The sequence below is a fragment of the Meriones unguiculatus genome, chromosome 3 (genome assembly GCF_030254825.1).
Source record: "Meriones unguiculatus strain TT.TT164.6M chromosome 3, Bangor_MerUng_6.1, whole genome shotgun sequence".
NCBI classification, from domain to species: Eukaryota; Metazoa; Chordata; class Mammalia; order Rodentia; family Muridae; genus Meriones; species Meriones unguiculatus.
Genome location: NC_083351.1, coordinates 26490670 through 26560245, shown reverse-complemented (window position 1 = coordinate 26560245; position 69576 = coordinate 26490670). Strand labels below are relative to the sequence as shown.

The 69576-nt window shown below is 47.3% G+C and overlaps 3 protein-coding genes, 1 long non-coding RNA gene, 1 other non-coding gene and 1 pseudogene across 8 annotated transcripts; 2 read left to right on the top strand and 4 right to left on the bottom strand.

Annotated features, from left to right (window-relative positions):
- Positions 1-14907: 14907 nt before the first annotated feature.
- Utp11 (UTP11 small subunit processome component) lies at positions 14908-29532 on the bottom strand. Its single transcript, XM_021626779.2, has 8 exons — positions 29369-29532; positions 22438-22499; positions 19844-19946; positions 19232-19345; positions 18345-18438; positions 18116-18246; positions 15870-15980; positions 14908-15157 (listed from the first exon to the last, which is right to left on the bottom strand). Exons 1-8 carry the CDS (start codon positions 29429-29431, stop codon positions 15074-15076), a joined length of 762 nt encoding a protein of 253 aa, XP_021482454.1. The 5' UTR covers positions 29432-29532; the 3' UTR covers positions 14908-15073.
- A 2349-nt stretch (positions 29533-31881) lies between these two features.
- Fhl3 (four and a half LIM domains 3) lies at positions 31882-43994 on the top strand. 3 transcript variants are annotated; one of them, XM_021626797.2, is made up of 6 exons: positions 31882-32022; positions 41328-41504; positions 41607-41781; positions 42674-42843; positions 42929-43139; positions 43216-43994. In XM_021626797.2, the coding sequence occupies exons 2-6, from the start codon at positions 41349-41351 to the stop codon at positions 43368-43370; spliced, it is 867 nt and encodes a 288-aa protein (XP_021482472.1). In that variant the 5' UTR covers positions 31882-32022; positions 41328-41348; the 3' UTR covers positions 43371-43994. The 3 variants fall into 3 exon arrangements, with proteins under 3 accessions (XP_021482472.1, XP_021482486.1, XP_021482463.1); XM_021626811.2 differs by lacking the exon at positions 31882-32022 and adding an exon at positions 36836-37026 and having other exon boundaries at positions 42929-43115; XM_021626788.2 differs by lacking the exon at positions 31882-32022 and adding an exon at positions 36837-37026.
- On the bottom strand, positions 33285-33388 carry LOC132653262 (U6 spliceosomal RNA). The gene has a single exon (XR_009591043.1). It is a non-coding gene; the product is annotated as a U6 spliceosomal RNA (small nuclear RNA).
- A 648-nt stretch (positions 43995-44642) lies between the features above and the next one.
- On the bottom strand, positions 44643-49212 carry LOC132653007 (uncharacterized). 2 transcript variants are annotated; one of them, XR_009590628.1, is made up of 4 exons: positions 49092-49212; positions 48703-48831; positions 45239-45301; positions 44643-44965 (listed from the first exon to the last, which is right to left on the bottom strand). It is a non-coding gene; the product is annotated as an uncharacterized LOC132653007 (long non-coding RNA). The 2 variants fall into 2 exon arrangements; XR_009590627.1 differs by lacking the exon at positions 45239-45301.
- Positions 49213-49334: 122 nt separating this feature from the next.
- On the top strand, positions 49335-69163 carry Sf3a3 (splicing factor 3a subunit 3). Its single transcript, XM_021626926.2, has 17 exons — positions 49335-49593; positions 49861-49908; positions 50240-50292; positions 50398-50503; positions 51388-51460; positions 53018-53109; positions 55305-55387; positions 56450-56588; positions 58194-58262; positions 59043-59110; positions 59369-59476; positions 60598-60667; positions 62321-62485; positions 62574-62684; positions 63690-63780; positions 68101-68156; positions 68900-69163. Exons 1-17 carry the CDS (start codon positions 49498-49500, stop codon positions 68975-68977), a joined length of 1506 nt encoding a protein of 501 aa, XP_021482601.1. The 5' UTR covers positions 49335-49497; the 3' UTR covers positions 68978-69163.
- On the bottom strand, positions 57531-57875 carry LOC110540113 (small ribosomal subunit protein eS26-like; annotated as a pseudogene).
- Positions 69164-69576: the final 413 nt, after the last annotated feature.

Here is a 69576-nt window from a genome sequence, read left to right as displayed (position 1 = left end):
CCACCTCCCCTTCAGGGCATCTTAATGGACTCTCCTCACACGACCCAAGGACTAGGAGCACTGTGCGAGACCCCTTCCCCTGCCCACCTCATCTCCAGCCACACACGGCAGTGGACACATCTCCCTGCTGAGCCTGACCAGGGTGGGTCTGGGTTTTATTAGGCTGCAGAGACAGCACGGAGGCATATGGTCTCGTACACAAGAAATAATGTTCATGTTAAATCAGACCTCATGCATAATGCATGGTGCCTGATCTCACATTATTTTGGGTGTTCGTCAAAATCAGTGTTCTTTCTTGTGAGGGCTCCTGAAAAGAAGGGGAAAAGGCGTTTGCTAATTACACCCACAGCCTGGACCCAGGGATCCCAAATACCCTGGGAGCTTCCTTTGCTCTACTTCACCCACCAGTGGGCCCTGTCCCCCCTTTCACTCTGCCTCCCCACATAGAAAGAGGGCTTGCCTCCGGTTTGTAGCAGGCATAAGGCCCCGTGTTATTTTTATTTCTTTTCTCTCGGCTCTCTGTCCCTGGAGGGTTCTGGGGAATAGCAGTGGCTCCGTTGCTCTCACACCCGATTCATTTGCCGTTTTATGAACTCCCGGTTGATTCATCGCCTCCCTAAGTCAATGATTCACTCCTGATGGCTTTTCAGAAATCCTTCTTGAAGGGCTCCCGATTATTCAGCTTTGAATGGGAGCCTGAGCTGAAGTAGACCTGGACCCTGCAACTGTTCCCTTGACCTGGGCTCCTACTGAAGCTGAACTGGGGAGGAGGGGGTGCCCCCTCCATGCAGGAGCTGTGAGAATCTACCTAAGCAGCTCACAGCCACATCTAGACGGTGGCAAAGTCCCCCTTCTTCGTCTGTAGATCACCTGCCTTCTCCTATGTCATCAAAGTCCCCAGAAACTTGCTGTGACTCGGGAGGCAGAGCACTGAGTGTGAGCACAGGGAATGTGAGCCGAAACAGACCTGGGTGCCAGTCCTAGCTCCGTCTTTCATCAGTTGTGTGACCTTAAGCCAGCAATTCACATTTCCAAGCCTGTTTTTCCCAGTGTGATGACAATGGCCGTTCTGGATTATAGAGTTGCTTTGAGAATTAAGTGGGATCATACACACAGTATTTAGCATAAGTGATGAATAAATCAAAGTTGTTTTACCTGAGGCCTGGGCTCAGAAGTTAGTGTGCAGGGAAGAACACCATAAGATAATGACCTCTGACCAGGGACCCCATTTTTTTCCAAGGGCACTTTTCCATAATACATACCCATCACTCATCTTATGCTCCATGTTTACTGTCTCACACAATGTAGCCCCATTTTATAAAAGAGCAAACTGGAGCCTAGAGAGTATTTGCTTAGCCAAGGCAGCAAGATCAGTAAGTGCCAGCAATCAGGATAGAAGCCATTTTATCTGACTCCGGAGCCCCTGTTCTTTTTATACCAAGGCCAGTGGCAAAAAATAGTAGTCAGTGCTGAGAAGGAAAAGCTCCTGAACTTGGGCGTGGAAATTGGGAACGGAGGGTGTTAGAGGGTGTTAGGGTGTTAATCGATTAAATTCTACGGCCCCGTCTCTACCACCGAGAACCGAATAAAATCCCACGAGGCCAAAGAAAGTTGGATACCTTGCCTAAGTTGGTTCGGAAGATCAGGATTGGCCCTCTCCAAGCCTCCACATACCGAGCAACCACGTTGTCCTCAAGGATGGAGACCTAACGCCTGCCAGGCCCTCATCCTAGCACACCTACCCGCTAGCCGAGAGTCTTCTGGAAAGTTGCTTCAACTCTCCATCCGTCAGTTTCCTCTTCTGTAAATGAAGATAACAGCAGCACCTGCCCCACAGAGCCGCAGAGAGGACTCGATGATCGAGATGATATATAACAGAAACACTTAGAGCCTGGCATGTCATGAGTGCACATTAAACGTTAGCTGTAAAAAATAATTTTATATGTACAGTGTGTCTTGTTGCTGAGCTGTTGAAGAAGGAAAAAAAATAATAATAATGTCAAGTCCTTCCCCTACCACTACTGCCTTCCTAGAATGATTTCTCTTCATTCATAAAACCACTCTAGGAAAATTTAAGTCTAAAATTTCCATTCCCAGTCCATAGGTGAGGAGACTGAGGCCTGAGAATATTATCTTTCTCAGAGTGACCCAGAAAACCAATAATAGGTGCAGCTTTGTTTTGTTTTGTTTTTTTGAGGCAGGGTTTCTCTGTGTAGCCTTGGCTGTCCTAGACTTGCTTTGTAGACCAGGGTGGCCTCAAACTCAGAGATCCTGCCTGCCTCTGCCTCCCTGAGTGCTGGTAGGTGCAGCTTTTAAGCCTTTTGCCTACTTTCATTTTGTGGCAACCCTACTTCTCAAACTAGGACTCAGTTATAACACCAAATACTAGCACCACATAACAAGGCTTTGTCCCGGGCTCTGCAGAAACGGCACCCAGAGGCATTAAGCTGGGCCGTGAAGAATGGATAGAGATTTCCTCAGGAGTCCCTGGATCAGGACCTCATCCCAGAGACAGGCACTTGGCCCCTGACCCATCAGACCCCGAACCCTTCCTGGACCCGGAAGCTTTATGCTTTTCCCGCCATGTTCAGGACCCTCCTCTAGCAGACCCTAGCACATTTTTTACCCTATCACAAAAGATTCAGTGCAGGGTCAAGGCCTCTAAACCCGACGGGGTCACAAACCATGAGATTAAGTCTGACTGAGCTTCCTTCAGGTCTTCGTGACTGGTTTCACCGCAGCCCCTGGCCAGAGGTTAACCACTGACCTGTGTAGCTCAGCCTCAGATACTTGGGTCCCAGACCGGGTCATTTGTAACCATGGGCCTCAAAATAAGAAATCAGCATTCCCCATTCACTTCCCCATCAGTCCGTTCTCCTCCAGTCATATACTACTCCATTCATCAAGCCACCCACCTATGGGTGTACCCATTCATCCACCTACCCTTAAACTACCTAATTCAGCTACCCACCCTCCCATCTACCGTCCATTCATCCAAACACCCAGCTTAACAGATGCAGAGAAGAGCAATGCCTCTAACCGCCAGGCACTTCTAGCTAGGTCTCATTCCCTCCCTGCCCCTCAATCACGTAGGGTAGGTATATGAGAAAATGATGTGGAAGGAAACAATGAAATCTGTTGTTGCATCTATGAAATTGTGTGTGTCAAAGTGCTGGGACCCTCCACGCTCCACTAATTCCTCCAGGGCCCCAAAGAAGGCAGTGTCCATACAGCCTCTGGCACCACTCTAAATGGCTTTAGCTCTCATTTCTTACCCAGGAATGTCAAGTGCTGACCCAAATGTAAGGGGTTTGAAAGGGCGCCAGGGAGAAGGCGCTTGACAGCATAGCCTCTACCAAGGCCAGCCCTTTTTGCCTTTTCCTCTCAAAAATGGCAGCACATTTAAGCTCACTACCTGGATGCATAACGTGGAACAAACCCCTGCCCTACCCATCACCTCAACTTCCACCAGTGAAGTATGGGGTCTTCTCAGTTTTGAGGGTGCTGCCTGCCTTTTAGCCTGGGTGGGCCTGCTTCTTTGACAATGGGGCTTCTCTAACCAGCCCACACAAGAGGAAGGATAGGAGATGACGTGGTTGGTGTTCAGGGCCCTGAGGACTCAGCCCTAGCTATTCAGCACCCCTCCCCTGACACAAACAATCCTCAGTCACCTCCCCCTCTTGCTCCCCAGAATCTGGGCACAGCTGGGGCCTACTATGCCCTAGCCACCCCATGAATCACCCCTCTATGGTTCCCTGGGGGAGTGGTCCAGGGAGCATCCTACGCTCCACGAGGAGTGAGGGCCAGAACTGCAGCCCTCAAGCAGGCAGTGTCCACAGAAACAATGGGGGCCTGTGGCTAACAGCCGGAATGCAGCCATTGTCCTGCCCTGGCCCCCAACCCCAAGGCCTCAGGTCCTCAGGCCAGGCAGGCTGGTGTGGATCAGTGCGTCAGACTCTCGTGTCCGTGTCCCAGGGCTGGGCACACATGACCTGCAGCTTACCTTCTCTGGATAGGCAGGAGGGTAAGCTGATAGGCCAGACCCCACCTCCACAGCCAACCTCACAAAGGATCCTCCTGCACAGAATGAAATGGGACCCCCGGGAGCAAAGGCAACCTCCAACCTACTCATCCCCGGGATACTGGAGACCAGCAGCTCTGAGACCCAAGCTATACATCACAGTGGGGAGGGGACCACATTAGAATAATGCAGGATTAGAGTGGGGTTGCTATAGCGACGTATTAGGGCAATACATCTAGGGAGCCCCAGCCCTTTGGTGATGTATGGCTCTGCTCAGCTGTGGGGAGCAGGGGGAGGGGACCTGTCCCGCCCCTCCAAGGGAGAGCAGACACCAAGCACTCCTCACCGGAGGAGAACATCTGCGTTAGACACTAAAAATAGGCATCTCAGAACCCTGTCAAGATTGAAAGGTAGACCCCGACAGCCCCCACCGTACCGATGTCCTCCACATTCAACTTGGCGTCAACTTTAAATCTCAGCTCCAGCCTCAGCCTTGGCCTGTGTTCCAGCCCTAACCCCAGCCCAGGAACTTGAACTAAGCCTCCAGCACAGCCCCTCCAGGCTCTAACATTTGTTTCGTTGCTAAGGACTCGTCGTATACTGTCTCCCTGAATATCTGATGGGATTCATAGGACTATATGGGGGTCAAGGGGCAAAGAAGGGAACAGATCCAGGTCGTGGTGACTTGTGTCTTTAATCCCAGCACTTGGGAGGCAGAGGCAGACAGATCTCTGTGAGTTCGAGGTCAGCCTGATCTACAGAGCAAGTTCCAAGACAGCCAAGGCTACACAGAGAAACCCTGTCTAAAAAAATAAGGTAGGGGGGCCAGTACTGGAGAGATGACTTAGTGGTTAAAAGCACTGATTGCTCTTCCAGAGGATCTGGATTCAATTCCCAGCACCCACATGGCAGCTCCAAGATCTGACATCCTCACACACTCACACAGACATACAGGCATAATCACCAATGCACATAAAATAAAAATAAATAAATTATTGAAAGGAAGGGAGGAGGGAAGGAAGGAAGGAAGGAAGGAAGGAAGGAAGGAAGGAAGGAAGGAAGGAAGGAAGGGAGGAAGGAAGGAAGGAAGGTGGGCCGGGACAGAGGGGAAAGAGATAAGATAGTCCACAAGCTCCTCAGGCACTATCCCCCCTCACCCAGTGGCCTCCTTGTGCTGACACCTGTCATCCCAATCCATCTAATCTAATCTAAGTCTGTCTAGCTTCCCTGCATATCTCAGGGCCACAGAGAGGCTGTACAGGTGGTCCTATTGGGAAGAGAGAGAGAGAGAGAAAGAAAGAAAGAAAGAAAGAAAGAAAGAAAGAAAGAAAGAAAGAAAGAAAGAAAGAAAGAAAGAAAGAAAGAAAGAAAGGAGAAGAAAGAGAATGAAAAGAAAAAGATGAGGCTGCCAACAAAGAAATAATTTAAAAAAAAAGAAGAAAGAAAAAGAAAAGATGGCAGGCTGCCTTCCAAGCACACTATCAAGTCATTTGTGCTGGCTTGCTCACCTCAGACACCCTGGACCTCAACTCCTTAGGGACATCAGAGAAGAGTCTCTAGAGATACACCTACCTTAGATATACCTACTTCTCTATTGCTACACCTACCTTAGAACTGTGATGAGAGGAAGAAGAAAGGAAAAGCTGTTTCAGAACTAGACTTTTCTCTCTTGACCTTCCCGTGTACATTCCACCTGTGTATTGTGTATGTGCATGTGTGTTGAAGTGCGTGTGTGCAGGATGTATGTGTACATGTGTGTGCATGTGCATGCCCTGTTTCCTCATTAAATACCTTTTTAGTTTATTCATTGAGTACAATAATTATACAACCCCATTCTGTTCGGTTTTGGTTTTTTTGGTTTTGTTTTGTTTTGAGACAGGTTCTTGCTACACGGCCCAGACAGGCCTTAAATCCAAGCTTCTCCTGTGTCAGCCTCACAGGGCTGGGATAAAGGTATGAGCCTTTATCCACACTACTTTATCCTTTCTTACGTTTGAAAAATGACACTGAGTTTCTGTCATAGCCTGGACTCTGGGTGGAACAAGATGTGTCCACAAGAGTCAGTCTCCATCACTGCCATTTCCTGCAAAAATAAGGAAGACCCAGACCAAGGCACGAGGCAGAGTAGAAGGCCCTTTGCAGAGCCTCGTCCCTGATGCTAGCCCCCAAAGAAGCAAGAGCTTCACCCATGACTAAGAAGAACTCACACAGGATTTCTCTCTCTCCTTATTTTTCAGCCTGGGTGAGTCTCCCTTCTCACAGACAGCCAGACATACACAAATACATTCACAATGCACACACTCTCACACGTGGTAGAACAGAAGAAAGACCAAAAAGAGAAGGTAGGAGGAGGCCAGAGTGTGTGCCCAGAGGGCAGTTCCTGGGGTCGGGTGGCAGGGTGCCCGGGGTACTGAGTGGGCAGGAGACCTCATGGCTTCCTCTCTTCTCTAGCCAGCGACCAAAGGTCAGCTCAGGCGGCTCAGCCACGTGCAGTCCACCCACAGTCCTGGTCAGGTCATGTGAGACCAGGACTGAAGCTTTGTCAACACGCCATTGTCTCCCAGAGGCCGGCCTGAGTAGAAGGGGGAAAACCCTCTCCAGCCCAGGCTAGCTGGTGAGTCTCCAGAGCCTTGATCAGCTCCCAAAGGGATGCCTCTGCTCAGGGGTCCTTCAGCCTTCATCATAATGATGATGATAGCAATGCCCAGCAGGACCCCATCCCCCTTTGGGACTTCATACCATCCTCAAGAAGTGGGGAGGAGTAGCCTTCCTTGGTTGGCATTGAGAGAGGGAGCAAAGGGAGGAAAGGGCCCTCTTTGCCCTGTTCTCCTAGGGGCAGAATTGTCACCCTGTGACCCCACCCCCCACCCCACGACTCGCCCATTTTGCAGATGTTCTGGGGGGAAAGAGAGCACAGCAGAGAGGGCTAAAATATGGCCCTGAAGGTCATCTTGCACGTCAGCACTGAGAGGGACTCTGGAACCCCTTGTGTCCTGGCTCCCAGCCTGGACCACAACACAGGCTCCATTGACTCCTGTGTACCCTCTTTCCCAAGATACCCACAAAGCAATGGGCTCATGGTTCCTACCCACAGGCTCCTGAGCCACAGGACCCACCAAAGAAGAAGGCCAGGCTTGGCCAACACAGATACTGCACCTGCATGAGGATCCCCTGAGGATCCCCAGGTCAAGGCTGAAGGTCATGGCTCACCTCTAGGTCCTGTCCTGCCCAGTCTGGAATGCAGTCAAATGGAGAGCCAGCTAGGGCACGTTCTCTGCCAGTGCCATCTCTGCCTACCCATAGTCCTATGTATACTTAAAGATAGCCCCTGACTCAGCCCTTACCATTGAGATGTAAGGCAAGGCCACCCTGGTGGAATCTGTCTCTTACCAGGGGAGTCAGGCGGGGGATGAGGGTTGTGCCTGGGGAGGGGGGAGGAATGGAGGGAAGCTAGGGCTCAGGAGCTCCATCCAGTAAGGGGAGGGCTGGCCCCGCAGGATGACAGAGAGATGATTAAACCCACAGAGAAGATTGATAAGGGTGCTAACCAGCTGCAACTCTGCAAGGTGGGCTGGGGACAAATCTCATCTTGTCCTGGCGGTGCTCAAAGCACTGGGGGGGGGGGGGGGGGGGGGCTGGGCCGGCCTGGCTGAGCTCACGACCCGACCCGGAGAAGCTCCAGAACAGGGGTGAGGAGGCTCGAAGACCTCTCCCTGCTTCTCCCTCCTGGCCGCCGATGATGGCTTCCAGCGCTCACCCCGGAGACCCCCGCCCCCTTAACACCTGGGCAGTGCATCCCGTCACCCAGCAGTGGTCCCCTCACCCGCAGCATCTCCGCCTAAGCTCTCACTCTCGTTATTATTAGATGTGATTTACAGCGGAAGCGCTGAGTCAGACAAACTGAGATTTCCCCTAGACAGAGGCAGTGGTAGCGAAGAGTCCAGGGGAGGTGGGCAGGGTCCTCAGGAGGGAGCCGGGAGCCAGGTCTGAAGGACTGCAACTTCTAGAATGAGCAGGGAGTTATTGCTGCTGCTTCTCCTGTCTGCTCTGGCACCAGGATCCCACTTGGGACTCTTGGACACTCGGAGCCCTTTTCTGACTCCTCACGTGACTTTGGAGCCTGTGTTGGTTAGCTTCAGATTCCCCTTTACAAGTTTAAGAGGAGAGCCCCGAAGTCCTGAAGTCTGGAAATGAAGTGATTCTCCTGGGCCTTGTGTCCTCGGACCGGCTCTGAAGGTGGTCCCTGGCTCCCAGAGATGGAGAGAGGCAGTCGAAGGGCCCCTGACACCCCACCCCCCAACTCTGCAAACAGAGACACTAGCACTGAGTTCCGGGGCTCGCCCGAGTATCCAGAGGACCAAGACTGCCAGCAGGGCGAGCACACATTTCTGCTTCCACCTTGTGCTGAAGAGAGTGGTGGGCAGGTCGCTCTCTGCTCCCTGGGTCTCTGACTCCCTGGCAGGGAGGAACTGGGCATTGTTGCCAAAAATAAACGTTCCTTCTCCCGCTCCCTGGCTCCCGGCTCCCGCTCATTAGGATGCGTGGCGTTTGGCTGCGGTCCCACACCTTGCAGCTCATTATAAATATGCAGTCGCTGCTGGCGCTACCCCAATCATCTCTGCAATCAGAGCTTTTAATTAGGTTAATTAAATTGTATCAAATCTCGCAGGGACGCAGTTCACTGATGCTGATGAGGCAGCCAAAACAGACCCCAGCTCCTTGGCTAATGAAGGCCGCTGCCTGCCTGAGCAGTGAGGGGGCAGGAACGCAGAATAAAGGGGTGCCATCCTCTGGGAGGAGCCCGCTGCCCAGGCCCTGCTCGGGGGACCTGGGAGAGGGTCTTCATCTAGCAGGTTGAGCTCCAGCTGCTGCAGTCTCTCAACCCCAGGGACAGTCAGCTTCGCCGGAGAACCAAGCAGGGTAGGGTAGCATCAGGAGCCGGGACAGGTGGGCAGTGTTAGGCCTGAGCACGTGCAACCCCCTCCTACACAGTAAACAGTGTGCCTTGAGATCCACTGGCTCTATTTGGGAGCTCCTTTTCTTCTTCCACGGACCATTTTAACAAGGCGGGCATCCTGCTTGTGCGCACAAGCACGGGTGCGCAGGCACGTGCACGCATACACACGCACACAGAGAGAAGAGAGGGAGAGCTGTCACTGCCTCCTTGGTTGTCTTATTAGCCTGAGAGGGGGCCAGGCTGAGGCTAGGAAGCCCATCCCACTGCTGGCCCAGTCTCCATCTGCCATGGGGGCCATCTGCCCCTGGCAGGGGGTAGTTTATAATGCTACCAGCCAGAGACAGGAGGGGGTGGCACTCCCCCCCAACCAAGTCTCTATGTGCCAGATGGACCCTGTATTTTCCCACCTACCACTCTACCTAAAGAGCCCTCTCTCAGGGAGAGACACTAGTCCAGACCTTCAAAAAAAAAATCAGCTGAGGAAGGAAGAGGGACGATTCCCTCCTACTCTGGACCCTCCTTACCCTGAGCTGATTGACCTGTAATCTAGCACTGGCTGCTGGAAGGGATACACCGGGAGCTGGAGGAGCCTGGGAAGGTCTTCCCCTAACTTGTAGCAGAATGGCAGGTGCTACCGCCTCCTGAGGGGCTGTCCCTGACACTGTTCAGCCAGGCTCCAGCCCTTTCTTCTTAACCCTTCAGTCTCTGGTTGTGTCCCTGAGCAAAGGAGGACTTCCGAAGAGGAGTTGTCTGTTCTATAGGAGCTGCTTTTTTTGGTATACAAAAGTTTTTTTTTTCCCCTTTTCCACCCAGTAATGTGAAAACATGAAACTGAAAACCAACCCCCCACATTTGTCACCTCAGAGAGAAGCCTTTGGGGTAACAAAAAAAAAAGAAAAAAAAGAAAGAAGAAAAAAAGCTGTAAATTAGTCAGACTGGCTCAGGGAAAGGGAGGGGAGTGCCCACCTGCCTCTGGGCACCAGGGTTTCATTAACACTGATGATCTGAGCTGGCCATCAGGTGACAATGGAAACAGGAAAAGGCTTCCTTCCCACCTTCCTTAAACCCCCAAACTCAGCAGGCCCCTGCTTCAATCCTTGGCTCTATTCTAGAGCTGCCTCTACTACCGCCTGGCAGGGACCGACAGACGCCACAACCTCCCTGCCCCAGCGTGTTCCTTCACATGACAGGATACAGCCAGCACCTTTCCTAGGACCATCGACTTAGGCAGAGCAGATGAACAAGGAAAGGCATATAACTGAGACAGGACCTCCCAAAATGCCATGTCACTGAGCCCAGGAAAAGGAGACAAGGAGATTCCTTACTTGGAGTCGGAAGCAGCCAGAGAGCTGTTTCCTCTGGCCAGACCATCTAGGGGAGGCAAGCAGAAGCATGACCAGAACAGCCTCTTCTGCTCTCCTGAGTCTCAGCAGTCTCAGCAGCGGGCCTGGGCTTGGGAAGGCAACGCTAAGGATCAGGCTTTGCATGTTCTAGGCCAAAGTTTTACCATTTAGTGACACCCTGGGCCTTGGAACTAGGAAGAGCAGCTTTGTCTTTCCTGGTTGCACTGGTGCTCTGGTATCTGTTCTGCTACAGACCCAGAAGCCAGTGGGAGCCCTTCCAGCAAGGAGGCCCCATGACCTGGCTGGCTAGAGAGTGCACCCTCTGACCCCACAAGGCAGCTGCAAAGCCCAAGAAACCTGCCAGCTCAGCCTCAGACAGCCTACCTCCATTCCTCCATTCCTCTGCGGCTTTGGGCCAGGACTCCCACCCAAGGCTCAGTGTGCCCTTCCCAGTGCCCTGCACATGAGGCTTTGGGAACTGGCAAGCTAAGATGACTTTGGGAGTAAGAGAGCCCAGAACCACACACCTTCCTGCCTCATGATTTCAAGTCCCAACAGGCCCTGGCCTCACCGGCCTCCACAGGCAGGCAGAACAAGCAGTCTGCATGTTGGCTGCTTTCCCCTCCTGAAGGACGTGCAGCTTTGATTGTTCAGTGACCTGCAGCCAGCAGCACGGGGCGATAGCAAGCCACAAGTCAACCCTCAGAACTTCACAAAAACACAAAAAGACACAACTCCTATGACATCCAGATGGACAGACCTCTGGGAAACCTGAGGCTTTGGGAAAAAGACCCTAATAGTCCCTACTGGAGCCTCATTAAAAGTGAGAAAGCCACAATACATTCAGACTAAAAGGAAAGATTGTTTTTTTTTTTTTTTTTGTTTTTCCCACGGAGCTCTCCTCCATGGCATTAAGTTCAATAAACAAATCCATACTCAGCATCTCTGGGGGTCAAGGAGGTTCTGGCAGAAGCTACTGCAATCTACACAGGCTTGCTGATAACCAGCCCAGCAGAGAGGCAGCAGCCCCACCTGCTGGGCCCTTTCCCAGCCAGCATTAGAGTCATACATTGAAAACTAAAACAAGGCCTTGACACACTCCTGTTTTAGTTGAAAGGGCTCTAAGATGTGGCTACAAGATGACTGGGCTGGCCTCAGGGACTCTCCTGTGGACAGAACCACAGGTTCTGCAGAATTCCGGCGGCTGCTGTTTGAAGATGTGGCTTATGCAAGACATGAACCAAACAAGAATACTGAGTCACAGGAAAGTTCTCCACTTCCACGGGCTGCCGACAGCCCTGTGGCACACAACAGGCCAAACCATCCCTGGCCTGAGAAGGAAGGTGGAGAGAACACAAACCCCTCCCTGTTCTGAGTCCTGTCATTCCAGTGAGTGTCCTGCCTTTAAGCTACAGCCTAGTCTCAGAATGCATAAGACTGGAGCCTGTGATGGGTTACGACAAGGAACCACCAATCTCTCCCCTTAGGAATTCTTGAGCCCAGGGCTGGGGATTTAGCTCAGTGGTAGAGTGCCTGCTTAGCAAAAGCAAGGTCCTGGGTTTGGTCCTCAGCTCTAGAAAAAAAAAAAAAAAAAAAAAAAGACAAAGAATTCTTGAGCCCTCACAGTGGCTTATAACTCCAACACTTGTGATGAGGCAGAAGAAAGAAGAGTAAGTTTGAGAGCAGCCCAGGCTAACATGAGACCATGCCAAACAAGAAAAACAGGAGACTGGAGAGGTGGCCCAACAACTAAGAGCACTTGCTGCTCTTGCAGAGAATCTTTGGGTCCTAGAGACAGGCAACAATGGCTCAGCAACAAGGATACCTCATCTGATTACCTCCAGCCTGGAAGCGAGGGTACCCCAAACACAGTGGACTTTGTGGCCCCTTTGGACTGAGCCCAAGCCCCTTCAAGCATTTCCATCCGTATGTCTGTGCCCAGAGGGTGGGTGCACGGATATGTCCATACCTGTTTATGAGGCCTGAGTTCTTCCTACCTCATGCATTTGTTAACCTGAGAGCCCATGCTGCGTTGTATACTTTTGTGTGGGTGTACACTTTATGAGATGGTGGCTGGGGGACTAGAGAGACGGCTCAGCCGTTAAAGGCTATGCTCACAATTGTAAATACAAGAGATGGGTGGCCGGGTATAATCCCAATTCCCCCCTACATTCCTATCCAGGAATGCTAAGAATCAGAGCAGCAGTGGCTGCTGACCCCTGCTCAGCCTGTTAACTCCTTAGCATGCCAGATTCTTTTCAGGTACCATCTGAAAACCCTGCCTCACCTTGCTCCAGTCAGTGTTTCCCAACAGTGTTACCTACATCTCTGTTGATGGAACTCATGGTCTGAGACTCAGACCACTGACATTAACTGAGCCTAGCACCTCTTCACAAATTGAGTTCTACCTGGGAAGGCTTCCTTCTTAAAGGCAGAAGTTAGCTTCTGGACCCTTGTTTTCAGGGTCCCCAGATCTGATTCCCACAGTATGCATTCTGAGAAAACAGGCTTTCAGTGTAGGCTTTATGCAAGAACCAAGGAGCCATGTCACTTAATACTTAAAATAATAATAACAACAACAATAATAATCAGGGTCTGGAGAGAGGCTCAGAGGTTAACAGCTCTATCTACTCTTCCAGAGGACCTAGATTCAATTCCCAGAACCCACACGGTGTTCACAATCAGCTATGTTTCAGGGGATCCTATACCTTCTTCTGGCCTCTGAGGGCACCAGGCATGTGTGCAGCGTAAACATTAAGGCAAAGCACTCATACACACAATGCAAAAAGAAAATCTATCAGACCAAGGTGGCTATTCCCCTCCAGAAAGTAGGGTGTGAACAAGACTCCCAGAACCCTGTTCTCAGTTCTCCCACATTTTCTGTAAGCGTGCTCAGTCCTGTTCTGACTGGCCACGGCCTACCATCCCTATATATGGGCAGGGAAGGGAAGGGTAGGACCTAGGGAAGAGAAGAAAACAGCTCCATATAGCCTGGGGTCTGTATTCTCGGTGAAGTCATTTACAGCCTTGGAGTCAGCAATTGGCCAGGAGCAGAGGGCAGGAACAGAGCCAGGCCTAGTGTTCTGATGTGAGCTTCCTCAACAAATAGGAACCCTTCCAAGGGTGTCTATCTTCACATGTAAGGAGAAAGAAATGGACTCTCAGACAACTTTTAAAGCAACCCAAATAAATAATGAAGATGATGAAGATCCCTCTCCCCACTGTACAAAACATCTAATCCTTAAAACAGATTCTTTAGCCAGGTGTTTTGGTATGTCTGTAATCCCAGCCCTTGGGATAAAGAGACAGGAAGGTCCAGTTCAAGGTCACCCTTGGCTACAGCTAATTTTAGATCAGCCTGGGCTCCATGAGATCCCATCTCAAAAAACAAAACAAACAAAAAACTCCAGTTCAGTTGCTATGTAAACAAGAGAATTTAAGTTGGATTCCCAGAAGCCAGTTCTGCTGCTTTTGGAGACAGCCTTTCTCTGTATAACCCTGGCTGTCTATAGCTATATAGATCAGGCTGGCCTTGAACTCAGAGATCTGCTTGCCTTTGCCTCCCAAGTGCTCAGATTAAAGGTGTACACCACCTCCACCTAACTCCAGAACCCACATTTTAAAAGCCAAGTGTGAGAGCTGATAAGATGGCTCATCACGGGGCTGGAGAGATGGCTCAGAGGTTAAGAGGACTGACTGCTCTTCCAAAGGTCCTGAGTTCAACTCCCAACAACCACATGGTGGCTCACAACCACCTGCAATGAGATCTGGTGTCCTCTTGTGTCATGCAGGTATACATGTAAGCAGAACTCAGTATAAATAATTAATAAATAAATTTAAAGAATATTTAAAAAAAAAAAAAAAAAGATGGCTCATCAGGTAAAGACGACTGGCCACCAAGCCTGATAACCAGAGTTTGATTTCTAGAACCACGTAGTGGAAGGAGAGCACCAAATCCAGCAAGTTGTCACCTGACTTACCATCCCCAACAGGTGTGGCATTCCACACTTGCAATCCCAACAAAGGGGAGGCAAGGAGAGGTGGATGCCTAGGGCTCACTGGCCAGTTAGCCTAGTCGAATCAGTGAGCTCCAGGCCAATGAGACAGTGTCTCAAAACAAGGACTGATGCTAAGGGATGACCCGCAGTCTTTGGACAAGGACCTCCACATGCACCACCATGTGTGTGTACCCATACAAACACAAACACACACAAAAAAAAGATTTTACTATTTACTATAGTTTTATATTACTTTTAAAAAATTCAGTAATGTAACAAAAATGGCATATAGCTAATGGTTTATTTAAAAATTGGAACATAAATTTTTACTATAAGGAGAATGAGAAAACAAGACTATAAACAAAAGCTGATATATAGCTCTCCCATATGGGGGCAAAAACCAGAATGCCCACAGTAACTGCTCTGTAGCCCAAGCTCCTACTATATAGAAAAATATCTTGTTTTTAAATACTGAGAATGGAAATGGATTCATCTACTTTCTCCTTTGCTCTGTAAGATTATATAACTTTTATAGGAAAAAATAAGTACTATATGTAAGAGACTGAATTCATAATACAGAAACAATGATACTGGGAAAGGTGCTTTACTATTCTCATAGAAAGATATCAAGTATCAGGTTGACAAGAAGTCATGATTAAAAACCAAACCATTTGAACTAATAAAGTCTAAGGTCATTACAAAAAAAAAAAAAAGTTCTTTTCAATGCAGAATGATGAGGCTTATTTTTAACATGTCAACGTTTTCGGCGAGTCTGGAATCTGTAAATAGCTGGGGAGTTCACTGTTTCTTTCTTCACCTTCACCTTCTTAGTTTTATCCTGTAAGAGTGAACAAGTCCAGTAAACACACACAGCGTTCATGACACAAAGTCAGTGAGCCAGCTAAGGGAAGCCCCAATACAGTTCTTCTCCAAGTTCAAAGGAGCCTTGGGAGCCCACTGCACGAAGCCACCTAATCTCCCCAGGAGCACACAGAATGCTACCAGCTGTGGGCAGTCTTTGGGAAAACTGAGGAGAGGCCAGCTCAAGTAATTATTTTGTTTAAATTATAAATTTAATTCTCTTGCGGAACCCAAGTTGAGAAAGGGCAACCTAAATGATCTGCAAGGCTGAAGAATTTGACATTTAGAGGAATGATAATGCGAAAGAGCTTCTTAAATTCCTTAGCTCTGCTATTTAACTGCACAATGTTGTCTATTTTTAAACACCAGTGAGTGGCATGCACTGTTTTGTTAACCTGTTTAAATGTTACGGGAGCTGCTCATAAGCTATAAAGTCCATATGCTACCTGATCCTACCCTTTGCTGCTCCAAGGTACTGACTAATAACCCCTTATTACCTTCTTAATCAAGGAACATTTCAACAGTGGCAGAGCAGTAGACACCGGCTCAAACCACTGCCCCCAAGGAACAGACATTTTCACTGGTGTTGATTTACACACAGCCAAGAGCCAGTCTCAGTTAAGACCTTTATAAGGGGGAAAAAAAAAGAAAGAAAGAAAAAGAGAAGGCTCAAGGCCCCCTCTCCTTACCATAAGATCTTTGCGTGTTTGAATTTTCTGTGCAACAACGAACAGCTTCTTCTCCCGTTCAATCCGCTGTGTCAAGCAATCATACTGCTTTTGTCTTTCTTTAGCTATCCCCTACAGAAGAAACATTCATTTTCAATAAAGCAATTACCAAGGCAAAAATGAATAAGAACCTGGTTCTTTAGTCCAACTACATCATGGTGTCATCAGTCCCTCCTTATTCCAGAATCAAGTCAACATGATGACAATAAAGATACCCACTTTAAAAATAGCGCATCTTATAAGTGAAGCAACCAAGTACCCTATCAGTATCGTTTTACAAATGCAGAAATCCAGAGAGAAAACCAACTGGCCCAAGGGTAGACGGTTTGGCTAAATCATAGTCAGGACTGCCCTGAGCCCTGATTTCCAAGAGTGTTCCCGGAGGTACACCAAGTGGACTCAACCTCTGAGTGCCTTAGTTATTGGGGCTGAGGGCAGCACCCGCCCAAAGGACCACTGATGAGCAGTGTGCTGGGCCTCAGAGTCTAAATCTAAATCTCACAGAGCACAGGAGGATTTTCAGCACGGGTGACCTGAGAAGACTCAACTACTAAGGACCCCTCAGAAACTATGGGAGCCCTTACATTTTGGAGACTTGTAAGTATCTGAGAAACTAATAGAAACCTTGGCTTCTTCTTTGAGACAGCATACAGATTATCACTCATCCGTACTACTTGGAACCAGTGTTTGGATTTTCAGTTTGGGGGTGCTCGGAATATCTGCATGTACATGAAATAATTTAGGGATAAAACCCAAGTCTAAATAAGAGATTCATTATTTTTCATGTATTCCTTATATATACAGCCTGAAGATAATTTTACACTGTATTTTTAGCATGCCCGCATTTTAACTGTGGCCCATCACATGAAATCAGGTATGCAATTTCCCATTTGTAATATCCTATCAGCACTTAAAACATTACACATTTTGAAGGATTTCAGATTTTGCTGTTTTGGACTAAGAATGTTCAACCTCTATGTACACACATGCAGAAACCTGCACATACATACATGCACAATATTTCAGTGTTGGGGGTGGATATTCACAGACCTTCTCAAGCCAGAGACAGATTTATTTACTTGCTTACTTATTTTTTTTTATCACTTCCATGTTGCAGACTGACAATCTACTCACCAGCCACACAGTCCCTTGATAAAATTAATTATGCTTTAAACAAAGCGATGGCATAAAATGGCACTGGGTAAGCATAGCAGGTCCAAATCCTCTTTCCTTTGTGACCACTCTGATGGCAGACCACCCTGTATTGTCTGTGAGGACCACTATACAACCTGACGAGCATCAGTGACTCCGCTAACTGAAAATACAACTAACTGACAAACACGGTTATAACTAGACCCCCCGGGCAGCTCCTCAGCTGAAGTGCTACGAACGGAGAGGGCACTAGCACTGGGCCTCAGACTTCGACAACTCACCAGCTCTACTACAGTCTCACAGCAGTGGTTGCAGACAGCTTTTGTTTTCACTTTATTGCACAGACTGTCAAATTTATGGGATTACCCAATATAGTCAAACTAATTAGGGGTATTTATATTACTAAAGCAAGTTTAGCTGCCTCTGAGCTAGAGGAAACTGCTGTGAAATTAAACATTGGAAGCAAAACTGATGCGGTGTAAATGATTCAAATCAAAACAGAACAGCTGTCTGCTTGAAACACATTGACAGCATTTTTTTTAAATGAATCAGTCAGAAGTGAGAGTTCAACTCCAGAAGGTTTTGAGAAAAAGCCTGTCATCTCAATCCAGTGATAGAAAGCACCATAAGGAAAAGTCAATACAAAATATTGGGTATAACCTAGTAATACGAAAACATTTTAATACGTGTATTCACTGCTAAAGGTTCTAGATCAAAGTACTACACACATATCCCTAAACTTTAATGTCCCTTCCCTGCTCTACATTTTCTAAATGTTGGCAAAGGATACACCCATTAAAAGTACAAAGGACCAGATCAGAGCTGGGATTCAAACCTAAAACCTAAGCTCCTCACCACTATGGCACATGTCCTCCAAAACAAACAAACAGACTCTACTTCCATCTCCATCATCAAATCCTCTTTTTCACTTCGTCAGGGGAATTGTAAAAGTTTTCTACAAATAATATATGAAATGTAGTGGCCAAAGAGAACCACAGACAAAGAAAAACTGAGACTCCCCCAAGTACCCTTCTGAGTGCAAACAGGGTGCATACCTTGAGTCGAGTCTCGGGTGTAATTCCTTTCACCTTCTCCTTCTGCAAGGTCTCGATCCTGGGTCTATTAAAGACCCTGTCAACTAGCTCTGGGGCCGTTTGCAAGTGGGTCGCAATATCAAACCGTTCAACTGAAATCAAGACAATCTTTAAGGCACAGGTTGTCCCTAACACCACACAACACACAGTGACATGGCAGACCATCCCAGACACCGTCACCATTTCATACCTTCCTTTTTGGTGTCAAAAAAGAACACATGCTTATTCTGTTGCTTCCCCTGGAAATCCAGCAGATGGAGCTCTGATTTCAGTCTTTCAATTTTCTACAACAAGAATATGGTCTCTTTACAGTGGGTTCTTCCAGAGTCTCAGAAATAAACTTGCTAGGACTTAAGACACTTCACAGCTTCACTGTCAGCCAACAAAGAAATCATTTCATTCTTTTTTCCTTTTTGGTATTTTTAGGTACTGATTCTCATTGTGGCATCATCATATATGTCTGTCATAATACTTTGTTCTCAATAGTTTAGATTCTTTTAAATGAAAGCCCTTAAACTTACTAAGCACCAACCATTTATCAAGAACTAGACTAGGCATTCTACAAGACTCAATATTTAAAATAGATGACAGAAATAAGCATTCTCAAAGAAGTTAACTGGTCCAGAACCATGGGGCTAGAAACTGACAGAAGCAAAATTTAACCTACTTTGTCTCATTCTCACTCTCTCTCTTTTTTTTTTTTTTGTTTTGTTTTGTTTTGTTTTCAAGACAGGCCTTCTCTGAGCAACCTTGGCTTCCCTGGACTTGCTTTGTAGTCCAGCGTGGCCTTGAACTCACAGAGATCCGCTTGACTCTGCCTCCCAGAGTAGTCTCATTCTCAAACCTGAACTCCTTGCTGATAATACTTCTAAGACATCATCATACCCAGAGATAATGTAGACTGTGGAATATGCTAATAACTTGCAATTACAGCATTGGTTCCTTTACTGTTGTTGTTTAAACCAGGGCCTTGATACTTATTGCCTCCACCTCCTGTGATTAGAGTTATATACAACCACAATCTGCTATATCCTTCTTTAACCAACAAAGACATCAGAACATAGAGTTAACTGTTACCTTTGCTTCCGCAACCCTTTTCATCTCTATGTATTTGATATCCTGAGTTCTCATCAGCTTTAGCTGCTCTGGTGTTACTTCTTCCTTGGTCTCTTTGATAATATGAACTCCATCCTAAAGTCAAGGTTTAACAGATACAGCCCTTAGTGGAATACTACCATCAGTAACTAACTGTTAACACAATCCATACTTAAAACAAAGACAAACAAGTGCTACGTGCACACTGAGAGGAACCCAAGGCCTCAGGCCACTGGCTTCCACCTTGAACAGAGCACACTTCCAGTCACTCTTTGAACTAGAGGCTGGAATGTGAGCAGGCTAGGGTGGACCTAAGGGGTCCAGCACTTTGTCTGGCATGCAGAGGTACGGGGCTCCATTTGCAATATCACAACAAAGACAAATGGAAAAACAAAAACAAACAGAAGATGGTGCAAAGGTGGGAGCATGCTGACCAGGAAAAGGACAGTCTGCCTTGGACCTCTCACTAGGAGCACCTGGTCCAACTGGAGAAGGGTCAAGTTAAACCAAGGATGCTTCCTCACTCTGACTCATTCCCCATCCTTGTTTCCCAACACTTAGAACTCCAAAAACTATTATCTGTTTCACACATACCTGAAGCTTAACACGAGTCATTTTATAGTAGAATTCATCTGGATTTTTTTCAAGAGCCTTCTTCCGGAGAGCTCTGAGGAAATCTTGCTTTTTATGATAGTCACTAAAAAAGCAAGTCAGAAGAAATGTGTTGCAAAAGAAGAAAAAGAGAAAAACTACCCATACAAATGAACTAATTACATGCATTTAGAAGCTCATAATAGGGGGTTGGAGAGATGGCTCAGAGGTTAAGAGCATTGGCTGTTCTTCTAGAGGTCCTGAGTTAATTCCCAGCAACCACATGGTGGCTCACAACCATTTATAATGGGATCTGGTGCCCTCTTCTGGCCTGCAGGTGTACATGCAGGCAGAACACTGTATACCTAATAAATACATAAATTTGTTTTGTTTTGTTTTGCACATGCCTTTAATCCTGGTGCTCAGGAGGTAGAGAAGCAGATTTCTGTGAGTTCAAGGCCAATTTGGTCTACAGCGTAAGTTCCAAGACAGCCAGGGCTGGGCTGTGTCTTAAAAAAAAAAAACTAATCAGTCAATAAATTTTGTTTTATGTTCTCAAGTTATAGACGGTTGTGACCCACCATGTGGTTGGCAGGAATTGAACTCAGAACCTTTGGGAGGGTAGCCAGTGCTCTTAACCCCTGAGCCATCTCTCCAGGCCCAAAACAAAATATTTTGAACAACCAAAGCAGTGACCAGATCTGCTCCATGATCCACTGTGACTGAGTCAGGCTCTCCATGAGACCCACAATCTTAGGAGCCCTCTGTCCCAATTGGACCTAAAATTAACTATCTTCATTCCATGTTAGTGTCACTTAAACCATTACAAAAGGACACCAAGTAAAGCACAACTTTAAAACTTCTTATGGGGCTGGGAGAGATAGCTTAGAGGTTAAGAGCACTGGCTACTCTTCCAGAGGTCCTGAGTTCAATTGCCAGCAACCATATGGTGGCTCACAACCATCTATAATGAGATCTGGTGCCTTCTTCTGGCATGAAGGTATACATGTAGGCAGAACACTGTATACATAACAAATAAATCTTTTAAAAAACATTTAAAAAATAATAAAAAAATAAATAAACTCCTTATAAAGGGCTGTAGTACAAGCTGCAGCACTCAGCTACTGCCATGATTCAGATACCATTCAGTGCAGCAGAACAAGCAGAGTGGTGACCTCCATAGCCAGGCTCTACTACTTCTGGCTAAGTAAGCCTGGATAAGCTGAATAACCATTCTAATCCTAATTTCATACATGAAATGAGTATAATAGTACCCTACCCCAGAAGGTTGTTGGAAAGAATAAACAAACATAAGAACTGTACCTCCGAGGACCCAACCATAGCCCTTGGGTCTGGGCTATAGCTCACTGGTGGAGAGCGTCTCTCGAATGCTAAGGCCCTACAATCAAGTCTCATTTCCCACCCACCACAAAAAGGACAACAATCACAGTACTCAGGTCTTACAATTTGCTTCAAAAGCTCTGGTATGACAGCCAGGATGTACATCCCTTTAATCCCAGCACTCGGGGGACAGAGGCACACGGATTTCTGAATTCGAGCCCTGTCTGATCTACAGAGTGAGTTCCAGGGTAGTCAAAGCTACATAGAAAGACCTGACTCAAAACAACAACAACAAAAAGCTCTGCTACCAGCCAGGCATGACATGTAAAACTGTAATCCCAGGACTAGCGAGGCCGAGATAGGAGATCTTGACTAGACTACACAAAAAGACTGTCTTAAAAAAAAAAAAAAAAATCAAATTACATTAAAAGAAAAATGCTGTGGGGCTGGAGAGATAGGTCAGTGGTTATGAACACTGACTGTCCTTTCAGAGGTCCCAGGTTCAATTCCCAGAACAGACATGGCAACTAAGAACTAACTCTTCCGGCCTCCACAGGTATACACCAGGGGAGGCAGAGAGAGTTGAATCACTGTAAATTTGAGGTCACACTGATCCACACGGTGAGTGTCAGGCCAGCTGGGGCTATATAAATTTTTAAAAAATGAAAATCTGGAACCTAGAGAAATCCATTTAATCATTGCCACCCACCACATCAGGAGCAAAAGAACGTCAGCTGACTTGTACACTAATAAGCAATTACAAGCACTTTGCAAATGAAGTGCTAAAGAAAAGAATGGACATGATTGTTTTATGAAATGTTTTCAGAGTTCATCATCACCCACTCTCAGACTCATGAATCCATCTTTCATATCTCTTCATTCCACACCACATATAATGATGTAAGAGACTCAACAATCAGAATTTTAGATTATATATTTCACTTCCAGAAAAGGGAGCAAAAAGATTCAGCATTTGGTTCAAACACCAAAGTGGAAGCAAATCAATGCCACTGAGAAAACCATCTGGAAGGGCATAATAAAAACAATTACAGTGCAAGTACCTAAATAAGTAATGTTCTGTCCAAACAAAGGGAAGCTTGGGGTCACAGGAAAATACCTAACAGGCTGCCAGAGCTTTGGGCATTTTATCAATGGCAGGAAATCATTCCCCGGTTAGACACTTGGGCACTTTAGCTGTAGTACGAGGACGTTGTAAGCTTTCTTGGCAGAACCTATACGAGAAATACCAGACTCACTTCGCACGAAGTTTGTAATCTTTCTTTTTCTCCAGCAAACCCAGACGTTTTCGAAAGCCAGGCTGGAAGACAAAAGGAAAAAGAAGCACTTAGTTCTCTTAGCAAACACATGCTCAAAGCAACATGACACCTGACAGGAACCAGACTGTAGTGTTCAGTAAATCTGTGTCCTTGGAGCCAACCCACTACCCTGTTCCTCCCTCCTCCTATTTATGGGCCCTGCCCAAGGATGAGAGGGCACATCCTAGAGCCAGACAGGTCACAAACAAGCACCACCTTAGTAGGTTTCTTGGCCTATTAAGGACAGAGAGAGGCAACAATGACTCGGCACTAAGCAAGCAGTTGCCAGCTGTACTAAAATTACTACCAACTTAATCCAAGGGCTTACAAAATACTACGATGGGAAAACATAATAACAGGAGGCAACTGTGGTAAGGGAGCTAAATTTAGTTTCCAGACCTGGGTTCAATCCATGTTTCACCTCGTAACAACCTATGACCTTGGGCAAATAAATCATTTAATGCCTCTGGGCTGTCATTTCCTAACTATAAAATAAGGACAGTGCAGCTGAGTAAATTGGGCTTGCCTACAATCCTGACACTTGGGAGCTAAGGCAGGAGGATTGCAAGCTCAAGGCTATATACTAAGACCAGAAACAATTTTAAAGAAATACAGACAAAACCAAGTACCGCGGAAAAGTATTATTTCTGACCTAGTCCTCTATAGCATGCAGGGTTCAATGACTATATCCTGATATATCCTTGTATAAGCTACCATTACTTTGAGTGCTTCATAATCAGGTTAAATTGGTACATGCCTATAATCCCAGAATTTGAGAAATGGAAGAGGAAGGTCAGGAGTCCAAGGCCAGCCTAAGCCAAATGAGACTTAAGTGTAAAATATGTGTGTCTATATAAAACGCTTTTCCAACTTTTTGCTATGGCAGAGGCTTTTGAGACAGAGTCAATTCATAATCCTTCTGCCTTCCTGAATTCCTGATCCTCCTGCCTCCACCTGCAGAGTGTATGCCACCATACCTGGCTTTTACTCGATGCTGAAGATCAACGTGGAACCTCTAGCATGCTAGGCAAGTACTCTACCAACTGAGCTACATGCCAGCTCTACCTGTATCATAACAGCTCACGATTACATACCTACTCAGTTCCAAAGCAATGTGCTATGCTTGTTGCATATTCCTATTTCATCTTTATGACATTACGAAAAAGTAAAACATATTCTCCCGAAGGGGGGTGACATTTAGAGAATATATTCAAGAATGCAGAACCAAGGCTGGGGATGTATCTCAGCTGCTAGGGCACTTGCCTAGCATGCAAAAGTCCCCAGGTTCAATCCACAGCACCACATAAACCAGGCATGGTAAAAATAAAAATAAAAATAATAAAAAGATAAAAAAAAAAAAAAAAAACAGGCATGGTGGCATATACCTGTAATCCTTACAGGAAGAAAGGAAGCAGGCTGATCAGAAGTTCAAGGATGCCTGGCGGTGGTCATAGACCCTTTGATCCCAGCACTCTGGAGGCAGAGGCAAGCAGATCTCTGTGAGTTGGAGGCCACTCTGGTCTATATAGTGAATTCCAGGACAGCCAGGGCTACACAGAGAATCCCTGCCTCAAACAAAACAAAAGGTTCAAGGTCTTCCTTAGCTGCATGTACCAGTAAGCCCCAAAGCTAAAACTAGAGCCCTTCTGTCTGCAGCTAGGCTATTTCAAAGCCCACCATACTTTATCTTTCTGCTCTGTGCAATGTTTCTTTGGCTTTGGTTTTGGAAACAAGTTTTCATACAGCCCTCCTTCAAACTCAGGACCTCCTGTCTCAGCCTCCCACAAGCTATGATGATGGATGGCCTTTTTTCTTTTTCTTTGGAGACAGGGTCTCATTCTAGAGCCCAGGCTGGCCTGGAACTCACCGTTACTCAAGGTAGGGCTTGTAATCCTCCTCCTGCCAAGTGCCAGGATAATAGATTTGTATGACTGCACCCACTCCTCTGAACAACCTTGATTCCTGAGGCTGCACATTTATTCTCTACTGAGCTTGGGATAATAACTTGAATGGGATTCTTACAGTCACCTTCGTCATCTCTTCATCTTTCAAGGGATAACATAACCAAGGTGTAAAATGACAACTTAGGGATGGCAAGATGCTTCAGAAAGGAAATGCCTGCCATCATGCCTAAGTCTGATCCCCTGGAACCTACATGATGGAAGAACTGACCCCCCACAAGTTGTCCCCTGACCTCTATAACCACTCCCTGGCATGGTTGCCCAACACACACATACACACACATACACACACACAAAGGCACAACACGCCAATAAGTAAATGTAATTAAAAAAAATTTTTTTTTCAACTGTGTGGTGGCCCAAGAACTCAGAGTACTCCGGAGATAAGAGGCCGGGGGATTTCTCTGAGTTCGAGGCCAGTCTGGTCTACACAGAGTGCTAGGCCAACCAGGGTTACCTAGTGAAATACTGTCTCAAAAAAGACTTCTCTGATTTTTTTCAAAATTATTTGTATGGGCAGTGGTGGCACATGCCCTTAATTCTAGCACTCAGGAGGCAAAGGCAGGTGGATCTCTGAGTTCCAGGCCATCCTTGTCTACATAGCAAGTTCTAGAATAGCCAGGGCTACAGGAAAAAGGGAGGGGGACAGAGAGGATGAACATTTTGCCTGCACATACATGTATCTAACTCATGCGTGCCTGGAGCCCTCAATAGACAAAAGTATCAAATCCCCTGAAACTAAAGTTGTGGGTGGTGGTGAGCTACCATGTGGGTGCTGGGAACCAAACCTGGGTCCTCTGCAAGAGCAGTAAGTGCTCAGCCATCTCTCTAGCGCCCATGATAGCTTTTTTATTCCCAAAACTTTTTTAATGATTTATTTTTATTTTATGTGCCTTGGTGTTCTACCTGCATGTGTCTGAGTAAGGGTGTCGGATCTTCTGGTACTGGAGCTACAGGCAGGTGTGAGCTACCATGTGGTGCCAGGAACTGAACCTGGGTCTTCTGGAAGAGCAGCTAGTGCTCCCAACTGTTAAGCTATCTCTCCAGACCACTAGCTTCTGTTTTTAATACAGCAAAGGGAGACCAACAGAGAAAAAAATTTCAAAGGTCAGGGAACAACACTGAGGTAGAAGTCCTAAAATCATTTATGTGTGAATGAATGTCCATGTGCATTACAGAGAACCAGACACTACATGTGAATCGGTTTACACATTCACCCTCCTCTACACAAAGCATCAAGTGTGGCCACTGCCTCACAAGGACACAGAAAAACACTGGGAACTCAAATTCAGAAGCAACTCAGGCATTGTCTTAAAATCCCTTTCTTCTATATTAACCTAAGTCAACTATCTCTAACAGTGACTTTAGATGTGAAATTTAATCTCTTTAGCCAGGTGTGGTGGTACATGCCTGTAATCCCAGTACTTGCGGAGGCAGAGGCAGGCAGATCAATGTGAGTTCAAGCCCAGCCTAGTCTACAAAGTGAGTCCAGGACAGCCAAGGCTACACCGGAAAAACCCTGTCTCAAGAAAAAAAACAAGGGGGCTGGAGAGATGGCTCAGTGGTTAAGAGCACTGTCTACTCTTCCAAAGGACCCGGGTTCAATTCTCAGCACCCATATGGCAGCTCAAAACTGTCTATACCACCAATTCCAAGGGCTCTGACACCTTTACACTAATGCACACAAAATAAATTAAAAAAGAAAAACAAAACACAACATAACAACAACAACAAACTCTTCAAGCACCAGGTTTTTAATTTTTTAATTTGTAAAATGTAATAATTCTACCTCCTAAGGACACTGTGGAATTAGTAGACAATCTTTGTTCAGCATGCAAGGCTATTCCTAGGATGCTCAAAAGGTGACCATTTCAAGCAGAATGTACTGTAATACCAGCATCCACAAGGCTGAGGCAGAAGGATCACAAATGGAATCTGAGGTAAGTCTAGGCAAATAGGGAGATCTTGTCTCAGGAAAAAAAAAAAAAAAAAACACCTTTGTCTTCAAGAGGAAACTGATTCACCAGTCCAACTGTTTCACCACAAAGATCATTATTCTACCCTTTCCACATGTTCCACATCTAGTACCTTAATTTTTTTTATTTTATTTTATTTTTTTTATGTGTATGACTGTTTTGCTTTTATGCCTGTGTATATAAAATGTGTCTGGTGCCCAAGGAGGCCGGAAGAGAACCTCAGACACCCTAGACCTGGAGTTACAGACAGTTGTGAGCTGCCATATGGGTGCGAGGAACTAAATCTGGGTGCTCTGGAAGGGAAAGTGCTCTTAGCCACTGAGCCATCGCTCCAGCCCTCACGTCTGGCATTTTCAATGCGTCACCTCTTATAAAATTGCCTCTATATTCTTGAAACACCTGATGTGATTTCCAGTTTTGCAGTATGTCAGCTCTAGCTGGACCCCTTTGGGCAAAGTACTCGACCCATCTTTCATTTCCTCAAGGAAATAATAACCGGCTTCTATACAGCTGCTCTGAGTTAAATAGCAGTGAGAGTCAGGCATTTACACTTCAAGGTCTGGTTACTACTGGTTTTAGATAGGTCCACATACAGTCTCACAAACAAGATGCTAAAAAATGCTGCTGTGAGGTTGCTGAGGTGACTCAGAGTGAAGACACTTGCCACCAAGGCTAACGACTTGAGTGTCAACCTGGAGAATGACTCCTGCAAGGTGTCCTCTGACCTCCACAAAGCTATGGCACCAATACACACATGATTAAGTAAAATACATGTAAAATAAAAAAATCTTACTGCATGTATAATATTGCTTCCACTAAGCATACATTCTAATAAATGCTATTAAACAGGAAGAGTGAACTGTGATAAAGACCGTGCTATCACTTATCAGCCTTCTGACTAAGATCAACGATAAAATAATAATTTTTTTCTTTCTTTCTTTCTTTTTTTTTTTTTTTTTTTTTTTTTGGTTTTTCAAGACAGGGTTTCTCTGTGTAGCTTTGGCTGTCCTGGATTCCTTCTGCAGACCAGGCTGGCCTTGAACTCACAACTACCTGTCTGCCTCTGTCTCCCTGAGTGCTGGGATTAAAGGCATGTGCTTAAAAAAGGATTTTTAAAAGAGACAGACAGATAGATAGATAGATAGATAGATAGATAGATAGATAGATGTAGATATATCTATATATATGTCTCAATTCTACAACATCAGCCAATTGCACGGTTTCGGAGGCCATGTCCTTCCTTTTCTTCAGCATCTGTAAAGCAGGGATCTCTAAAGGCCTCTTTGGTTGCTGATGTGGGGGTTCTGTTTGTTGGTGCTGTGGTTTAATTTTGTGTATATACATATGTGGATACACAAGCCACAGCATATATGGGGGACAGAGGACAATTTCTCAGGAGTCCATTCTCAGGAAAGAAGCCATGAAATTGAAAGACCAAGCAGAGGGGATATGGGACTGTTTGGAAGTGAGGAAGGGAAGGGAGAAATGTTGTAATTAAGTTACAACCTCAAAAATTAAAAAAAAAAAAAAAAAAAAAAGAGTCCATTCTTTCCTTCCACTTTTCTATGAGTTCTGAGGATCTAACTAAGGTCGCCAGGCTGAGGCAGCAAGCACACTTACTTGCTGGCTGAGCCATCTCACCAACCCATTTTGTTTTGCTGAGATAGTATCTCATGTAGCCCAGAACGTCCAAAAACCTGATGGATCACCCTAAACTCTTGAGGGGTTAAACAGATGGCTTAATGGCTTAACTGTTCGTTACAAGCATTCTTCTCTTCCAGAAAATCCAAGTTCATTTCCCAGCACCCACTCAGGATACATCACATATCAGGCCAGGCACAAGTTCCTGAAACCCTAGCTCCAGGATGAGCTCCCACAGACATACGCACTCGGATGCACTAATTTTTTAATTAAAAGATTTAGTGTGTGTGTGTGTGTGTGTGTGTGTGTGTGTGTGTGCGCGCGCGTGTGTGTGTGAGTACAGAGCCCATGAGGCCAGAAAGGATGGACTTCCTAAAGTTGGAGTTACAGATATTAGTGAGCTCACGATGTGGGTGCTGGAATTTGAACTCTCATAGGGCAACCAAGTACTCTCAATGGCTAAGCCATCCCTCCAGCCATTAAAGCCCTGTTTGAACCAGTTTCGTGGTTTCTGAGAATAGTAAAGTGGAAAATGGTTCTGCACATCTTTCTTTCGTTCACATACCCCACACTGACACATTCTCCTCAGAAATCCCACAATTATTTATTCTAACTCTATTCAATGGGAGACGGCCTTCCTCCTTTCTCTCTTCCTACCGGGGATTAAATCTACTGCCTGGCACTTGCTAAGCAAAAAGTTCACCACTGAGCTGTATGTCTAGAATTTTTGAGACAGGTCTAAGTTGCCCGGGGAGGCCTTGAATTTGTGATCCTTCTGCCTTGGCCTCTTGAGTAGCTGTCAATACAGACCTGGGCTCTCAGGTGCCACCGGGTTTGTAAACGGTCAAGTCACTCTCCAGAAGAGAGAAAGCACCACGATTTCAGGGTGAGGCATGGGACGGATCTACACGAACCACAAATCTCACGCCAGGAGTCGGGCCCACTTTAGGAACCTATCTTCGGTCACGACTCCTGCACGAGTCGGATGCGGGGCGCCTACCACCGCTGGTCACCCGGTTACATTCCTTTAACTTTTGGCCTCAGTTTTCCAGAAGATGGCCTCTGGCACACCTCGCCTCACTCCGTTAACCACTGAGCCTCTTACCGTAGAGAATGACAATCTCCCTAACCCAATGACAGTCCCCTCCCGGGTCTCCCCACCAAGGGACGCCGGGTCGGGCCCCACGTGTCGGGTATTTACATAAGGCAGATGCGCTAGCCGGCATCCGGACGCTGGGAAAGGGAGGGGGCGGAGGCCACCGGTCGGCGCCCGTGGGGACTGCGAGGACCTACCTGGCTTCGTTCTCGGTGTTCCCGCTGCCGGGACTTGGCTGCCTTGCGAAAAGCCGCCGACATGCCTCCTGAAGTCCAGAAAACGCTCAGCAAACTCCACCGCCGAAGCAACACTACCTGAGGCGCCGGTTCTGCCTACCGGAAACAGGCCCAGCCGCAAGCTATGCAGCCTATCAGAAGCCTGCCTTACCAGAAATACATCCCCGCTCAAGCGGCCCGAACAGGAGACTTCTGGGAAATGTAGTTTTCAAGTCTCGTGATTCCTTCCGCGCTCCCTCCTTGGAGAGCATCCGCTGGTTTCAAGTCCTAGCCTTGACTCTGCCGCACATTGGCATCTGGGAACACGTGGCTGGCACTGCCCTCTGGCTGAGCTCGGCTTCCGTGTGCGCATGTGCTATCACCTGCGACTTGGTCTGGGTTAAAATTCTAAGTAGAGCGTAGACTAGTGGCTCACACCTTTAATCCCAGTACTCTGAAGGCTAGAAGCTTACTAGTTAATGTGAGTTCAAGGCTAGCCTAGTCTTACGTAGTGATTGCCAGGCCAGCCAGAGCTATATAGTGAAATCCCGCCAGAGGGAAAAAAAAAAAAAAAAAAGAAAGAAAAAAAGAAAGATGCTAGAAATACCGGCTGCTTTACAGTGTACTAGAAAGAGTGCTTTAAAAACCACATTTGGCTTTGGCTCTGCTGCTGACTGCTGGCTGTGTGACTTTGAGCAGATTTCTTGACTTTAACGAGCATCCTTTTTTTCTAACCCATAAAACGAAGATAATAATAGACACTGGTCTTGCTCATCGGAGTGTCAAAGGCATTGGGTTGCAGAATTGTACCTATAACCAACGCAGAAGAGAATCATCTAATAGCAGGAAAGTTCTCAGTCCCTCACAACCACTGAAGAAACGGCTGGCTGGCAGGCTTAGTGCAAGGTAGTATGCAATGTGACAGATAGAGCCGTGGGCTGTGGAGAGGGACTGTTCTGATCCCAGCTCTGCTCCTAAGCAAGGAAAGTTAATTTTGCTGACTTTTGGTATCCTCATCTAGTTGTATAATAATAAAACAATACTATACCCACAAGATTGTGAGGCTTCAGTGACATGTTTAAAGTGCTTAGTTCTGTATTTATTTGTTAGCTGGTTTACAATAAATTGTTTAGTTCCTATTTTTAGAGTTGGTTGGGTTTGGCCTAGTCTGATTTGGTTTGGTGTTTTGAGGTAGGATCTAACTACCTGTGCAGGTCTGGCTGCACTGAAACTCACTAGACCAAGCTGGCCTGAGCCTCGCAGTGATCTCTTGAGTCTGCACAGTACTGGGGTTACAAGTGAGCACCAGCATACCCAGCGATCCGTGTTATTTTTATCATCACTAAAGCTGCCCCTGAGTAGCACAAGAGAGACTTGGGCCCAGCAAAGCATCACAGCAGCATTTGGGGCTGTTTGCTCTGTCTCTCTCCTTCTCTCCTCCCCTCTCTCTCACTCTTATTTTATCTGTTGGCATTTGGATTCGTTTCCACTACATGAGGCTAATATTCTGAGGGTTCTTTTTTCTTTTTGTTTTGTTGTGTTTGGGACAGGATCTCTCTGTGTAGCTCTGGCTGACCTAGAACTCACTATGTAGACCAGGCTGTGTCCTCCAGCTCACAGAGACCAACCTACCAAGTGCTGGGGTTAAAGGTGTGCACCACTACAAAGGCTTCAACAGACTCTGTACTTAACATCCATTTTACATGACACTGATCATCTCTCCAGCTGAAAAATGCCATGGAAACCCTCTTCAGAGAGTCCAGGGGACAAGTGGGTATGAAAAAGGTCACAGTATGAAAAGGCTTTTTTTTTATTTTTTTCCTGCCTCTAACCCATTTAATCTTTGCCCAGTTAGGTCCACATGCATTAGGAAAATTCCATTTTGTTTGTCATCCTTGGAAAGAAAGTTACTTAATGATCTAGTCTGGGACCACCTTTTCAGCCTCATCTTAAAAAGTTTAGCTCTCTGATAGAAGGACCAGATGGCGGCTGTATCCACTCCTGCCTTGAAGAAGTATTAGTGACCAGCAGCATCTGGGGAAGCCATCAGAGTCTCCCTGAAGGTGGGAGACTCTAGAGGTAGCCCTAGATTGTCACTGTACAACTACCATCCATTAGCTTGGCATTTAGAGCCATATCATCAAATCTTTGAAAAGTGATAGCAGGTAACCAGTTCACATGGGTGTGTGTGTGTGTGTGTGTGTGTGTGTGTGTGTGTGCGCGCGCGCGCGCGCGCGCGCATGCGTGTGCGTGTGCGCATGCGTGTGCGTGTGTTTTAGACCAAAAGAGGTGATAACTACCATACACATGGGACCTACACTCAGCTCTCTCTGCTTCCTTCCCGTCACTCTGCCAGTCATTCATTTCACCCTCTGTTACACCCTTTTGGGCTTGAGAGCACCAAGAAAGTTTCTAAGGAAGTTGAAAGAGGGTGTTTACTAAGCTTGAGGTCTGCAAGGGCTCTAGGAATTGAAGAGTTAAGAGTGAGCAATATACCCAGGGAAGGAAGGGTATTTTCTCCCTAGGAGGAAGGAGGGCTTGTGGTTGCAGGCACTGGAGAGTGATTCAGCACCCAGGGAAGCCATGAGCAGCTTGGTGGAAGAGACCCGGAACATTCTTTTGAAAACTCTTGCAAGGTAAGAAGACAAGATGGGGCTCCCTGAGTTTGAAGCAAGGAAGCATGTGTACGGATCTCTCAGAGGGGAAGGAACAAACATCTCATTTAACCAAAGCCTGTCGTCAAGCACTCGGCTCTGGCTCAGACACACCTGTTTCTCAAGAAGGGGGAGAAGACAGATGGGGAACAGGAACAGAGAGTCCACGAGGGAGGCTGATCCCTGAACTCCCTGGGGCACGTCTTTCTGGGCCAATGGAAAAAAAAGTGAGCAGGGAAATGTGAGCCCACTGGAAATAGAGAGGAGAAAGGGCACAGCCCCCTTGTCCCCCCTTCCCCAAGGCTGGACAGAGCCAAAGATTTCTTAACTTCCTCTGACCTTTAGACTCTAAGCCCTAACAGCATAATCTTTTTGGTTTTGTTTTTTGTTTGTTTGTTTGTCTTTGTTTTTTGAGACAGGTTTTCTCTATGTAGCTTTGGCTCTCCTGTACTCACTTTGTAGGCCAAGCTGGCCTCGAACTCACATAGATCTATCTGACTCTGCCTCCCAGAGTGCTGAGTTAGTGCTGCCAGGCTCTAACAGCAGAATTTTAACTCTTGACCATGAAAAGGAAGGAGGGGAGGGCTTCCCACCTACGGAGACTTATTGCGTGGTCTTAACCAGTCCTCCACAATGGTATCCTTGAGGAAGAGACTGCCTTACCTTGAGGTTCACTGACTGCCCAGGTAATGGTTAGGATCACTTTTACCATGACAAGTTTTGACATTTGACAGTTTGGGTTTCAACCCTGACTTTGCCATTCTTGGCAGTTAATGTATTTGTGCTCCCTTTCTCTATCCCTCTCCTAACTCCTCTTTCTGTACAAGGTCTCACTATGCAGTCCTGGCTGGCTAAGTAGAGCAGACTGGCCTTGATCCCATGGAGATCTGCCTGCCTATGCTTCTTAAATGCTAAGATTAAAGGTGTACACCACCACAGGCCCAGCCTTGATTTTCCCATCTTTGTTTTATTTTGTTGTTGTCATTGTGGCAGGTTAACTGATTTTTAACAGGACAAATAGTTATACAATAAAATTTTATTTAAAGGGTCTGGAGAGATGGCTCAGCAGTTAAGAGCACTGGTTGTTCTTCCAAAGAATCGGGGTTCAATTCCCAGAACCCACTTGGCAGCTCATAACTGTCTGTAATTCCAGTTCCAGGGGCTCTGGCACAACCATTCAGACATCCATGCATGTAGAGCACCAATGTGCATAAAATAAAATAAATAAATCATAAAAAAAATTTTAAAATATGGAATATTTTATGGGTTTGCATGTCATCACTGCACAGGGGACATGCTAATCTCTGTATCATTCCAATTTTAGTATCTGTGCTGCTGAAGCAAGTACTATTTTCTCACCTTTGAGAAGAGGATTAAAAATGTATATTTAGGGCTGGTGAGACAGCTCAGTGGGGGTAAAAACACTGGCTGGGAGAGCCTGGTGACCTTAGTCATGACCTAAACCCATGCTGGCAGACTCTAACTCCAGGGCCAGCAAGATGGCTCACTGGGTAAGAGCACTCGCCGCCCCCACCCCAAGCCTTTCTATCCCCAGGAAGCCACATGGTAAGAAGAAGAACTCATTCCCATAAGTAGTCCCTGACTTCCTCCGTGTATGTATACACATGCATTTGTGCGTGCTCGTGTGCACAAATTTTAAAACTTATTATTTATTTATGTGTTTGTGTTTGTGTAAGTGAATGTCCTGTGTGCTGGTAACTGAGGAAGCCAGAAGAGGGCATCAGCCTCTTTGAAGCTGGAGTTACAGGCTGCCCTGAGGTGCCAGACCTAGATCCTGGTCCTCTGGAGCAGGATACTGGCTAGTTTTTATGTCATTCTGACACAAACTAGAGTAATTGTGGAAAAGGGAACCTCAACTTATTTTTATTTATTTGTTTGTTTATTTATTTTGGTTTTTCGAGACAGGGTTTCTCTGTATGGCCCTGGCTGTCCTGGACTTGCTTTGCAGACCAGGCTGGCCTCGAACTCACAGAGATCCACCTCCCTCTGCCTCCCAGAGTGCTGGGATTACAGGTGTGTACCAACACACCCGCCAGGAACCTCATTTTTTAAAATGTGCCCAGTAGCCTGGCCCGCGGTGCCCTTCTTAACCGATGATTGATGTAGTAGAAGGGCCCTGCTCACTGTGCATGGTGGCATCCCTGAGCTGGTGGTCTTGGGTGGTATAAAAAAACAAAAAACAAAAACCAGACCAAAACACAGGCTGAGAAAGTTGTGATGAAGAAAACAGTAAGAACCAAGTTCCTCTATGGTTTCTGCTTCAGGTCCTCCCTCGAGGTAACTGCCCTGGCTGAGTTCCTGAACTGTAATATGGATTTGTAAGCTAACAGCAAGCAGTCTTACCCACTAAGACATTTCTCTAGCCCCACTAAGACATTTTTAAAAGAGAACTGACTCCACCCGAACATACAGGTACACTAGCACTGGCACATAGATGTGAGCCCCACAGGTGAACAGGTACACACACCACACACATGTACACACTATATATATATATATATATATATATATATATATATATATGTTTATTGGATAATTACATGAATTCATATATGTAAAGTATTTAGGGAATGGTGCAAAGTCCGGGCTCACAGAGTCCTGACTCGTGGTAAAGACCTTCAGTAGCACTTCAAGCCATAAGGAAAGAACAACGATCCCCAAATGAAGCACCTTTACTCCTCACTTAGCTCATGACTCTTCCTTTTCTGAAGGCTCCTGTTTGGCTCCTTATGGTTTCTATTGCTGTGAGGAAACACCATACCCAAAAGTAAGTTGGGAAGGAAACAGTTTATTTGACTTACACTTCCCCATCATGATCCATCATTGAAGGAAACCAGGACAGGAACTCAGGCAGGGCAGGAACCTGGAGGCAGTGGCTGAGGCAGAGGCCATGGAGGGGTGCTGCTTACTGGCTTGCTCATCATGGCTTGCTCAGCCTGCTTTCTTATGGAATCCAGGACCACCAGCCCAGGGATGGCTCCACTGGCAATGGGCTGAGTCCTCCCCCATCAATCACTAATTAAGAAAATGTCCTACAGGCTTTCTTTTTCTTCTTTTTCTTCTTTTTTTTTAAAGATTTATTTATTTACTATGTATACAGTGTTCTGCCTGCATGTACACCTGCACACCAGAACTCATTATAGATGGTTGTGAGTCACCATATGGTTGCTGGGAATTGAACTCGGGACCGCTGGAAGAACAGCCAGTGCTCTTAACCGCTGAGCCATCTCTCCAGCCCCCTATACCCTGGTCTTATGAATTCATTTTCTCACTTGAGATTCCCCCTGTCAAATAACTCTAGCTTGTATCAAGTTGACATAAAACCGACCCACTCCCAATCATAGTCTTCACCTTATCCCAGAACTGACCAACCCCTCTTGCTGTCCACTCCAACCAGGAAGAGTTGTGCCCTGCATCCTTCAAGATAAGAGAATTCCCTAGACCTGGGCGACAAGTCCCAGAGGAAGGACCCACCGTCAAACTGTCTTTTTTCACCCACTGGACTCCGGATAGGAGCATGGCAGGGAGTGGTAGGGGGCTCCAGATTAAAGCAGCACGCGTCATTCATTCGTCACGTATTGCATGCCAAACACTGTATGTAGCAGATACCAGGAATGCAGTAGTGAACAAAAATGACCCAACTTTTGCCCTCACGGCACTTGCAATTTAAGAATCAACAACGTTTAAGCAATCGTTTAATTGTGGAAGAAACCCTGGCCTGGAGACTGTCTTAGAACCTTCGAACCAGACCCATCCTACAGAAGGGAAGGGTCCTCACCAGCCTTGGAGGGTCTTAATCCCTGCAGCGCAGGCTCGGCTGGATGCAGACATGGATCAGGGGAGCCTCTCTGGCCATGTGAATCACCGCAGAGATGCAAAGGTTATTTCCAGGGTTAGTTTGTTGTCTCTTGTTTTGCAAACAGCACAACAGAGCCTTCCCCCCCCTTCAACCCCCCCTCCGGCATGCCCTCCAGATCGAGGCGAGGCTATTTATTCCTAGTGACAAGCCTGAGGATCCCAGGGGGGGTGGCCTCAAGGGCCTGGATGGGCCTCCTGTCCCTGGCAGGCGCCAGTCCTCACTTCCCGGCATAGGGTAGAAGCTGAAGGGTCAGAAACGGCAGAGGTCCCCTCCCGTCTTCACATCTCCTGCCTGCAGCAACCCAACCACACCCCTCCCGCCCGAGAAACCAAAGCTCACGGGGCTGAGGATTAGGGTCTCCCTGAGCCTCAAAGGTCAAAACTATTCCTGGGCACTTTAGAAGCCTCAGTGCCAGGTCACAGCTGAGGATGGGAAGGTTGTTGCCTGGGCTTTCGCCACTCACTTATAGAATAAAAGTCCTTTGAAACTGAGGAGGATAAAGGCTCTCTCGCTCGTTTGAGCCCCAGTTTCTAGAAAATACCTTGATCTCCAGCGGTAAAGCAGAATCAAACCACCCCCGCCCACAGGCTGGATTGAGGCCTCCTTCACAAGCTTAAGGTTTAGTGTAAGGTCTGGGGATGAGGTGGGGGAGAAGAGGAAGGGGTCTGGTCCCCCGATGGACCCCGGTCCTAGATGTCCGACACCCATGGCCTGGGAGCTCTTCCAGCAGTCCTCACGGGTCCGAGGGGCCCGGGGGGAGGGGGGAGGGACGGACGGGTCAGGCTGCAGGGGGCGGGCAAGGCGGGGCCGAGAAGGTCCGAGCGCCAGGTTCGGCTGCCTCGGGCTCGCGGCAGGCAGGAGGGGGGCGGGGTCTGGCCCCCGCGGGCGGGTTGGGGGCCCGGGGGCGGGGTCCGGGCGGGGCGGGCCCTCGCACTTCCTCGGAGGCTTAGGGCCGCGCGCCCACTCGCCCACACAGTCCGTCGCGGCTGGCTACTTCGCCGTGGCTCTCTCGGCCCCTCCGCCCGGCCCGCAGGTAGGAGCCGCCGGGCGATCGGCTCCCGGCCCCACCCACGCCGCGCGCGCCGAGCTCCCGCGCCCGATTTGAGGTGAGCGTCCCCCTCCCAGCTTCCAGCCCCCCGTTCCCGCGCTGCGCTCGGGCCAGGGTCGCTGCCCGGGACCCCGCCCCTGTCCCCTGCTGGGGCACCCCGAACTCGGAACCACGCGTGCCAGCACGGAACCTCACCGCTCCGCGCCTCCGGGCCAGGAGGGGGTCCCGCCAGAGTTACAGGGGGTGGGGATCAAGTTTTAACTAGAAAAGCTATAGGGATCAGCAGGGTTGGAGAAACTGAGGCTGTTAGGGAACCGGGTAGAACCGGCAAGGACGCGCGCCCCAGGAGGCTCCAGGGACCATTCAAACGAGGGCAGAGAATGGCCCTACAAAGTTCTCGGGGCGCGGCGGGGACCCGGATTCTGTGGAGCATTTTAAGACGCAAATGGTTGACCCTAGGGAACTCATTGCTAGCGCCCTTCCCAGGGCCTTGGAGGGCCCTAAGGCAGAAGCTTGTTAGACTACTGCAAAATCTGCCTCTCTGAGGCCTGAAGAGATTTTCAGAGTCAGAGACGCTTGAGACGCTGAGAGACCAAGACTTGGGTGCACAGGGATAAAGATCCCCAGAGTGGAGGCCCCATTGGGACACCCCCACCCAAACACAAAGACAGCAGCCTAAGGGAGGTGAGAGATGCAGAGGGGAGGCCAGAGTTCACGGAGGAGAGACACCTGTGTGCGCTCACTGACAGCTGCCCCAGGCCTGAAAGGGTGGAGGCAAAGCTAGGGGGAAATTGACTCTCAGCCAACCCATCCCCCAGGAGGGAGAGGACCTGAGGCTGTAAAGCTGAGCTCAAGAAAGAGCCCCGTGTACACACAACCACTAAGACAGCGCCAACTTATTTTTAAACTCAAATCTTGGACGCTGTGCTTCAGCCCTAGGGGACTCGGGGGGTGAATGAAATGTTCCTCTCCTGTCCTCAGAGCAGCTGCTGGATCTGCTCCCTACCCCCTTTTCCCTAGACTGCTTTGACTTCCAGGCGCTGTGAGGAAGAGGGGTGGGAGAGAGTTTGGGGTGGGGGGACCTCTAATTTCTCCCCTTATGTCTCCTGTCGAGGGGGAGGGGTCTGCTCTGATTCTGACTCACAGCTGTGGGGCCTGGCCAGGGTCCTCATGGACTTGGGGTGGGGGGTGGGGGCGTACAAAAGGGTTGAGCAGTTGGCATGGGTGATTGGAAAGACTTCTGGGTGTCTTCCAATGGCAGGCTGGCAGCTGGGGAGGAGAGCCAGCTCTAGTGTATCTCCTGTCCCGCCGTCCCACTCCCCCCCCACTACAGACACCAACACCACCCCTAAAGGCTGACTGCCCCTTCCACCACCATCAAAGCACTTCTAGGCAAAGTTCCCCACTGAGGGATAGGAAACTTCTGCTCCAGTTCCCCAGCAGCCTTGGTCATGCCCTTAGCCTGTTGGTGTCCTGGATGAACTCTAAAAGAGGAGTGTGAGATGGGATGTGGTGGCGGTGGGATACGCATTTTGTAGACACAAGGCTTCTTCGTACAAGTGTGTACACCTGTGAACACACATCTGCACGCTCTTTACCGTTTCTCTCCCTGGTGCCCAGCTTCTGTGGGCCCCCGTGGTTCCCTCAGCTCCACCTTAGACTTGATTGAGACAACTCAGGTCTGCCTGAGGCCCCCTGGCTCCAGCAGGGGTAAGGGCCTTGTAGTAAACTTCACAAGTGGCTACCATTTCTTTGGGCCTCTTCCCCGCCAGATGCCCTCTGGGGATTATCACATTCAAGCCTGACAAAAGGCCTAGGAGAGGGAGGTAATATTATCTCATTGAACTAGATGGACTAACAGTCCCAGGTCGTGAAAACTGCGTACCCAAGGTCACAGGATTCCAAGTCAGGCTTATATCTTATGACTCAAGCAAGCTGCTATACAGGGAACACCATACAGAAAGGTATCCTGCCACTCAGCTCTAGTTCATTGTGTGTGTATGTGTGTGAGTGTGTGTGTGTGTGTGTGTGTGTGTGTTGTATAAGCCAAGTATGGAGATATGTGTGTTAGGAAGGATAGCAGATGAGGGTCATCTGGAAATCTGGAAGATCCACTGTCTCCTCTAAACCCCACCTGCTACCAGCCAGGAAGAAATACAAAACTGACTCCCTGCTCACCCCTTTAGTCCTTCAGCCTTGCCAGAGAATGGGGAGGGATTGGGGAGGAAGGAGAGACCAAGATGGGGAGAGGCAGGTGGGCCTTGGTGGTGCTCTTCACTCTCTCCTTAAGTAGGGACATAGACTAAAGGATTGGGGCATTCTGGGAAGGAAATAGAAGGCACGCCCATACCCTATTTGGGGTGCCTCATCTCAGTGTGGTGACTAGCTCTGAGGGGGTGGATCCAGGGCTAGCCTGGGCCTGGGAAGGTAGCTGTTGCTGCTGCTGCTGCTGCTGGCCAAGCCCGGAAGAAAAGACTCACAAATGGCCACATGGCCACAGGCTGTCTGTCTGTTGTCTAGTGGCTAGCAGCCCAGGCAAGCCTCAGATGCTGGGCCAGGGGAAACCAGGACCTGAATGACAGGGAGGGGCTGAGTAAGAGGGGCTCTCTCCATCCTTCAGTCCTCCCTTAGGACTCGGCACTCTGAAGACTCCAGCTTTGGTGACCTTGTGTCCTGCTGCTTTGGGTGTGAACCAGGTGTTCTCCCACTTTGAGGAAGGGAGAGTTCAAACTCAAAAGCTCCAAAGAGGTGGGCTCTTCAGGTTTGGGATTTCTTTTGCTGCCTGAAGTCTGAATTCTAAGGCAACCCAAGGTTTGGTGAATTTCGGAGAATTTCCTGCTGTCCTGCCTGAGAAGGGGGCAGGGAAGAGTATACTTTTCCTTCATCTTAGGTCTGAGAGGCTATGGAGAAGGGGGTTGGTAGGTTCCTTTGTGCCCCCTTAACTTCCTCCTTTCTCCTATGCAACAATGACCCGGTCCCCTTCCTGTGGGTCCTGGGGGCTCTTCTTCACTACCCAGCCCTAGGAGAGCTTGCTTCATAGTAGAGGAGGGTGGAGCCTGGGTACTCTGACTTTGCTGGAATTGGCCTGCAGAAGAGACCGGGAACCCCATTTCCCTGCCCCCCCCACTCTTCATGCTCCTGTTCCAGAGGCAGCTGTGTGGGTGACCTCATCCCACAAACATGCTTTGTTCCTGAGAAAATGGAAAGTGTCTGGGGTTTGGTGGGGGGCTGGGTGTCTGCAACAACAGCTCTCGGGGCTCCCCTTGTCTTACTCCCCATCAAGAAGGGACCCCACTGGGGCTCCAGGGGCTCTTGCTTTCTCACCTTTCACTTCTCCGACCTTAACCCCTGGGAAATCAGGGAAGGTAAGGCGAAGGCTGCCTATCCAGATGCAGGGGGGTGACATATGACCCTGGGGCTTTGCAGAGCTATCAGCAGAGGCACCTGGCAGGAGGTAGCAGGGGGCACACTGCCCTCTCTCTGTGCCTCCATTTCCCCTCTGCCTCCCGGACATCTTGGGTTTTTCCCTTTTATCTCCCTCTGGTTGGCAAAAAGCTGACATCTGGCCCTCTGTGCTTCCACAGCTGTAACAGATGTGGTAGCCAAGACTGCCCAGACTGGTGTGACCAGAGACACAGCAGAGGTGGGAAGGATGAGGCCGAGGGTCTAGCTGGGCAGGGTTTCCTTCCTGCCTGAACCTAGGCTGAGCCCGTCAGGCTCTTGTTGCCTGGCTGATTCTCCTGGAAGGGGAGGCCCAACTTCTCACCCCACGCTCCACCATTCATCAGTCAAGCATCTCTGTAGCATTTTACTATTTCCTGTGTCCTCAGTAGGGAGTTGGGGGTGGGGGTAGCACAAAGAACAGCCCATTCCACCTGAAACTTTCCAGATCAGAGGTAAACGGCCCCTTATCTAAAGTCCTGTGTTTACTATTCTGGGAGTCGGGAGGTGAGGACGCTGTATGCAGTAGGATTGGTGGTCCCCCCGACCTGGCCTTCGGCACCCTAGGGACAGTACAGGGAGTGGAAGCAAACCTCAGGCCAGGCAGGAAATGAGTCACTGACCCAGGAAAAGCCCCCTCCCCCCAGATCAGCCAGGACCTAGATAAGAAAACAACTCTGCTTCCTGATTTTTTTTCCTGACCCCTTCCTATCCTCACAGTCAAATATAGAAACAAACATGGAAGATTCCAGCGTGCGCTGAGCCGAGACCCTGGGGTTTCCCGGAGCAGACCTCCTCCATCCCCACCTGTTCTGATCTGGCATCTTCTGTGCCTCCTTTCTTTTTTGAATGCAAAGAGCTCTGTGTAGGCCTATGCTAGAGCCTATCTGGGTGAACTCTGTCCCATCTTCTTAACAGAGCTTACTCATCATCACCACCATGAGCGAGGCATTTGACTGTGCAAAGTGCAACGAGTCCCTGTATGGCCGCAAATACATCCAGACAGACAGTGGCCCCTACTGCGTTCCCTGCTACGACAACACCTTCGCCAACACCTGCGCCGAGTGCCAGCAGCTCATCGGGCATGATTCAAGGGTAAGGACCAAACGGGGGAGAGTAAGTGCAGATTGGTGGGAAAGGGCCACGGATAACGCCACCAAGCCCAGATGCTAGCAACCCTGCTCTGTCTCCTGGAAGGAGCTCTTCTATGAGGATCGTCATTTCCATGAAGGCTGCTTCCGCTGCTGCCGCTGCCAGCGCTCCCTCGCTGACGAGCCCTTCACCTGCCAGGACAGCGAGCTCCTCTGTAACGACTGCTACTGCACAGCCTTCTCCTCACAGTGTTCCGCCTGTGGGGAGACTGTCATGCCCGGTACGTCCGAGGGCCTCTTCCTGGGTTTGGGAACTGCCATCTGAGTAGGGTCTTTGCATCTACCTGACTTATGCATGCACGGGGCTTGGCATGGATAGAGATCTACACACACTGCATGTTCCTGGAACACACGTGGATCTGTTGTGCACGTATGCTCTTAGGAGCTTAATGCACATGGGGATTGGCACACCCGGCCCTACACCTGAAAACTTGGCAGGTACCGAGAAAGACGAGCTGGAGGCTTGGTGTGTATTGGATGAGTAGGCCTGGCGAACCCCTAAACACTCACCGTGTGCATAGCAGATAAAACATACTTGATACACACAGGCCTTAGCACCTCTGAAGACCTGCATGTTTGGTGCATGTGGGAGCTAGGGGGCTACTGAGATTCTCAGTCTTGCCACATTGAAGTTTTGTGTGCAGTGATAAAGTCGTAGGCTTAAGAATGTATGGTGACGTGCATGTCTTAATGGGTATAAAGACTTAGCATGTGAATGATACACCTAATATATGAAAAGACTTAGCATGTACTGAACCTGTCAATTCCCAGGCTTTGTGTAGGCAGAGTTGCCGAGTTAATGCGATCTGGCAAACTGTTTTTTGTTTTGTTTTTTGGTATCCAATGGCTTATTTATCATGTACTGACGATATATATTTTACACAGAGATTTGGTGTGTATCTCAAGATAGTCCCGTCAGAGGCATGGTGGTTTAACGCATGTGTTTAGCATGTGCTGAACCGTCTCTTCCAGCTTGAGGGGAGAGGCGGCATATGTAACACACATGGCGGGAGTCTTGGATACTGCCCTCCTAGGTGATAGATGAAGTGGCTTGGGCAGAATGGCCCTTACGAGCTTGGGACAGACTCTAAGTGGGATTCCTGTTTCCCACAGGGTCCCGGAAGCTGGAGTACGGAGGTCAGACATGGCACGAGCACTGCTTTCTGTGCAGCGGCTGTGAGCAGCCACTGGGCTCCCGCTCCTTCGTGCCCGACAAGGGCTCTCACTACTGTGTGCCTTGCTATGAGAACAAGTTTGCTCCTCGCTGTGCCCGCTGCAGCAAGGTGGGGGCTGGGCCTGTGACCTCAGGGTAAGACCTGTTTCGGGTGGGAATCCTCACTCCCCTGCTGATGGGTGATGCCCCCACAGACGCTGACCCAGGGTGGGGTGACGTACCGAGATCAGCCCTGGCATCGGGAGTGCCTGGTCTGCACCGGGTGCCAGACGCCCCTCGCAGGGCAGCAGTTCACATCTCGGGATGAGGATCCCTACTGCGTGGCCTGTTTTGGAGAACTCTTTGCACCCAAGTGCAGCAGCTGCAAGCGCCCCATCACAGGTGGGGGCAGTGGCGAGGGGGCAGGTAAGAACGGGGAGGTAACACTGGGTGAGGCTGAGGGGCAGTGGGTCTGCAGAGCTAACCTCCAGCCTTCCTCCAGGACTCGGTGGAGGCAAGTATTTGTCCTTCGAAGACCGACATTGGCACCACAGCTGCTTCTCCTGTGCCCGCTGCTCCACCTCCCTGGTGGGCCAAGGCTTCGTACCAGACGGAGACCAAGTTCTGTGCCAGGGCTGCAGCCAAGCAGGACCCTGAACCCAGGCTCCTGACTTTTCCCTTTCCCAAACTAAGGATTTAAGACTATGGCTCCTTCTCTGAACCACCTTGGGGACCCAGTCCCTCCCTAGAGCTCCCACCCCTATACATGGGGTCTTAAGGATTCAGCCTCCCAATTCCAGTATAGCCCACTGGTACTCTCTGACCCAGGCCACGAAACCTGGGCATATGGAACACCCATGACTTAAACTCTCTCCAAGTTTGGACTCCAGAAATGAGTCCTCCCTTCTCTACTTTTTTTGGGGGGTTCCCAGATCTAGCTCCCTCCCCGATGAAGGCCCCAGACACCCAGCCCTCCAAATCTGGACTCTGGAACCTAGGTCTCCTTAAACCTAGACTTCCTGGGTAGATTTTTTTAGATTTCCTGCGGGTGCCTGAGAAGACTTCAAAAACAGATTGTACCCCAGTTTGACCTCACCCCCATCTCTGGGCTGAAGTCTCCTGGATAGCAGATTAGAGGGGTTCCCTGGTTAGAGTAAGGTACAGGGTGCTGTCCAGCCTATGAGTACCACGTTATTTCAGCTCCACGTTGCCCAGAGATGGGCAGCACGGGGTGGCCCATTGGGCTTCCAGATTCTGCAATAAAACAAGTGTGAGGGAGCACAGGCCCTGTGTGTGTGTGTTTGTCAGGAGGGTGAAAGAAGGTTCCTCGGCTGAGTCAGGCTTTTGTAAACCTCCTAGTGGGCGGGTCTTAGGGTGGGGATTCTCTTCCCCAGGAAGAGGATCCCTTCTGGCAGCCACACTAGTCCCTCTCAGAGCTTGGCCAGCCTCCCCACTGGCTGGCGGAGGGCTTTTTCCTCTGGGAGGGAGGGATTGGGAGAGGTGCCAAACCGACCAGCAGTGGGTTTCTCCGTCTGGTCCACATCTTCCCCCACCCCCAACAGCCCTGCCTCAACCCCACATACAAGCACGAGTTCTGATCCCTAGTTGGGCCCAGACCCTCAACCTCCTTCCCCCTCTACCCAAGGATTAATTGGGGCGGCTCAAGATCGGCTCACGGCCGCACGTTTTTTTGCCAAAAAAGGCAAGGATGCAGCTGCGTGCGCCGGGGGAACATCTGGATCCGATTCTCAGCATGAATGGGTCACGGCCCCGCCCCTCGTGATTCACTGGCGGGGGCGGGAGGGAGCCAGAGGGGCTGTCCCCTGAAGTGGGGCGATGGGGCGGAGCACTCCCCTGCTGGACGCCCAGGCCTGGCCGCTGGCTCCGTGGTTGGACAGAGGTGGCAGGTACGCGCCCCCCCGTGGCTGCGGCAGTCTCTGGAGGCGGAGACTCAGATGGGGGCGGGGGTGAGAGGGAGTGGGGCCTGCCAAGTGGAAACAGTGTAGTACCTCAAGAAATCTTCCCTAACCCTGGGCCGGCCTTCCTGCGGTTTCCCAGAGGTGTAGACTCCGGGAGTCATCTGCCCAAGGTCAGAAAAGACAGTCACCTGAAGATCAAGATTGATGCTTTATAGTGGCAGCGGTTGGCTTTTACTGGGTGAGGAGGAGCAGGCTCTGATTGCATAGTCCAGGCTCATCCTCCTGCCTCAGCCTCCAGAAAGGTAGGATGACAGATGTGAGGCAGCCACCACACTGGGGAAAAAAAAAAAAAAGGTGTTGGTTTTTTTTGGTTTTTTTTTTTGGGGGGGTGGTAGTTTCTGGTTTGGTTTGGTTAGTTTTTGGTTTTCCAAGACAGGGTTTCTCTGTGGAGCCCTAGCTGGCCTGGAACTGACTCTGTAGACCAGGCTGGCCTCGAACTAAGAGACCAGAAGATCTGCCAGCCTGTGCCTCCCGAAGAGCTCGGATTAAAGGTGTGAGCCACCACTGCCTGGCCTATATTTCATAATTTGTAAGAGGACAACTTACAGAAGTCAGTTCTTTCCACCGTGCGGGGTCCAGGGGATGGAATGGAAGACTCAGGTGGCATGCCTGCAAACACCCATCAGCAGAATCATCTCAGCAGCCTGCCCAACATACATGTGCATGTTTGCATCTTCTGTCTCCCACCAACCAGAGAGCTGCCTCATGCGCTTATCTTCTCAGCTTCCTGCACTCCCAACTTCTGCTACAAGTTCAACAAACACTTGCTGAGGCGTAGCTGTCTAAGCGTAGAAAATAACGGGGAAAGGCCCAGAGGCCGAAAAACAGGCTGGTTTGGGGAAGCACAAGTAATTCTTCATGGAGGAAGTGCCAAGCTACTAAAATGACAGGCATAGCCGGGGTGGTCAAAAGTCGGATGCCAACTTAAACAGACCTCACCCTGCTGGTGAGCAGCTTTTGGAAATGTGGAAGCAGGGGCATTCGAGGGTCAGTGTGAGAAAGATCATGCTGGCTGTGTCTGAATAATGGATTAGCAGGGTAAAATGAGCAGGCTGCTCAGAACACTAGCGCAGCGGGCCAGGAGAGATCATGAGACAAGTAGCAACCAGAAGGGAAAAGGTGGGGCTTGCTGACTGATTTGAAAGCAGCAGGCAGGAGTGTGGACCGAGCAGTGTTTTGCTGGAAGGGAGGCTTCAGAGGCAGAGTGAGAGAGAATGGCCTGGCTTAGGTCTCCTGCTCATCTCAAAGGCTGAGCCATAAAGTTTCATTTGTCTCAATATAAACACTTTTCAGATTCAACAACTGGAACTTAATTTATTTTGAAACTAACATACTAACAGCCGCTTGACACATGCCTATAATCCTAGCACTTGGTGTGGCTGCAGGACATCTTTGGCTGCATTTGGGCCCAGCCAAGGCTACATGACCCTAGCTCAAAAAAAAAAAAAAAAAAAAAAAAAAGAAAGAAAGAAGAAAGGAGGACAGATGCTGTATTTTGAGTATAAATAAAAATTTTAAGTGGTTGGAAGATTGTTTTAAAGATAGAGTACTGTTTTTATAAAGCAACAAAATAAAGTAGTAAAAAAAATTTTCTTCCCAAGTCAAATGGCCAAGGCTTCTCCGTTTCTTTTTGTTTGCTTGTTTAAGATTTATTTGTGTGTGAGTGTCTGTGTGAATGTGTACATGCCTCTGTGTGTGCTCACAGAAGTCAGAGTAGGGTGTCAGGTGCCCTCTCTATCTCTTCCTTTGAGGCAGTGTCTCTCCCTGAACCTCAGTTTATGTTCTTTCAGGTAGACTAGAAACCAGCCAGCCCAGCATTGTCACGTTTCTGCCAGGTCAGGAGCTTGGCTGGGATGCCCAGCGTATTAATTGAGCAGTGGAAACACCAGTCTTTTTATTTTTTATTTATTTATTTTTAAGGATCTCACTTAGTCTTGGCATCTGCTGGCTGGCTTATTTATTTTCATTTTACAGTATAGGTGTTTCGCCCGCATAAATAAATACAGGTTTGTAGCACGCATGCAGTGCTCTTGGAGGCCAGAAGAGGGCATCAGGACTGGAACCTCACAGACTGTTAGTTGCCATGTGTTGCTGGGAGTAGAACTTAGGTCCCCTGTAAGAGCAGCCAGTACTCTTTAAGTGCTGATCAGTCTGCAGCCACCCAGATTCTTCTTTTAAAACAGGAGATTTATTAATTTACACACCGTTAACTCATTTATTTTAAGTGCTACAACTCATTTCATTTTACAACATTGGTAGAATTGTGCAACTATTAGGCCATCTCCAAACGGATTCCTTCTGCTCATTCTAAGTCCCCTCTTACCACAAGCAACCACTCTCTCGTTTTCCCTTCGTCTCCATGGATTTGCCTTTCCCAACATTTCATCTGAACAGACAGTTCTGGGTTTTCTGTTGTTGTTTTTGGTTCTTTGAGATGGAGTCTATATGTTGATCTGGCTGGTCTCAAACGTCCTCTAATCCTCGTGCCTCAGTCACTCAAGTGGACTGTCACCCCTATCCCTGATTTCTTTCTTTCATCTTAAATGTTAAGTTTTGAGTAATCTCCATTTTTTTAAGGTTTATTTTTGCGTGTATGAGTGTTGTACATGTGAGCATGTATGAGCACCATGAGGCGCTTGCTGCCCATGGAGGCCAGAAGAGGGCATCAGATCCCCTAGGACTGGCATTATGGGCCATTGTGAGGCGACATGACATGTGGGTGCTGAGAACCAAACCTGGGTCTTCTGGAAGATATTCTTAGCCACGAAACCATTATTCCATCCCCTACCTTCTTTACCTAATATGTTGATTTCATGGTTTCTTTTTTGTTTGTTTGTTTTGAGACAGAGTTTCTCTGTGTAGCCTTGGCTGTCCTGGACTCACTTTGTAGGCCAGGCTGGCCTCTAACTCACAGAGATCACCTGCCTCTGCCGCCTCCCAGAGTGCTGGGATTACAGGCATGAGCAACCACCTCTGACTGATTTCATAGTTTCTTATAGCATTTCCTCACTGTTGAACAATATTCTCTGATAACAGGTTTATTTATTTACCAGTGAATTGACCATTTAGTGAGATGGCTCAGTGGATAAGAGCACTGTCTGCTCTTCCAAAGGTTCTGAGTTCAATTCCCAGCAACCACATGGTGCTCTCAACCATCCCCACTTGAATGTGAGTCCCTCTTCTGTCATGCAGACATAAACACAGATAGAATATATTAAATAAGTAAATAAAAATTTAAAAAATACTTATTATTTTTATTTATTTGTGTGTATAGATATGAGTGGGTACCATGTGTATGGGGATGCCCATTCATCCCTTGGAGACAGAGATACACATAGTTGTGAGCCACCTGACTTGGGTGCTGGGAACTGAACTCAGGTCCTCTGGAAGATCAACCAGTGCTCCTAACTGTTGAGCCATCTCTCCAGTCCCAATTAATGGACTCTTGGGTTACATACAGCTTTTGTCAATTCTGAATAACACTAACAGGAGCACATGGACTATGTTGTTTTCATTTCTCTTCCTAGTAGGCACGTAGACTTCTTTTTCTTGTGTTGCTGCTGAAACTCAGCGCCTTGGGTTTGTGTGCATGTGTGTGCGTGTGTGTGTGTGGTTTTGTTTGTTTACTGTCTTATCACATAGTTCAGGCTGAACCTGAACTTGTTCTCTTGCCTCAGTCTCCTAAGAGCTAGGATTACAAGTGGGAACCATCATGTGTGTCTCCAAGCCTGTTCCTAGTGCATGCTAGACAAGTTCTTTATATTGATGCACATCTCTAGCCCTCATCTTTGTGTTTGTTTTGTTTCCTGAGGCCCGGTCTCTGTGTATCTCTGGCTGTTCTGGAAGTCACTATGAAGACTAGGCTGATCTAGAACTCACAGAGATCTGCCTGCTTCTGCCACCCTATTACTGCTGATCTTTTTTCTTCTTCCTCTTCCTCCTTCTTTTAAGAAAAGCAGCCTAGATTTCATTTTCTAAGTCATGCAGTGGTCAGGTGTGTTGGCTCATACCTGTAATCCCAGCACACGGTAGGCAGAAGCAGAAGAATGAAGGATTACAGCGAATCAGAAGCCAGTCTGTGCCGAATAGCAAGCATGTTGTTGCTTGAGTAGACCCCATTTTACTTAAGGAGTCCTCTGCTAATAAACAAAAGTTGTTGTTAGCTTTGAGCACTTAGGAGTTTTATTAACAAAAAACCCCAGGCCAGGCGGCAGTGGCGCACGCCTTTAACCCCAGTACTCGGGAGGCAGAGGCAGGTAGATATCCGAGTTCCAGGACAGCTTGGGCTACACAGAGAAACCCCGACTCAAAAAAAAAAAAAAACAAACAAACCAAAACCAAACCATTTTACTGACAGACACACTAAAACACTAAAATCCAGACAAGGAGGAAACATCACCAGAAGTCACACAACAAAAACTAGAAATTCCAGTTCCACTTTCCCTTCCGAATCCTTCAGTTTCTCGGTTCACGCCTCTGTGTAAAGGACGGTCCAGCTGGCTGTGCCCGAGGCAGCACCCTCAGCCTCCAGGATTTTTGCAGGCCTCCTAGAGGAATATTTCAGTCGCTGAGGCATGGCTCTTCCACACCCCCGGACAGCAGGGGGCAGTGTGGCTACGGTTGCTGGCAGCATCGACTTGCTCTCCGTGTAGTGTTCATCTTTTCTTGAACCCCTCCAAGCCACTTCCGGGACACACGGAACTTTGGTGCAGCCAGATGTAGCGCGCTGAAACGCAAGCGCGCAAGGCGGCAGGCGCTGCTTCCGGGCGTGTTGGAGTGAATTGAAGTGCTGTGGCCAAGGGAAAATGGAGACGATCTTGGAGCAGCAACGGCGCTATCATGAAGAAAAGGAACGGCTCATGGACGTCATGGCCAAAGAGATGCTTACTAAGAAGTCCACGGTGAGTCGGTCGTGGTCGGGGCCACATCAAAAGAAGGGCCTCGGTCTGGTGCCGAGCCCCTGAATGCTTTCTTTGGCCTTAGACCCACCCTGCGCCCCGTTTTCATCTTCCTGTTAGTTTATCCCGGCGCTCGGTAACGTTCTCCGAGGACCCAGCAGCCCTTCTGCTTCAGCCCCTGAGACCTAAACCAATTAGCTCGTCCTTCGAGTGGCCTTTCCAACTCGAACTAAAACTAACAGCGGATTATTACCGTTTGCCTCTCTGCAGCTCCGGGACCAGATCAATTCCGATCACCGCACTCGAGCAATGCAAGATGTGAGTGCTCGGCTGTCCGCTTTCCTCTGGGTCAGGCTGGGCGGGAAAAGTGCGGGCTGTCAGGGAAGGTGTAGAGGCTCAGCGTGAGAACTGCCCCTGGGTGCTTAAATTAGTCTTTCTCCGGTTCCTGGATGTCCTGTCTCTCCCTCCCAAATGTTGGGGCTAAAGGTGTGTGCCACCATTCCGGGATCGGGCTGTCTCTTAAGAGTAGGGGAACTTTCAAGACCTTGTATCTTGGGAGGTTTCCTTTGCCAAAAACAGCCTTGTTGTTTACCCAGCTCTGTTGTTGTACAAATTGCTTCTTTCTGATGGATTTGTGTTTGCCTTTCAGAGGTACATGGAGGTCAGTGGGAACCTGAGGGATTTGTATGATGATAAAGATGGGTAAGTGACAGTCAGATGCCCACCCACGGTTAGCGCTTCTGAGGAGCCCTGGTGAGAGGATTGGCTTTGTGCTTTATGCTCTTTGGATGTGTTGTTATTTTACAGACTACGGAAGGAGGAACTCAATGCTATTTCAGGACCCAATGAGTTTGCTGAATTCTATAACAGACTCAAGCAGATAAAGGAATTTCATCGGAAGCACCCAAATGAGGTATGGTCTCCCAAAGTATTTCCCCAAAATCTATCCAAAAATTAAAAAAAAAAAAAAAAAAAAAAAAAAAAAACAAGGAAAATGGGGATGTACCGTTCGGCTGTCTTATCAAAAAAGAGTTTGCCTTTTAACTGCAGTGAGCATACTTAGCTGACAGCCTTCCTGGCATTTCTCAGCCAGTAAGGAAACAGAGGCAGTAAGGCCCACTTCTTTATTTTTTTTAAAGACTTATTTATTTATTTATTTATTTATTTATTGTTTATACAGTATTCTGCCTGCATGTACACCTGCATGCCAGAAGAGGGCACCAGAGCTCATTATAGATGGTTGTGAGCTGGGAATTGAGCTCAGGACCTCTGGATGAACTAGACAGTGCTCTTAACCTCTGAGCCATCTCTCCAGCCCCCAAGACCTGCTTATTTCTACCCAGTGAGAGATTTTTGCTCCAGAGTTCTTTAATTGGGTCCAGATTCTGTGTTCATCATAGTCTAGATTCTCCCTCCCTACCCAAACTTACTTTCTTCTTTTCATCTTTCATGAGAATTTCTCCCACCCAATACACTGTGCTCCTCGCCCTGCCTTGAAATCTTCTACTGACACAATGGTACTCTGCTCACTTCCAGAGTTCATTACACCTTCAGGTTTCATGGCCAGTACCAGCTCCTTCATAAATATCTTCTCTAGATTACCTCCTCCAAAGCAGTCCTTCCTTGGGATGCCATATTTTGTGGCAATGAGTGTCTGCCCTGCTATACTTAGCAAAGCAAGTGAAGAGCGGTAGTAAGCTCCTCTGAACTCTCAAGGGCAAATCAAGCATTAGAAGTGCAGCTGTGTATATGCCTGAGACACTGCCAGACCCCCCTGAGCTTTTCTCCTTCCCTCAGATCTGTGTGCCAATGTCAGTGGAATTTGAGGAGCTCCTGAAGGCTCGAGAGAATCCAAGCGAAGAGGCACAAAGTGAGTATGGCTTAATGCTTCTTTCTGGAAATTTCAAATGCATTCTGAGCTATATAGTTAGAATCTTTTTTTTTTTAATAAAGCTTTATTTTTATTTTGTCTGTATGAGTGTTCTGCCTGCATGTATGTCTACACAGCATGTGTGTGCCATGCCTGAGGAGGCCAGGAGAGGGCATTGGATCTACTGCGACTGTAGCTACAAATGGTTTTGAGCTATTATGTGGGGGCTGGGACTCAAACCTAGGTCCTCAACAGAAGCAGCCAGTATTGTTAACTGCTGAGCCACCTTCCAGGCCCTAGAACATGGCTCTAAAAACAAATAAATAAAGGCTGGTTTTGGTGGAGTATGCATTTAATCCCTGCTCTCAGAAGGCAGGCACTTCTCTGAGTTCCAGGCCAGTCAAGGCTACATAATGAAACCCTAGTGAAGGAAAGTCCCATGTAGCTGATAGGAGTTAAATCAACGAGGATGAAGACAGGCATCTTTGCAGGGGTGTTGTTATGTTAGCCGTTGCACCATCTTTCCTGCCTTTGTTCCGTTTTGTTGGCTTTTTGTTTTCTGAGACAAGATTTCTCTGTATCGCCCCAGCTGTCCTAGAATAACTCACTGTATAGACCAGGCTGGCCTCAAACTCTGAGATCACCTCCTCTGAGTTCTGGGATTAAAGGTATTAAAGGCATGTGCTACCACTGCCTGGCTTCCTTCCTTTTCCTTCTTCCTCTTTTTTTTTTTTTTTTTTTTGAAAAAGACAGAATCTTTATGTGTAAAGCTGGCTATCCTGGAACCCTGTGTGGACCAGGCTTGCCTCAAACTCAGAGAACCACCTACCTCTGCCTCCTTTTGTATGTGTGTGGGCCTGTATGCAAAGGTATGTGTGTAGAGGTCAGAGGTCAACTTTGTGAAGTCAGTTCTGCCCTGTGTATACCTAGGTTCTGGAGTTTGATCTCAGGTATGAGAATCACCTTGCTGGCTTTTTCTTTTTTTTTTTTTTTTCCTTTTTTAACTGTTCTGGAGCTTACTATTTAGACCAGGCTTGTCTTGCTACAATGTGTAGTTGACCTTGAACTCATAATCCGCCTGCCTCAGCCTTCTGAGTGCTAATTTTAAAGCAAAGGACAGGATAGTATAGAGCTTAGATTTATACCCAGAGATTTAACTCATTTGCTAGAATATTAGTGAGTATACATGAGACCCTGGCTCATACATTCATTTCCTGGCTGTATAAAACACCATCCTGACACATGCCTGTAATCCCAGCATGTAGGTGGCAGGAGGCAAATCAGGAGTCTGAGGTCAGTTTAGGCAACATGAAACCCTTTCTTATTGGTAACCCTATCAGATTGGTTTCTGGGTTAAATTGACATCCTGATCATCTCAAACAACATGCATATTTTGTGCTATCTAAGCTCAATGTAAGACCTTAGATCTATTTACTTGATGAGAATAGAGAAGGCATTTGAGTGAAAGGCTGCCTCATAGAGCTTTGAACAGGCAGTGAATCTGATATAGCAAGTTTAAGAACAGTCTACAATACCATTGACATGTAATTCCTTCAGACCTGGTGGAGTTCACAGATGAAGAGGGATATGGCCGCTACCTTGATCTCCATGACTGCTACCTCAAGTACATTAACCTGAAGGCGTCTGAGGTAAGGCCTGAAGTGTGGAGAGAAAGTCTCATTCTAGGGACTAAGTCAAAACACCTAGTTAAAGCAGGTAGAGTGTCCCCCAACTTACTTGGGTAAATATTAAGTAGATGATTTCATTTCTTAGAATAAACAATATCTATAATGAAGTTAGGATCCTACAGTTAATACAGCCCGTTTTCTTTATTAATAATTTCTATTAGCTGGTAATGGTGGTGCATCCTTGCAGTCCCAGCACTCAGGGAGGCAGAGGCAGGTAGATCTCTTGTGAGTTCAAGGCCAGCCTGGTCTACTACAAAGTGAGTCCAGGACAGCCAAAGCTATACAATAAACCCTATCCTGAATATAAATAAATAAACTATCTAAATAAGGGCGTACTTCTGGGAGTACATGTATACATCAGGTGCCTTCCTCTGTTGCTCCCCACTTTTGGTTTTCCGAGACAGGGTTTCTTTTTATAGCCCTGCCTGTGCTGGACTTTGCAGACCAGGCTAGCCTCGAACTCACAGAGATATGCCTGCCTCTGCCTCTCTGAGTGTTGGGATTACAGGCTCGTCATTGCACTTGTTTGCTCCCCTTTTTTTGCTTGTTTGTTTTGGTTGGTTGGTTGGTTTTTGTTTTTTGAGACAGGGTTTCTCTGTATAGCCTTAGCTGTCCTGGAACTCACTCTGTAGACCAGGCTGGCCTCAAACTCACAGAGATCCACCTGCTTCTGCCTCCAATGTCCTGGCGTCTCCTTTTTTTTTTTTTTTTTTTTTAATAATAGATATCTTTTTATGTATTTTTATTTTATGAGTACTTTGCCTTTAGGTATGTCTGCACCACGTGTATGCCTGGTGCCCTTAGAAGCCAAAAGAGGCACCTAGATCCCCGGGAATTGTAGTTTCATTGCACATGGTTGTGAACTACCATGTGAATGCTGGGAACTGAACCTGGGTCCTTTGTAAGAGCATCAGGTGCTCTTAACCGCTGGGCCATCTCTCCAATCCTGCCACCTTTTTTTTTTTTTTTGAGAGAGGCTCTCTCACTAGACCTGGAGCCTACCCTTTAAGCTATGCTGGCCAGTATCTTATGTCTCTGCCTCCCCAACATCCCGGGAGTTCCCGGTATGTGCCGCATGCCCTGCTTTTACACAGAGGCTGAGGATCTGTACTTAGGTTCTCATACTTAAACTCTTTAAGTACTGGACTACCGGACCATCTCCCTGCCCAGAGATAAATAACTTTTTTGTTTGTGTGTTTTCTGAGACAGGGTCTCTCTACATGTCCTGTAACTCACTCTGTATACCAGGCTGGCTTTGAAATCAACAGAGATCTGCCTGCCTCTGCCTTCTGGGTGCTGGGAGTAAATATGTATGCCACAGTGCCTGGCAAGTTTAAAGCCTGTAAATACTTCCCAGTGATCTTGTGGTGGGCACACAGTATGAGGTATGGGAGGTGTGAGGAGTCCAATCTCTGTCAGAGAAGGACCAGTTCATGTATTTTGGTCAGAGAGGTTTTATTTATTTGCTGTTTGTTCCGTGATGAGGTTTAAAATGACAGTCTCGAGTCACAAGAAGTTCATGAGTGGAGCATGATAGCACACCTTTTCTCAAAAAGAAAAGACAAAAGTTCCTGATGGGGAAATGTATCCAAATTTAGCTACTAACCTTTAAGCTCTGGGCAGACAGCTTTTCTCTTCTGCATCTCTGTCTGTGCTTCAGAGAGGCTCAGCAAGTGCCTACGTGGGTTAACACAGGCACCTTCAGGCCCTCCTTATAGAATGACGGGGTCCTGGCCCACCCTTAATACCCAGCAAGTGTCTTGTTTGGATTGATGTTTGTTGACTTGCTGAGTTAGTTTCATGTTTAGCAATCCTCAGCTCACTTCAGTGGAGTCAGCGGCCTTCGGGGACGAAAGATGGGAAAGAAGATACTAGCATGAGCCACACCTTGATACTTGGTTAGAAAACGCTCAGTTTTGACCTTGATTTAAAAACAAAATTATTTCTTGTGTGCAGTGGCCTTCAAGTGTGGAGATCACAGGATAACTTGGGGGAGTTAGTCCTCTCCAGTGTGGGTTCCTGAAATAGAACTCAGGTCTTTACACTTGGCAGCAAGCCCCTTTATCCACTGAGCCATCATTCCAGCCCTTACCTTTAGGTTTTGAAGATTAGCTGAGTTATCATCCTGACACTTGTCATTTTGTTTCTCTTTTTAGAAGCTGGATTACATCACATACCTGTCCATCTTTGACCAGTTATTTGACATTCCTAAAGAAAGGAAGAACGCAGAGTATAAAAGGTAGGCATTCAGTTTCCACAAATAATGGAACGGTTTCAGGCCAAAGTATTGACTTTTGTTGCCTGAATGCTGTACTTGCATGATCTGGGTTTATCAGAAGATAAGGATGGTGAGTGTTATGTTTTAAAATATTGATAATGATGGCATGGGTGGTGCATGCTTTTAATCCCAGCTCTCTAAAAGGTAGAAGCAGGTAGGTCACTCAATTCAGCCTGGTGTACATAGTGAGTTCCAAGCCAACCAGAGATGTATAATGCAACTTTGTCTCAGAAAATAAAGTAAACATTGGTAGACAAAGGTATTTGTGGGAACATCTGTGCTCTTATCCCATATATAATTTTGTATAATTTAGAAGTCTGGGGATCTCTGGTGTGTTTTGGGTATTTGTTTGTTTGGTTGGTTTTTGTTTGTTTTGTTTTGTTTTGTTTTTCATCTTTTGAGATAAGTAAGTGTTTTCCTGTGTATCCTTAGTTGTCCTGGACTGGCTTTTTACACCAGGCTGCCCTCACAGAGATCTGCATGCTTCTGCCTCCCTAAGTGCTGGGATTAGATTTCTGAGGTTTGGGAGTTTAATGGAGTTTCCAGGACTGGCTAGATGATGTGGTTCGATCTGGTATTAAGGAGAAAGTAATGCTGAATTATTCACACTTCTCGTTAGTGTCCCTAAGCTTGTTCTTTCTCACACATACCTGCTTACCTGGCTTCCTTCCTCTGTGAGTTAATTAAGACCTAGTATTTGGAATTATAGCTTCAGGAGAAAAGGAGGTAAGAAAGGTCAGGATTTAAATGGTGATGTGAAGAAAATAAACTCATTTAAAACTAGTCGTGGGCTGGGAATACAGCTCTGGTCAGAACACTTTCCTGGCACCTACCAGGCCTTCAGTCCTATCCCCAAGTGCATGGTGTACACGCATACACACACACACACACACACACATACACACACACACACAGGAAAGGTGTTACTATACCAGCTATTATTAGAAGTGTAGTTCACAGGGCATAGCAGTATGTCACAGGTAGAAGCTGCGATTGCTTTCTGTGTCACATGCTCCTCTGCAGATACCTGGAGATGCTGCTGGAGTACCTCCAGGATTACACAGATAGAGTGAAGCCCCTTCAGGATCAGAATGAGCTCTTTGGGAAGATTCAGACCGACTTTGAGAAGAAGTGGGACAATGGCACCTTTCCTGGATGGCCGGTGAGCTTCAGTGTGCTTCATGGCGGGGAAACAAACTGATCATTTTTGTCTTGAGTCTCTGCCTCTGGACGTTGGATGTCAGTCCCTTGGTATCACCTCTACACTGAGGCCAGGCATTCTTTGTATACTCTGAACAAGACTTGTCAGGACCCACTAGACATTGTCTAGTCCCAGGATATTTTTTTTTCTTAATTTTGTTACTTACTCACTTTACATCTTGATCACAGCCCCCTGCCTCCTCTCCTCCCATCCTACCCTCTTTCCCTCTTCCCCCATCCCCTTCCTCTTCTCCTCAGAAAGGTCCCCCTTATCCTAACTAACCCCAGAACCTCAAATCACACCAGGATGAAGTGCATCCTCTTGCACTGAGACCAGACAGGGTAGCTCAGCTGGGGGAAAGGATCCAAAACAGACAACAGAGTTTATCTCAGACAGCCACCACTCCACTTGCTAGGGGACCCACGTGAAGACCAAGCTGCTCATCGGTTCCATGTGTCGGGGACCTTTGTTCAGTTCATGCCTCCTCTTTGGTTAGTGGTTCAGGCTCTGTAAGCCCCCATGAGCCTAGGTTAGTTGACTCTGTTGGTCTTCTTGTGAAGTTCTTGTTCCTTCCTGTCCCTTCTATCCTCCCCCCTCCCCAAGACTTTCCCACGCTCTACCTAATGTTTGGTTGTGAGTCTCAGCATCTGTTTCAATCTGTTGCTGGTGGAACCTCTCAGACAACAGTTATGCTAGGGTCTTGTCTGAGAGCAAAGCAGAATATCATTATTCAGAGGTTGACTCTCTCCTATGGGGTGGGTCTCAGCCATTGGTTGGCCATTCCTTCAATCTTTGGGACCAGGAATTTTTTATTTTTTATTATTATTATTATTTTTAAGTATAACTTCCATTTTATTTGTCCAGAGTATTTTTTCTTTGTCCTTCTGTCACCAGCTTCTGTCTTTACATGGGCTTTGGTGAAGGTTGCGGTGCGTCACCAGCAGGTCTAAATCGTGGTGGGGCTGTTTGGTCCTTCCGGGCTTCACGAGATCGATTTCTGATCACCTCACTGTGAATGGCGCAGCTCACACAGTAATGCAGCTTGACATAGAGTTTGAGAAGCATATAAGCATTGAAGACACTTGCTTCAGATATGTCCCTCACAGCAGTGGCCGCTACGATGTTCCAAATGACAAGCTTCTTAATGGCCTTGTCCTTGGGCGCTCACCAGGCGCGGTGTGTGCAGCAAATTGGCTGCACTTGGCCACGGCCCTTTTTAACTTGACTGTTGTTTCTTTTTTTGGTCATCTTGGAGCCAGTACCTGAGAGAACTGGGCCCAGGATTTTTAACAGCCATATCCTGACTGCTCTGTTGCCCTGCCTGACCAAATTCTGATCAGTCTGTGTGATCAGAATCTACATATTTTTACTCCTGTTGACAAACTTGGAAGTTTCAGGAAGAAAACTAGTCATCTGAATTTTTTTGCTCCGTTTCTGTATGAATTGATCATTATTTGTTAATGTGATTAAAGAAGGGGTGCCAGCCAGTCCTGGGAAGTTAGATGGCTCCCTGACGCTCATTCCTCTCATTAACCTGGATCTTAATAAACTCCCTGTTCCTGCCAGAAAGAGACGAGCAGTGCGCTGACCCATGCTGGAGCCCATCTTGACCTCTCTGCATTCTCTTCCTGGGAGGTATGTTTCATGACACTAGATGATACTGCTCTTGCGTAGCTATCTTTCTTTTTTGTTGTTGTTGGTAAATTTATTGTGTAGGAGTAGATGTCTGTCCCCACACGTGCACATGTGCCACAGCATGCGTGTAGAGATGAGAAGTTGTGGGAGTTGGTTCTCTCTACCATGTGAAGCCGGAGGAGCAAGCCCAGGTTATCACTTGACAGCAAGCACTTTTTTCTTTCTGAGACATCTCACCTGCCCTGGCCATCCTTCAGAGAGGCCACTTGCTCTTCTGTTTTTCAGTGTCTTAAGACTTAACAGCAGTTTCCTGGGGACATGCATGTATAAAGGATAAGGAAAGATCAGAAGGAATAAAACTTTTTAACTTCTTTGAAAACAATTTCAGAGAAATTCGATATGATGTTATAGTATTTAGGGAGTTAGAGGGAAGCTGAAGAATTGTTGAGTGTTTGAGGCTAACTTTAGAGTAAGACCCTGTTCTAAACACCAAAACAGTAATTCAAAACAAACAAGAAACAACAAGGAGCCGAAGACAAGAGTTCACGTGGTGGAGTACTTGCCTAGCATGTGTGAGGTCCCGAATTCAGTTCCCATCTCTGCAAAAATATTTCTATGAATGGATCTCCTATAGAGAGTCACAGAACACTGCCCTTCCAGTGTGGCAGAGTCTGAGATATGACGGTCAGTCTTTGGGAACTGAAAGCTAGGAAGTTGGCTGGAGAGTGTGATCTTGCCTGGGGAAAAAGCAGATTGTGTTATGTTGATTTCTCTTTGTAGGAGTTGGCATCCCTGGGTCTGGACAGATTGAAATCTGCACTGTTGGCTTTAGGCCTGAAATGTGGCGGGTAAGAACCTGATTTTTCTATGAAAACTTCTAATTAATGTATGTTTGGATGATTCTCTTGAGTGGCTTTGATTTTTTTTTTGTTGTTGTTCTATTACCCTATATTGCAAAATGATCTTGTGCAGGGCATGATGATGAATGCTTTAACCCCAGCACTTGAGAGGCAGAGGCAGGCAAGTCTCTGTGAGTCTGAGTGAGTTTCCTTATCATCTGTATAGTAAATTCACCCTAAAATCTCATGTGCCTCTTACCTCCTTAGGACCCTAGAAGAGCGAGCTCAGAGGCTCTTCAGCACCAAAGGAAAATCCCTGGAGTCACTGGACACCTCTCTATTTGCCAAGAATCCCAAATCAAAGGGTACAAAAAGGTGAGTAGTTAGGGCACACTTCTACTCTGGCTTTAAGTTTCCTCCACATAGAGTCTGCTTTCCACCTCTTGCTTTGTTTTTACCTTTATTGACAGGGTCTTGTGTAACTCAGGTTGGCCTGAAACTTGCTGTATATAGGGCCTGACCTTAAACTTCTTCCTTGGCTGTGATGCTTTTGCCTCTGTCCAGAGGGTTGTGATTGCAGGCATGTGCCACCATGCCTGGCTTATTTTGCATTTTGTTGTTTTTACTATGTAGCATGGCTGTACAAGAACTCACTCTGTAGATCAGGCTGGCCTCAAACTCACAGAGATCCACCTGCCTCTGTGTCTTGAGTGCTGAGATTCCTAAGCCCAGCTAAGGAACACACTTTTTAAAAAAATTTTTGAAAATAGAATTTTTTTTCTTTTATTGAGGATAGATTCTTTTTTCATATAATATATCCTGATTATAGTTTGCGCTCCCTCTACTCCTGCCACTGTCCCTACCTCCCCTTCTCTCTGGTTCCACTCCCTTTCTGTTTCTCATTAGAAAAGAATAGGCTTCTAAGAGATAACAGCCAAACGTGAGAAAATAGAATATAATAAGATAAAGCAAAAACATCAACGTTGGACACTGTTATTCTTAAAAAAAAAAAAAAACATACCCAAACATTCGATTTTACCAATAAAGACTTGGGAGCCTTAGGCTGGGGTGAAAGCCTACTAGTTCAGAGAGGCAGAAGAAACAACCAGCTGATGTACCAGAAAGAAAAAGTCCTTTTTTTTTTTTTTTTTTTTTTTTAAATATTTATCTATTATCTATACAATGTTCTGTCTACATATATACCTTCATGCCAAAAGAGAGCACTGGAACTCATTAAAGATGGTTGTGAGCCACCATGTGGTTGCTGGGAATTGAACTCAGGACCTCTAGAAGAACAGCCTGTGCTCTTAACCTCTGAGCTATCTTTCCGCTGAATGCTTTAAACTCTAAAAAAAAAAGCTCTAAACTCAGAGCTTGACAGATGGCTCACATGCTTGAGATTTTCTAATGCATTCACGGAGTCAGTGTTCTGACAGGGAATAAAGCCTTAGATAAAAAAGAAGCCTTAACTGATACGGCTTGTTTCTTGTTCTCAGAGACACAGAGAGGAACAAAGATATTGCTTTCCTGGAAGCTCAGATCTATGAATACGTGGAGATTCTTGGGGTGAGTGCATTCTCTTCGGGGTGCTGTACTGCTGCTCAGTGTGGGGATTAGATAGGATTTTTTTCAGGTTCTAATAAGGAAGGAGGGTGGGCATTAAATTAGTTCATCTCAAAATTTGAGGTGAGTCCTTGGTCCTTCAGTGGGTTCCTGTTCTGTTGTTAGATGATATTCCCAAGGCTGCTCAATTCCCATGAGGCCAGACATAGACAACAGACCCCCTCTTTTCGCCGGTTCAAGAATAATGCAGCTCTTTGCTGAGGTTCAGCATAGCCTTTTGAGAAGCAGGCACTCAAAAAGCAAGACAAAGGCAACTCACAGCAGTGCTCAGGTGTGGTTTATTGTGACACAGCTTTTTGCCCAGGTTGAAATTGTGAAACCCAGCAAGGCTAGTACCAAGATGATTGTGAACAGTCTTCTTGCAAAGTCTCAGGGATTGCCACGAGTGGGTGGGTGGAAGGTGGGAAAGGTTTGGCTCACACAGGATAACTTTGCACATATCTGCCCTTTGTCGTGGACATTGTTCTGCTTTAGTTTTAGCACCAGCACACAGATGGAAGTAGTCCCCCATTGGCTCTGTATGAGTCCAAAGACTAGCCAGATGTTGAGACATCAGAGACAGTGAACTTGGGCTGTGATAATGTGGGTAGCAATATGGGTGGCCAGTCCCCTGAACGTTGCTGAAAAGCCATTACCTTTGTACCCTTGGTGAGACATATGCCTACTGCTTTCCCCCTTTTTCTGGAAGTGTTTTGCTTCTCAGCCAGGACATGGCACCTATGTTGAATCCTAACCAGTTCTACCTGGGGTTTCCTGGAGTTGCTCTCACTAAGCACTAATAGAATGAATGTTTGTTATACTCTGCTATTTATTTATGTCTGTTGGTTTTTAAGCATGAAACTGACTTTTTTCATATGAAATGAGTATGTCATGGTCCTTAAATAACTTACATTGTGGTCAGGAGGAGCAAGCAGCTGCATGGAATCTGAACCAAATAAGGAAACTCAGGGTAGAAAGTGGTCATCTTGGGCAGGGCAGTCTCTACAGTAGATAGACTGGCTTGGGAGTTTTCCACCAGTGGTGCTGCGACCTTGCCCATGATGGTCTGCAGCCTAAGGTGAGGGTCTAGGCAAGTGGACCAAAACCTTTAGCTTTCCCTTCAGAACCCAGCATGGCCTGTGAGCATCGTTCCCATAAGAAGGCAAGACTTAGTCTCTCCTTTTTCTATTAATCTTTTAAACTTACTGTGTGTGTGTGTGTGTGTGTGTGTGTGTGTGTGTGTGTGTGTGTCGTATGTGGAGGTCGAAAGACAAGCTCCAGGACTCTGTTTACCCTTCCATTTTGGTTTGCGACACCATCTCCCCATTGCTGCTACACTTCATGCTCTAGGCTTGCATACCCATGTGCTTCTAGATGATGGTCTGGCTCCCACATCACTGTCGGAGTGCTGAGGGTGCATGTGTGCCTTTTCACATGGGCTCTGAGACTTGACCTCAGCTCATCCGATGCCTGGCAAGTCCATTTTAGCCAGCTGAAACACCATCTTGCCAGCCCAACTTAGCCTTATTCTACAACCAAAATCACCTTGGAAGTGAGGGGCCAGCATGTCCTGTACTAATGTGCTCTGGCTGTGCTTTTCTTTTTAACCCACCTTAGGAACAGCGACAGCTCACTCATGAAAATGTACAGCGCAAACAAGCCAGGACAGGAGAAGAGCGAGAGGAGGAGGAAGAAGAGCAGATCAGTGAGAGTGAAAGTGAAGATGAAGAGAACGAGATCATTTACAACCCCAAAAATCTGCCTCTGGGCTGGGATGGCAAAGTAAGCCTCATGGGACCCCCTTGTCCCCTCCCATTGTGGCAGCACACAAGCGCTTGGTAAACTAACGCTCTTGCTTTATTTCTTTTAGCCCATCCCCTACTGGCTGTATAAGCTTCATGGCCTGAATATCAACTACAACTGTGAGATTTGTGGAAACTACACCTACCGAGGACCAAAAGCCTTCCAACGGCACTTTGCTGTAAGACGTTCAGAGCCATTTCTCATGGAAATTGAGTAGAAACAGCACTCTAGAGAAGTGGATGATAGCCTTTGGGGACCAGAGCTGAAAGCAATGGGAGAGGCTCATGTCTGGGGTCATGGGTCATGGTAGGCCTGGGCTGGTCTCTAAAGTCCTGCTCCCATCTGCTATGAAGTTTCACTTTGGCTTTCCCATGCTAGTTCCTGTACTTTTTTCTCTTGTTTTTCTGCGGCATTTTGGATCACTTCTGGCTTCTTGGTCATTTCTCTACATTGCTATTAAAGCGGGCTGGGCAGGTTTTGGGTTCATTAGGTTTTAAATGGGCCTTTGCCTCTTTGCAGAAAAAAAAAAAAAAACTAAGGTGCTAATATTTACCAAGCTGTTCTTAACACAAGCGGTGTCTGCATGGGCTCACCCCTGTTGCGTTTTGCCCTTCGACTCTGGAGGGCATTTTATATAATGGAAAGGACTTTTACTATACAGATAAGCATGGTAGGTTATGTGAACTCCCTCTCAGACACGTTACTAGCTGCTTCTAGGTCCTTTCCGCTGTGTCCTTGAGTGGGCGCTGAGGTTTTCTTAGTACCACCTCACATGATTAGGGTTGGTGTCCAGGATGGAGCCTGTGGTGATATCCTCATGCTCTCTTGTGCTCTCTCATCCCTTCTGATAACTGCTTAGCATTTGCTTATGAACCTCTAGAAATACCAGCTTGCCTTCACAGCCATGCAGGTGGGGGAGGGGCTTCTGGGTCACACCAGCTTCTGCAAAGCAAGGAGTAACAAGTCTGAGTTGTACTTCTCTGACACCACTGACTCAAGAACCTAGAGATTGTAAGCCTGAGGCAGTGCAGCGCTGCTTGGTGCTGTCAGTCCCAGCCAGCTATGTGTAGACACACACTTCAGAAGGAAGGCTGCCTTTTGCTGGGGTAGGAACTGTGGTAGAATGAAGTGAGTGCTGTCACAGCTATCCCTGTTTCACACTGTCCCTTTCCTTCTCCTCCAGGAATGGCGTCATGCTCATGGCATGAGGTGCTTGGGCATCCCAAACACTGCCCATTTTGCAAATGTGACGCAGATTGAAGATGCTGTTTCCTGTAAGTAAGCTTGCTGAGTGTTCCCTAGCCAGACCAAGTGGCCACTCCTGCAGCTGCCCCACTATCCTGCTGTCTCCAGGCCCAATGGCAGAGGTTGTGGCTATAGAAAGCTAAGGCACACATATAATTACTGCATTATTTTAAGGGAGTGAGCTAGTCAACACTACTGATTATGTCTCCCCTGAAAAGAATCCTATGCTGAGGCTAGAGCAGGGCTTTTCACCTGAGTCTGTGAACTTTCCTCCGTGGAAGATTCTGAGTATAGGTTATATGTTTACTCTTCTGAACTGATTTTAACATGTTAAGCACTGATCCAGAAGAAGAGAACAGAAAGGCCTCAGTAAACTTATTTCTGAGGCAGCTGCAAATAAAAGAACGGCGGCAGCAAAGTCTTGTTGGAGGGTCAAGCGGCAGGTGCTTCGCCTGGCCTGGCAGTCTCTGCTGCTGACACCTTACAGGCCGTTCCCTGTTTTTCCTCATTCATCTTTCCCTGCTGTGTTTCGCTTTATGTTGGCTAGACAGTTGGTTTTATTTATTGTTGGGTTTTTGTTTCGTTTTAGACAGGCTCTCGCAGTGTACCCTGATTATTCTGGAATTCACTCTGTAGACTAGGATGGCCTGAAACTCAGATATCTATCTGCCTTTGCTTCCTGAGTGCTCTGAGTAATGGCATGCATCACGTGCCCAGCTTCATGAGTTTATATTTTGTGTATGTGGGTACATGGATTTGTATGTGAAGGTCATAGATTCCTTGATCATTCTCAGCCGTTTGTTGTTGTTGTTTGAGACAGGGTGTGTAGACCTGGCTGTCCTGGAACTAGCTCTGTAGATCAGGCTGGCTTTAAATTCACAGAAATCTGCCCATCTCTGCATCTCAAATGTCAGGATTTAAGGTGTGTGTGCTACCACCTGGCTCTCCTCTTTTTTTTTTTTTTCTTTTTTTCCAGACAGGGTTTCTCTGTGTGATAGCCCTGGCCTGGAACTCACTTTATAGACCAGACTGGCCTTGAACTCACAAAAATCAGCTTGCCTTCTGAGTGTTGGGATTAAAGACATGCACTACCACACCCAGCTTTTTTTTTTTTTTTTTTTTTTTGTCCTTTTTTTTTGTCCTTTTTTGAGACAGATTGAGACAGGGTTTCTCTATCAAGCCCGCCTGTCCTGAACTTGCTTTGTAGACCAGGCTGGCCTCCAACTCAGAAATTCACTTGCCTCTGCTTCCCAAGTACTGGGATCAAAGGCATGCATCACCACCCCTGGCTTATTTTTTATTTTTTAAGTTTAAAAAAAGAATGTGTGTGCGGTGTGTGCTTATGTGAGTGTATGTGTCTCATGCATGTGCAGGAGTCTATGGAGCAGAAGAGGGCATCACATCCCTGGAACTGGAGTTAACAGACAATTGTGAGCTGCCATGTGGGTGCTGGGAATTGAACCCAGGACCTCAGGAAGAGTAACTAATGCTCTTAACCACTGAACTGTCTCTCTGGCTTTCTATCCACCTAATTTTTTGAGATAAGCTCTATTCTCAAACTTCGAGTTCATCAATGGAGCTAGGCTGGCTAGCCAGTAAGCGCAAAAGATCTCCCCTTCCCTACAGCATTAGGGTGATGGACAGTGTGCCTCACACCTGGCCCTTTCAGGGGTGCTAGAGATCTAAGCTCAGGTCTTGCTTACAAGGTAGGCTCTCCCTTCTCAGCCATTTCCCTGGCCTTTGTTTTTGTTTTTGTTTTTGTTTTTGTTTGGGGGGTGGGGTGGTCTGACTCTACTCCAGACTGCTCTGAAACTCACTTTGAACTGGTAGGGATCCTCCTGCCTCAACCTCCTAGGTGCTGAGATTGAAGGCATGAGCCACTGACTTTCTGTTTAATTTTTGCTCTTTTGCTTTGCTGATAGGAAATTAAGGCCTAGTTAATAGAATGAATTATAACTCTACATTTCAAATGCTGAAAAAAATTCTGACCCAGGCAGCCTTTAATCCCAAGCACTTGAAAGGCAGAAGCCGGTGGATCTCTGAGTTAAAGGCCAGCCTGGTCTACAGAGCAAGTTACAGGATAGCCAGGGTTACCCAGAGAAACCCTGTCTCAAAAAACAAAGCAAAAAACATTATTTTTTTTCCAAGATATATTTACCACGTGTGGCTGTTTGATGTGCTCACATGTATGCATGGCACTGCATGTGTGGATCTCCCTCTACCATGTGTTCTAGGGATCAAACTCGGGTCATCACAAATGGGAGAGAACCCCTTTACTTCTTCAATAGGTTCTTTTAGGGCTATACCAATCTCCATCAACAGCAAATGCAATTGCACCCCAGAGAAGCTCTTCTTTCTGTCTAACTGCCACACTGTCCATCTATGGTCTCTCCAAACTGCTACGGCTACACGCTAACCCACATGCCCCACTCTGCTCTCTCTGGGCTGTCATTTATATCCCCAGATTCTTAGAGCACGCCCCTCTCTGAGCCACATATTACCAGTTAGCAAAATCCACACCCCACAATTAACAGCTGTGGACAAACTATAGCCCAAATAAAATCCCACACTTGGGCTTAGAACAAAGAAACACATTTACATAACATAACTGAGTTTTTAAAGAAACCAAACTTTCATTACAGCATTAGAGTTTAATTTGCTTTCTATTGCTATGATAAACGTGACTAAAAAACAACTCGGGGGCCCTGGAGAGATGGCTCAGAGGTTAAGAGCACTGCTTGCTCTTCCAGAGGTCCTGAGTTCAATTCCCAGCAACCACATGGTGGCTCACAACCATCTATAATGAAATTTGGTGCCCTCTTCTGGCATTTAGGTGTACATGCAGACAGAACATTGTATATATAATTAAATAAATCTTTAAAAAAAAAAAAACAAAAACAAAAACAAAAAAAAAAAACAACTTGGGAAGGAAAGGGTTTATTTGGCTTGCACTTTCAGATCACAGTTCATCATGAGGGAAGTTAGGGTAGGAGTTCAAAGAACTGGAACAGAGGCCTCAGAAATATGGGTTACAGGCTTGCTCTCCATGGTTTGCTCAGCCTGCTTTCTTAACACTTACAGGACACCTGCCCAGGGCTGACAGCACCCGAAGTGAGCTGAGCCATCCCATGTCTGTCACTAATAAGAGAGTGCACTACATGTGCTGGAGAGATGGCTCAGAGGCTAAGAGCACTCACTGGTTGTTCTTCCAAAGGTCCTGAGTTCAATTCCCAGCAACCACTTGATGGCTCATAACCATCTATAATGAGATCTGGTGCCCTCTTCTGGTGTGTAGAAATATATGCAGGCAGAACACTTTTTTTTTTTTTTTTTTTTAATAAATAAAAAAAATTTAAAGGGGTCACATGCTATCACCATGATGGGGTCATTTTCCTGCTTGAAGTTCCTTCTTCCAAGGTAACTCTACTTGTATCAAGTTGACAAAAACTAACCAGGACAAAGGCCAAGCATGGAGACAACTTTAATCCTAGCTCTCAGGTGCCAGAGGCAGGATCTGAGTTCCAGGCCAGCCTGGTCTACATAGTGAGCTCAAGGACAGCCGGGACTATATAGAGATACTCTTGGGGGGGGGGGGGGATAACCAGGACGAGTATTAAGCCTTCTCATCTATGAGCTGTTGTTATTTTATTCCATAATTCCCATTGACTTCTTTTTTATAAAGTATTTTCACGAGATAGAGAGTCTCCACGGTTAAGAGCACTGTCTGCTCTTGCAGAGGTCCTGAGTTCAGTTCCCAGGACCCACATGGTAGCTCACAACCGTCTGTAAGGAGATCTGGTGTCCTCTTCTGTCATGCAGGCTCACATGTAGGCAGAACATTGTATACTTAATAAATAAATCTTTAAAAAAGAAACAAGAAAGTATTTTCACCTGGGTGTGACACACGCCTTTAATCCCAGCACTCTGGAAGCAGAGGCAGGCAGATCTCTGTGAGTTTGAGGCCAGCCTTGTCTACAAAGAAAGTATTTTCTTTTTATTGTTATAATTCTTTGTTTTGTTTTTGAGGCAGGGTTGCTCATTGAGTTAGCCTTAAACTGCCTGATCCTCCTCCTGCCTCCCAAATGCTGGGATTATGGGTGTGTGCCTCCATCCTGGTTTTTAGGTCTTTGTTCTAAGAAATCCTGATGAAGTTTTCTTTTACAGCAAAGTGAAATCTGGGTAAATTTTGCAATAAAGGAAGTTTTATTTACAGGTGGTTCTAAATCAAAATTCCATTTGGGGCAGGCAGAGTCGTTTGGGGGAGTGTGCTGGGAGCAGCGCAGCGGGAATGATGTAACCCTGCCCCCAATAGACTGGATCCTAATAGCTGCGTCTCTCTCGTCCTGCAGTGTGGGCCAAGCTGAAACTGCAGAAGGCTTCAGAACGATGGCAGCCTGACACTGAGGTGGGTGCTAACGCACAGGGTTAGGAGTGGTGTCAGGTGGCAGCTCTCACACGCACAGTCTGCTCTACCAGCAAGTAGAATGGGACAGGCCGCAGGTGACTGCAGATGAGCCTGTTGTCCTGCTTTTAAGTCGTTGTCATCACGCAGTTGCTTCCTCCCACTGAGGCCGATGTGGACAAGGGCGCCCAGTCTCTTGTGCTACCTGGGGATTTCTGAAGAAGTGTGTCACCTCTTAGGTCCCTGAAGAAAGCATTGAGTCAGAGGTAGTCCTCTCTTTGGAATGGGGATGTGTCCTCATTGGGTTTGGCAGGTCTTAGATGAGTGGCATACATTAAAGGGGTGGCAACAGGGTCCTGTAGAGACTGGTAGTAGGCTCCTGTGTCAGTTTTTCAGCTTTGCTTTGTAGCATCAAGAGCCTTTCCAGCTGTAATGTAGATCTGAAGCCCTAAGCCTGTTTGGCCTCCCTGCCAACCCCTGCAGTGGCCTGAGGGTGGGAACCCAGGTTTCTTGGGAATCATGTCACACTGCAGTTTTTGTCAGCCTTTCCCACAGGCTTCCCCATTTCAGAGGAAGGATATGTCGGGATAAGGGTGGGCCACAACTGGTGCCAGCTCTAGAAAGAGCATGGGTTCCCTTTTGCAGCTCTGGCTGGGAAAGCTGTTAGGTGAAGAATGATGACTTCCAGGTACCAGGGTTTGCTGTGGAGCTCCTCTTGTAGCTAACAGAGAGCCCTTCCTTTTCAGGAAGAATATGAAGACTCCAGTGGAAATGTCGTGAACAAGAAGACATACGAGGATCTGAAAAGACAAGGACTGCTCTAGTGGTTGGCTGTGCCTAGGCTTCCCTGAGCTCTGCGTTTTCTAGTTTTCCCAGTGCTCTTAAAGACTTTTGCTATGTAGTCTTCAGCCCAGTGTGCACCTTGCAGAAACAAGACGTGCTGGCAGGTTGCAGAATTGAGATGTGTTTTATCTTTGTTTTATATTAAAAAGATCTGTGGGAAAATTAAACCAGCACCTGTTCTGGGTGGGTTGTTTCTGAAGCTCAGGTTTATGAAGTAACATAACCTTTTGTTCCTAATCCCTCCCTGCCTTGTTCTCACCACCTTCATAGCGGCTCAGATTTAGGAAGTAGTTGCTACTGCCTACGTACGTCATGTCAGTTGATTCCGAGTACCTGTCCCTCCGTAGCCCGGACTGGCCTTGAATTCTCCCCAGTCCTGCTTCAGCCCCCATGTGCTGAGATTACAGGGCTGTGCTGCCACACCAGGCATGTGTCCTGTAATTGAGACCTAACTCTTCTCCTTGTCCTCTGCCCCTTCACTGCCACTTCCCAAATGAGCATCATGGTGGGTTGAACTAACTCAGCCCTCGGCTGAGTTACATGCTGGAGAAAACAGGACCGCGAGCCAGTTCCGAGGGCT

Coding starts and splice junctions, on each gene's coding strand:
- Fhl3 (XM_021626797.2), top strand. CDS start 41,349: ATGAGCGAGGCATTTGACTGTGCAAAGTGCAACGAGTCCCTGTATGGC. Junction 41,505..41,606: donor TCATCGGGCATGATTCAAGG/GTAAGGACCAAA, acceptor GTCTCCTGGAAG/GAGCTCTTCTATGAGGATCG. Junction 43,140..43,215: donor GGGCAGTGGCGAGGGGGCAG/GTAAGAACGGGG, acceptor GCCTTCCTCCAG/GACTCGGTGGAGGCAAGTAT.
- Sf3a3 (XM_021626926.2), top strand. CDS start 49,498: ATGGAGACGATCTTGGAGCAGCAACGGCGCTATCATGAAGAAAAGGAA. Junction 49,909..50,239: donor GCACTCGAGCAATGCAAGAT/GTGAGTGCTCGG, acceptor TTTGCCTTTCAG/AGGTACATGGAGGTCAGTGG. Junction 51,461..53,017: donor TCCAAGCGAAGAGGCACAAA/GTGAGTATGGCT, acceptor TAATTCCTTCAG/ACCTGGTGGAGTTCACAGAT.
- Utp11 (XM_021626779.2), bottom strand. CDS start 29,431: ATGTCGGCGGCTTTTCGCAAGGCAGCCAAGTCCCGGCAGCGGGAACAC. Junction 19,947..22,437: donor GATTACAAACTTCGTGCGAA/GTGAGTCTGGTA, acceptor TTGCTTTTTTAG/TGACTATCATAAAAAGCAAG. Junction 19,346..19,843: donor TGACTCGTGTTAAGCTTCAG/GTATGTGTGAAA, acceptor CCTTGACTTTAG/GATGGAGTTCATATTATCAA.